The 72,089-nt window shown below is 48.2% G+C and overlaps 2 long non-coding RNA genes across 3 annotated transcripts; one reads left to right on the top strand and one right to left on the bottom strand.

Annotated features, from left to right (window-relative positions):
• The first annotated feature begins 19,278 nt into the window (after nucleotides 1–19,278).
• Nucleotides 19,279–41,015, top strand: LOC144166154 (uncharacterized). Its single transcript, XR_013321601.1, has 4 exons — nucleotides 19,279–19,562; nucleotides 20,375–20,426; nucleotides 24,531–24,681; nucleotides 37,048–41,015. It is a non-coding gene; the product is annotated as an uncharacterized LOC144166154 (long non-coding RNA).
• A 25,242-nt stretch (nucleotides 41,016–66,257) lies between these two features.
• LOC144166082 (uncharacterized) lies at nucleotides 66,258–71,445 on the bottom strand. 2 transcript variants are annotated; one of them, XR_013321558.1, is made up of 4 exons: nucleotides 71,369–71,445; nucleotides 70,140–70,263; nucleotides 67,050–67,125; nucleotides 66,258–66,469 (listed from the first exon to the last, which is right to left on the bottom strand). It is a non-coding gene; the product is annotated as an uncharacterized LOC144166082 (long non-coding RNA). The 2 variants fall into 2 exon arrangements; XR_013321557.1 differs by lacking the exon at nucleotides 67,050–67,125.
• Nucleotides 71,446–72,089: the final 644 nt, after the last annotated feature.

Below are 72,089 nucleotides of genomic sequence, written 5' to 3'. Positions count from 1 at the left end.
CTACATTTACAAACTGTCCTACTCTTGCGAAATATTACAGCTGCCTGAGCTGCGACATTTTGGCACTTTCATAAGCACTATTACATTGAATTTCGTTAACATTAACTTCATTGCATTATTCTTTATCAGGAACAGTGCCACTAAGGAAAACATTGACATTTGGTTAACAGCAATGGAAGGTGTGAATCGTTCTTGCAAGGGTGATACGTTGATAAGAAAGACACCAGTTCAAACGTACACGTTTTACACTCGGTCATAAATTCTGCATAATTTGCACTGCTGGTCATAACAATTTAGGGAACAATATTGAAAATATCTACCAATCAAGGGCAAAGTAATAGTTGGATTGTACAGCTACTGAAGTACTCGAGGAGTTTGATATATGTCTTCTGTACAGGGCTATTGACCACAGTCTCTTCACTGAAGCCACCAGGCCGAGTTTGATATCAGTAATCATGCGTGCTACCACTCACACTGTTGCCAATGTCGATTAGTTATTTTTAACAATTTGTGTTTCATGCACACCAAGATTTTGCTGCATAAGATACGTTATTTATAAATAGACAGCTTCAGTTGGATCCGAATGGTGCTGATGCCCCCCCCCCCCCTGTAATCGGGAAGGCACACCAAATTGTTACCACTTAATTTGGCTCTGTCCATTATTCGACCGTAATCGCCACCAGCTTTTAATTTTAGGTCTCGCCCCTGCTACTGAATAGGAAAATGTTAGTCGGGTCCGTGACGATCACACCGCAATAAAAGCAATTTCCGAGTACGCCGTTGAAAACAGACTCTACAAATTGGTGTAGCAGCCTGGCCGACTTCCCCGTTCGGTCTACAATGTGAACTGTCTGCAGCGTGCACTGTTTTCAGTGTGAACCGGATTGTCTACAGTGTGAACTGTACATTTAATTGTGAACTGTGCGTTTTGCTGCTGCTGAAAATATTTCAAAGGAAGAAGAGGTGGCCACTGGCAGCTGCTGTCTAGTATCACCATCATTGTAATGATCCATCCGCCATTGAAGATTCGCTCACGTCCCGCGGTGGTCGCCTCGGTTCTTTAACAAAATGGTGCCGTGACCAGGATCAAAGGATAACACAGTTGAAAACCTAAGCGCGGACCACCCCACAACGATGACGTGAGTGACCGCAACGATGGGACTACACTGCTGCTCCTGACCATCGACCGCAAGCGTCTGCGAAGAAAACCCAAGGAATTGAGGACACACCAAACGTGCCCTACACCACGTTCTCAACACCTTTTACCGATTCTTCGCGGACGCCTCGCGGACACTGAAAGTCAACGACAACGGCTTCGATATTCCACCGACCGTGATCCTTCCTGACGACCACGTAGACATAAACGACGTTGAGAATGGACCTGGAAGCCCTTTGCCAAAGACGGAGCCTCGTCCGAAAGAAGGTAACCACACTGATTGAATACATCAAAACTGAGATGAGCTCCGAGTCACCATCAATCTCTAAGCTCATTTTCATAAAGAAACGCCTACTCGAAACACATGTAATTCTAAAGAAGTTTGACAGCAGTATTAAAGAACTTGTTGATTTGGACCATTTAACCGAGGAATATGAAATCGCATTATTAAACGAAGATTCCATCCTGTTAACCAAATTTAGAATGAACAGATTGTTTCCGGAGTTACAAAAATATCCTAGCAATGACACTGTAGCAATAGCGTCCGAACAAGACAACAGCACCATAAAGAACAAAGAGTCAGCACTAAAGAGCAGTGGCCGTCCTAACAAAAACACCAATTTGGCGGCACCTTCAAAACACGATCGTCAGGAGCCCCATGTCACCGAACGAGCTGGTACCTTCAAAGACGAACATAATGCTTCAACTGACAAAGTGCAGGCAGCCGCTCCTGATGCTCGTCCAGACGAACTGACTAGAGCTTTTTCCACAGTTGACGCTGCAAACAATGAACCGGCTTCATTACCTTCAATGAGTATAACGAGTGATAAAAGCGACGGCACAACAGTGGAGATACCTAAAGAGACGTCGTCTTCTGCGGAAGATTTTGAAGAGAATACAAAGTGCTCAGCGTACAACGAGCGACTTCAGGGAACACCAAAGAGGAACGAAAGAACACTGCCTGAAGCATCGACACATTGCCCCAGTTTCAGGCTTACCCATCGAGCGTTCAAATATATGTCGCGCTCCCGGAAACACGACTTCAAAGGGGATTTTATTGACTACGGCAAAACGTGAAGATTTTATAACCCCTATGCCAAAACGACGACGGCGAAGCTGGACGACCCTACGACAAGCATGTAGAGGTAGAACAAATAACGCTCAACGGAAACGCATGATCAAGTACAGAGTGATAGGAAAAACAAAAAGGCAAGGGAAAGTCCCACGTAGAAGGACCTGTATACACCTCAAGATACTCGTCCGGTACCTGAATTTCTCTAGGACCCGACAGTCAGCCCGACGCCCATGCAGCATGATGTTTGTGCGAATACTGCAGGGTCGTCATCCAGGGCGAACGACGGTCCAAACTAGTCGATTAACCTGTTCAGATTCCGCGATGCACATGTTTCACAGACGCAGGAAACATCGGTGGAAACGAAAGCATGGACTAACCCGGTGCGGCTACCACGGACATGACATCGATTTTTGCTACGGACTGTATAATGCTTTTGAACTTGGACTGATGGGTACATTGAAGAGAGCTATGCGAGATGACCGCTAAACACGGTTAATTTTTCCCGTCATGTTCAAGATCTTCCTGTGAAAATCGCGTGGCCGGGAGGATGTTGAAAATATTTCAAAGGAAGAAGAGGTGGCCACTGGCAGCTGCTGTCTAGTATCACCATCATTGTAATGATCCATCCGCCATTAAAGATTCGCTCACGTCCCGCGGTCCTCGCCTGGGTTTTTTAACAGCTGCCGCTGACTGACTTTAATGTGTTCATTTTGCGATTAGGACCCCAAGACTGCAACTGTGTTCATTGTGCGAGTTGTGACCTTCCCCTTTTCTCCTCATCCTTGCTGCCCCAGGGCCCATGGCCTCTCATTTACTACAGTGTTACACTCACTCAGATACGTATATTCTTTTTGCTGGGACGAATGAGTAGTTGCCCGTGAGCTTGAAGTCACGGTAGTCGCAGCAGAGATAAAACTAAGTAAAAAAGTTACCTCCTTGGCGCAGTATTTTTTGCGGTAGTGATCTCGGAGTCGAAATAGCGGCAAGAAAGTGTCACTTTTAGACATTTACTGGTGGGTATAGATGAGCAGTTTGTGTCTGTTTCCTGCGACGCATATTTAGCTACCACATAGATAGATTTCTGTAGTGTCTGGCCTTTTAATTCGCCAGCATTGTGTCACAGCTCGCGCCTCAACTGTAAGCCACACACACGCAAAAACGTATACAAATGTATAAACAAGAAATAGCCGGAATAAAAATATAAATAGTACTACACAAGTTGCAAAACGCCGCCTCGCGTACTACAACGCTTCGTATCGAAAAACATACCTTTCGCCCCGTTTCTGGACCTCTTGGACAATCCAGGTTATGTTGGTGCACCCGCTCTACGTGTCCATGAAGGCGTTGACTGCTACTTTGTCAGACAGGTTCGTGTGGAACACAGACTCATGATTTGTTGACGCGAGGTCATCTCTGACGACCTCGAGCGGCTGCTCGTGCTTATTCATAAAGCAGAAATTATAAGCTTCGCGACCATCGCGTGAATGCGCGGGGGACGCGCGTGGCGCACACAATTATGAGAACGAACCCTGTGATGGGCAGTTCTGCTCGAGTGCGAGGCACAGACGAGTATGGCGAGTAACACGCTGGCTGATGTTCGCAGCAGACGAGCGACCGACGTACGCGTGTGCTTTCGACCGAATGAGAGCAAACGTTCTGCGCTTCGGTAGGGAGTCCACAGGACCACCGAAGAACAAAAAAAAAATTTTGCCTTCACTTTATTGGGAGTGCTTGCCTTCCATAACGTAAACAATAACTACATATGTACGTGCAAAACCATCCATCCGCGCGCGCACTTTGAGCAACGCGCCGAGCGCTAGCTTAACTAGGAACAGCATGGGAGACGAGCGACTGACGGCGCACAAGAGAGCGCGGAGAGCGAGCTTCATCTTCCCAGCGAGTACGCCAGGCTTGTGCTAGGAGCGAAACCATCGGCCGCCGCGAAGCAGCGTGATCACAAAAGATCAAAACAAACTTTTGTCTTCAATTTATGAGAGAGTGTACTTGCTGGGACTTGTATAATTGCCACATGTACCTGAAAGCGTCCATCCGCGCGCGCGCACTTCGAGCACCGAGCCGAGCGCTTATCTAGGAACACGATCGGACGTCAGCGTCAACTTGCAGACGAGCAAGAAGAGCGCGGAGAGATCAGGGGCTCAGGTACAAAAGGTTAACTGCTATTACATGTGCGTCAGCTTCCCCAGCGCCGCAAGCCAGCCCCGCCCACGGAGCGAAACCATCGGCCGCTCGCAAAGCAGCCGAAACGAGGGGAGAGGGAAAAAAATTCCCCCGCATTTCCCCGAGGGGGAGAATGTGAAAGTGCGAATGCACGGTTGTCGGCCCGCTTGCGGCGCTTGCGCTCGGCCCCCGCAGCCCACCGCCTCGCCGCCTTCTCTTCCATCTCTTCCATCGGGTTTGTAGTATCACGTGTACACCACGCAGTTATCAAGCCGCTATAACGCCGCTGAGTCGCCAACGCACGCCGCTGACGACGTAGTTTGAATGCGTTAAAGATATAAAGCGCGTTACTCACGCTGATATCAGCGTGGCGTCCGTGGCTTAGTCGGTAGCGCGTCGCGCTGCGGCCGCAAAGTCCTCGGATCGAAACCTGGCACCGGATGCTGTTTCTTTTTTAAATATAGAGGAGCACTGCGGACGCCAACGCCGCCGCCGCCGGCGGTGGATGGTTTGGGGTCGCTTATAAAGTGCATTCGCACTTAAAAGAAAAAATCCACATCGCATGAAGTCGCGCACATATAGGTAGAGACGTCGCGGTGCTGCGTCCAAGGAGGTTAAAAAATATTGTTTGGGAAAAAAAAAATATTGTTTGGGAATACGCCACCCGGGGAGCGTCCAAGAGGTCCTTCGCAACGAAGCACCTGACGCCCTCTCCCGCTAGCAAGTTGTCTCGGCGGACATCGGCAGCGACGTTCCAAGAGAGCTGCGTCGGCTCTTCAGCGACGGGAGCTCGGAGCCCTACCTTCAGCCCCGAGATGTCATTCCCTGACTGTGCTACCGGGAAGTGAGGTGCGGCAGACCATTGACGGTGACAAACACGTACTTTCTCTACTATTGTTTGAACTGTAACGTTTTGCCAATAGTTAGCCACGCTCCCCTTTTGTTATTCTTTCATCTCTGCATCCATTTCTGTTGTGGGTATTTGAAGTTGTTTTGAGCAATAAAACTTAGTCTCGGCGAAGGTTTTTCGGTCTCTTATTATTATTGTCCCGAACCTGACAATAATTGGCGTCCACGGCAGCACGAGGCTAGTTCATTGGTGTATACTCCTAAACAACTGACATGGAACTTGCAGAGCTAATTGTTTTGGGGAAGCGATTGGGATTAAGCGGCGACGAGCTGACAGAGTGGGCACTCCAGGAGCAAAGGCTCTGGCGTGAGGAAATAGCTATAGATCTCGAGGCGGCCAAAGAGCTAGCAGAAATAGAAAAGCAGTGCGATGAGCACGTGCGAGCGCGTCTGGAAATTGAAAAGGAAACCTTGCAACTGCGTCTGCGGGTCGCGGAGCTGGAGGCGGCGCGAAAGGCGGCTTGTCAATGTAAGGATGTCAGGAGAAACTTTGATCAAGTACAACGTCTCTCACCACCGACATTTAGCGCAGGGGAGATTCTGCTTCCTTTAAAAGGAGCACTAGAGGTCAACCTACCATGTGAACCTGCGGGCAGTGACGATGTTGAAGTGTCTCTGCATGGCATCCTACCTGAGGACCGCAGCTGGTACACAAACGTGTCCCATTGCAAGACAGTGGGGTCCTACAACACCATAGTTTCAGCCAGAGTACCCTGAAATGGTACAAAAGCAAGCACCTGCTAAATAAGCTGAGTACAAATTTCTATCAGCCGAAGGGGCGACGTTCAACAACAAAAAAAAAGATATTCAGGACGGCAAGAAGGGCAAAGCCAAAGACCAACAGTTCACAAAAGCAGGCCACCGGCAGGCAGAAAGGTTCCCGTGAACTTTTCTCTGGGAGCTACCGTGAGTTCACTCGCGTTTTGATATCTTGCAAAGGTAGAAATAATTACAGCCGTGCCTCCTGCGTGTATCGAAGCGGCAGGGGATGGCACCGCACCACTATCGGAAAAGGTGAAATCTTCCTGCCGGCGTGTCCTTTCGGCTGATATCTGGTCCGTGTATAGCACTTGTAAGTCGCGTGTAAACATTTTCGTTATGAAGTTAGTGCCTTGGTTCATTATAGACGGCAAACAGCTTTGTAAAGTCGCTGTAGGAACGCAAATGAGTGCCCCGCCAGCGTGACGTTGTGAACTTGTTTTTGTTATGTATTCTGCATGCGTGTGCTGTTTAAAACCTGGCCTTGAGTTTTGGTGCGTTGTTGTGAGAGTTCCGACGCCAATTTGGTTAAGGTTGGTGACTTGTCTGTAGTGGACCGTGCAAAGACATTTTAAGTGCGAATGCACTTTATAAGCGACCCTGAATTCCGTTGACCGCCGTCCGTCCACATAGCAACAGCTGCGGGTGCGCGCGCTCCTCGTCTTCCTTGGCAACGGGGGGAGATGGGCGCGCGCTGCCTGGCCGCTGACATGGCACATACCCACGTGGGGGATTGACCAGGAATCGGGCGTGACAAGGGCTAATGCACCCGCTTAAAGGAGTACTGACACGAAATTTCAAAGCTGAGATCCGCTCTAGCAATCAAGTACAACGACAACACAAATAGGTGTCTATGCATGGCACATACCCACGTGGGGGATTGGCCAGGAATCGGGCGTGAGAAGGGCTAATGTACCCGCTTAAAGGAGTACTGACACGAAATTTCAAAGCTGAGATCCGCTCTAGCAATCAAGTACAACGACAACACAAATAAGTGTCTGTGAATAAATGCCTCTTTCTTTCTTTGTAGTTGTGTGTGTGTGTGTGATCTCTCGTTCGCGAACATTACCGAACTACGCAAATTCAACTCCTGAATTCGCACTTTCACATTCTTCCCCTCGGGGAAATGCGGGGAAATTTTTTTCAACTGAAAAATGCTTAAGTGGGGGGTCGTGTCATGCGAAGTAATCGTATGACAGAAATGGCCAACACCACAAGAAACGCCCAAACAAGACGAGAACAAAGAATACGCGAGGCACACGGCGCGAAGGACATCCACACCGGCTTCGGCGCCGAGGTCTCGCGACCACGGCACGAGCTTGCGCCGGCGACCAGCGAATGGAAAGCAGCCAGCGACAGCGGCCGGAGGGCAGTCGCGATCGTGTGGGGGAGAACTTCGAGAAGAGAGTGAAGAGAGACCGGAACGCTGGCGGCCGGGTGCCCTGACCCGGGCCACGTCCAAGAGGTCCTTCACAACGAAAGACCTGACGCCCTTTCCCGCTAGCAAGTTGTCTCGGCGGACATCGGCATCGACGTTCCAAGAGAGCTGCTTCGGATCTTCAGCGACGGGAGCTCGGAGAACGTTGCCCTACCATCAGCCACAAAATGTCATGCCCTGACTGTGCTACCGCGAAGTGAGGTGCGGCGGACAATTTACGGCGACAAACACGTACCTTCTCTACTATTGTTTGAACTGTAACGTTTTGCCAATAGTTAGCCACGCTCACATTATATTATTCTTTCATCTCTGCATCCATTTCTGTTGTGTTTATTTGGAGTTGTTTGTAGCAATAAAACAGCCTCGCCGAAGGTTTTTCATTCTCTTATTATTATTGTCCCGAACCTGTTACCAGACATCATCACATATACAATGATACAACACTTCCACGCAAACACACTTGAAACACTCCTAAATCTGTACAATAAAATACGGCTTTCGGGGCACATTCCATGCTCTTGGGGGGAGGCCATAGTAGTGGCTTTCACGAAGGAGGAAAAGGAACCGTTGTCCCTATCAAGTTACCGTTCCATAGCCCTGACCAGCTGCGTGTGCAAGCTCCCAGGGAAGATGATAAACCACAGGCTCGTGTACTTCCTTCAGTGCAATGGTCTTCTCAAGAGCTGCCAGGCAGGTTTCAGCACGGCGCGATCCACGAGCAACCAACTCGTGTTACTTGCATCCTATGATGCCGCGAACTACGCATTGCGTTTGTTTATGATTTGTTTTTACCACCAGGCTTCGCCGGTTTGTGCTCTCTGTGTGCCGAGTTAAGCTCGTGTTCCTTTATTTTTATGCCGCACTAGTTATCTGTTTTTATAGGGAGGGCGTTTTTCTTTAGGACAGCGGCGTTGCCTTTGTCTAAGTTACAATATCAAGGATGCCTTCGGGCATAAACAGTTCTGTCTTACTGTGTTTTTTGACATCGAGAAGACCTATGACACCGCTTGGCGTCATGGCATTCTTAACGACCCCAAGTAATTCCGAGTCTCGGGTACATGTTAAGTGCCCTTGTTAGTTTTTTTGTCGGAGAGAACCTTTTGCGTGAGAGTTGGTAGTGCACTCGCAAAGGCTTGCGCGCAAGAAAACGGCGTGCTGAAGATAGTGTTGAGCTGCACTCTCTTCATAGTCAAGATGAACTCTCTTGTGAAGGCATTGCCACCTACAATTTCTTATTCCATGTATGCAGACGATGTGCAGATATCCTTTAAATCCTGTAACATGTCCATCTACGAACGTCAAGTCCAGTTTGGAGTTAAGAAACGTGCTGAATGGACGCACAAAAACGGTTTTAAACTGAATCCGGCGAAAACGCTTGTGTTGTGTTCTCCAGGAAGCTTGGGGTGCACCCGGTCCCTGACATTCGTATTAATGGCGTGTCGCTTCCTGTGAACAAGCAGCACAAGTTTTTAGGTTTTCTGTTTGACCAAAAGCTCACATTCATTCGTCAAGACAAGCAACTCTAGCATGAACGTCTCAAAACAATGAATATCCTTAAGCTCCTCTCATACCAATCTTATGGTGCTGACAAAGAACTTCTGCTACATCTCTGTTGGCCTAGAGGATATACCGTGGGGCCACCGTCGAGTGACGTCACTTCTGGGACGCCGGGTTATGTTGTCGTCTGCTAGAACACATTTCGTGTGCTTATGCAACCGCAAGTTTTGTTGTAGCCACCGTGTGCTCCTTCGTCGTGGATTTGATGCAAATTACAGAAAAAAGTTGTCTACGGGCCTAATATTCCGGGCAAGCATTCAGCGACTTCCTTATTCCCGGCGACATTGCCACGGCTAGGTAGTTGCTACCATCGCCACTGACAGCTCGTACGCAGCCACCTAACGCCAAGGACAATCAATTTGGTGCCGAGAAGAGTACGCTGTTAATTCATTAAGAGATAATGGCGACGTGACATCCACGAGGCTTCGTGTGCAAAGAAAATAGACCTTAGAGCTGCGACGGAAACGTGCCGCTCACTTGTGATCTCACCACACGCGTACTGCGCGCATTGCTGGTAAATGAATGACTACATGAGAACGGTGAGCAGATTGCTTCGCGGCACACGCTTAGAAGTGCTGCTACGATCTGCAGTTTGGCTTAAGCAGTAAAAATTTCCCCTGATATGTATGCCCTGATTTGATTAACGATCACTAGCACTCTGTACTACTGATATGTTTACTTTCCGCGACAACTTGCGCGCAATGTATGAATGGTATAACACCAAGTTTTCAAGGGCTTCGAGCGGGTTTAGACGTGCCTATGTTTATTTTTACTTAATGCCTCGCCGTTGAAATTTATAACTGCAACAGGGGCTCTTGTCTGTTTACAATATGCCTCCGCATTTCTCTAGCATCAATTTCGAGAACTCACGACTGCTCACAGCAGGCGCGGCAATGTAGGAGGTGAAGCACGTCGTGGGATAACGGGGTGTTTTAGAATATCGGAACCAAGCGTTGGGCGGCACGAGATATTAGGGGAACCCGGAGCAACACTCTTGCGCACGGCGAGTTTCAGTAGGGGGTCTTTCCGACAGCTACCTCGCCATCGGTTTTGGGTGCCCGGATTCCGATGTTGGCTTATTTGGATCTAGCTTCGTGGCAGTTATTTCATCGCCGCTATCGTTACAGACGCGAATGACAGTCCCTAACAGAACTTTTTATCACACTGTCATCCCGTTTCTTGTATATGACAGTTTGTATCCGTGGTGACTGCCATTTAGGTGATCGATGATCAAGATACCTGCCAGAGACTTGGCAGAGATTTGCGAGCAGGTATCGCCACCCTTCGGCCGCTCGCCGCACAGTGCCTGAACGGGCAGACGGTGCCGGGACACACGTCCGCGGCCAGAGGGCGTAGATAACGCAGCTATTTGCGCATCACTTTGAAAATCGCAGCTGATTGCACTACCTACCACAATTGTTTATAACACTAACATCCACTTTCGCGAATGTGGAACTCCTTTTCCGTGATCAGGGTGGTTTTAGTACGCGGCAACAAGGTGTTGCTGCCGCGACCTGCGTCGGTTCGAGCCGCCGCCGGGCAGGCACGGCGGACGTGTGTGCGGAGCGCTTCTGCGAACAGTAAACGCTTGATGATTTCCAGCTTCATCCATTTCGTGCGAACGACAAGCGAAACCTAGAAATTTAGTTCGGTTGTAGTCGTAGCCTACAATGGTGCTCGGGGAAAAGAGCCGCAGCATACGCTTAGACCGAGTTCGGTCGCTTACGTCCATATACACCACCACGTTCAAGTCGATTGTAGCCAGCCTACGACGGTTGACACAAATATTAAGTCCCCATGAGGTCAAACTAGCCTTCACGCACTGATCAATAACATTAAACACCAAAACTTAACACGAAAATACAATTAGAAGGCGAGTCCTAAACGAAGTTGGCTTGCAGCACGTGCTGCCAGCCACCTGCTCAGCAAGGTAAGAACCTCGATACTTCAAGTGACGTCAAAATGATCGTAGCGTCGGCCTGTCCAGTGGTGGCCCTCACGGCCAATACTGCTTTGATTGGATCTCGCTTGCACTATGGCAGGGCCGTGTATGGGTCACCGAATAAAATAGCACTGCGAATCCTTGACCCAGTGCTACACTTGAGACTTTGCCTTGCGTCGAGTGCATTTCGCACGGGTCCTGTATAGAGCCTCCATTAAAAATTCGACAAATGGTCGTTAGAATACCAACGACCATACCTTTTATACGCTTTTAAAGTTTCATCATTGACCCGCCATCGTTTGCGCAATGTGGCAGCAGCCACAGCAGCGTGTTGGGGGTCTAATCTCTTACGCAACTCCTTAGTTGCTTGGCCGGAACAACCATCAACGCCGCCGTCATGCCCGCTACTACATCATCCTGGACCAAAGCTGCTCTCGACCTTCCGGGGAATGCGAACATGCGAACAGCTGCGAACAGCTGAAAAGGACGGTAGTCGCGCATGCGAGCAGCTTACCAGCCTCATGCGCGACTACCGTGCTGTCGTCCTCGTTGGCGATGGAGATGATGCGTATATAAGCGTGTGCACTGATAGCTCGCATGCTTCCAGCATGATTGGCCTTAATCTGACTGTAAAATCATCGTGCCCCGCAGACATGTGTCTCCAACAAGCGACCGTATAAAGGTCCCAGGCACGGTGTTCTCATCGAGAGGGCAATGTGGCAACCGCAACAGCACCATGCTCTGGATCTTCTATCTTTAAAACAGGTATGTTATCTGAACAATGCGTAATGCGTCAGGTTTGACTATCGTTTTAGGTGCGGAGTACCATCATCATCATCACCATCATCATCACAGGCTGTCTACGCCCACTGCAGGGCAAAGGACTCTCCCATTAAAATCCAGTTACCCCGGTCCTGCGCTAACTGCGACCAATTTATCCTCGCAATCTTCTTGATCTCATCTGCCTATGTAACGTTCTGCCGCCCATTGCCATGCTTGCATTCTCTAGGGATCTGCTCTGTTCCCCTAATGACCAAAGGTTATCTTGCCTTCGCATTATATGCCCTGCCCACGTCCATTTATTCTCACTTTCTACTAATATGTCCTTAACACGCGCTTGTACCCTGACCCATTTCGCTCTCTTCTTCCCCAATAATTTTATACCTATAATCTTCCGTCCCATTGCGCGCTGAGGTGTCCTCAATTCAAGTTGAACCCTCTTAGTGAGCCTCCAGGTTTCTGCCACGTAGTTGAGTACCGGTAAGATGCAGCTATCATACACTTTCTTCTTCAGGGGCAATGGTAGGCTGCCATTTATTAACTGAGAATGCCTGCCGAATGTACTCCACCCCATGGTTATCCTTCCAATTATCTCTGCCTCATGGTTGGGATACGGGATCACAACTTGGCCTAAGTAGATACATTCACTTACCACTTCCACGGCCTCCCCCCTATCTCAATCCGCTGTGCTGTCCCGAGGTTATTGACCATTACTTTAGTTTTGTTCATAATGATTTTCAGGCGCACGGTTCTACTCTGTTTGACCAGTGCAGTAAGCGTACTTTGCAATTCCTTCCCAAGGTACTTAACAAGGCAACGTCATCACCAAATCTGAGGTTACTGAGGTATTCTTCATTAACCCTTACTCCCACCTGTCCTCAGTGATGCCAATTTAGCGGATTTTCCGCTAAATCTGGCGGAATTCGTTTTATTCTGACGGTGAAAAATTTAGTCTAGTGGCTAGTGGATTTTTTGACGGGCCGTTTTATTACATAGCAGATTTCTGGCGGATACCTCACGCAGTGCACCGATTCAAAACCGCCCTGCAAGAAACCATTTCCGTGTCCTCTAAAATGCAGAAATTTTTTAACTTCAGATAATAGGAGGGCGCCTGTTCACTTTGCTTTCAAGCTTGGTTAAAAAAATCGTAATTCCGGCAGAACAGATTGACGTTCTGACGTGCAGACTTGAGGACCACTTGAACCCCAACCCATATCTGGGCTACCTGTTTGAGACGTACGTTGACAATGTGAAATTTGCTCAGAAGACAGACGGGTTCTCTCTCGCAGATGAAGCTGTGATGCGAGAAAGCTGCATAAGTTTTATTACCACGCTAGTAGATCAAATCACACAGCGACTTCGAGACAACATCACAGTTATCCAGACAACATCACAGTTATCCAGAGGAGAAAGAAGCTAATAAACCTCGGTCCGGCTCAGCCATGGCCTCGCGTCTGCGTCCCGTTCCATAACATTTCTGGTGCCGAAAAGCTCCAGGGAGAAAACAGGCGCAGAAAAGAAAACAGTGGAAGGAGAGGAGGCCAATCACCCGCTAATGGGTATGCGCCTCCAGAGACGAGGAAGTGGAGGAGGAACGCGACCGGGCTCTTGGGCGGACGAGCGTTCGGGGTGCGCCTGCATCAGCTGCGAAGACACCCATCGACGGCGCCCGTGCTACCGCCCCGGGACACCGCCAGGTACCTCCTGGTCACCAGCCGGATCCGCTACTGCACTGGGCAACAGCGCCGGTATCCCTCTCCTGCCGTTTTCGCTGCGCCTGATCTCTTCGCCTTCCGTTCCGGTCAGCGTGGAGCCATCGAGCCACTCGCGACCGAGTCACAACGGACTGCATCAGTGAGACTGTTGTGGTTTTCTTCACGCATGTGCTTTCTCTCACGAATCGCCAAGAAACAGCGACAGGGAAGGGCTTAGTTGTGGTTTCCTCTCCCTTTGCATTTCATTCCTTTATTTTTCAATTTTGTTCTTGTTTTTCCATCGCCTTCTGCATACCCCCGTGTGTCCGCTCTCTGCAATATATTGCCTCTACCCGCTTCACCTTCGTGTTGTGGCCTCTGTCGTCATTGATCTTGCGTATACGTCTCGTGGTTCCCACCACCGAACCCTGAGATCATCACAGTGTTATGGATTTCTTTGCCTCCTCCTTGTTTTTGATTCTAGTATATATTCATTGTTCTTCTAAATAAACCTCAGTTGGCAGTTCAGCGCAGTGTTTGTCTTTACTCTGGGTCGTATCGTTTTTTGGCGCTTTTTTTTTCTAAGTGGCATCATGCACCAACTAGCCAGTCTCAGTTCACTTGTGAGGCGATCGTGTCTCTGCTTAACTTAGGACCGCACAATGTCCGTCAGCGTCCATGCGCATAGCGTCTACAATCGCAAAAATAACACAAGCACCGGCAGGATTCCAGCATAAATGCAGTAGACGAGGCAGAGTTAGTGTCAGTCATCTTACCCATTGGGCTACGACCGTAAGTTAGTACCGGAGAGTCAAAGGCTCACTCCTTCGCCTGGAAAAGTGCGGAGTACCTTACGACCTCCCAATGTCCGTCCGCGTCAATGCGTGCACACACCACCATCAAGGAAAAACCAAGTGAAATTCGATTTGAGCCGTGAGTGTCAGTTTTATTTAGAGAATAATCAAGGTTCAACTCACGGCTCAAATCGAATGACGGTCGGGGCCATATTCGGATGTCACTCGGGGTGCAACCTAAATGTCCTTTCGAGTCCCCGTACTCCGCATTCTCAGCATCATCCACGGGGTGGAGATGCTGCCATTTTGCTGCTGCTTCTTTGCCCACCAAATCGTGCTGTACCGTTTTGTAATGCACTGTCATCATTATCATCATCACCAGCCTATCTACGCCCACTGCAGGGCAAAGGCCTCTCCCTTTATTCTCCAGTTACCCCGGTCCTGTGCTAACTGCAACCACTTTATCCCCGCAAACTTTTTGATCTGATCTTCCCATATACCTTTTGGCGGCCCCTGCAACGCTTGCCTTCGCATTGCATGCCCTGCCCACGTCCATTTCTTTTACTTAATTTCTACTAAGATGTCCTTAACAAGCGTTTGTTCTCTGCCCCACTCCGCTGGCTTCTTGTCCCTTGATATTACACATATGATCTTTCGCTCCTTTGCCCGGTGACTCGTTCTTAATTTAAGTTGAACCCTATTAGTGAGCCCCCAAGTTTCTGCCCCGTAGGTCGAGTACCGGTAAGATGAAGCTGTCATACACTTTCTTCTTCATAGACAATGGTAGGCTGCCATGCATTATCTGAGAATGTATGCTGTTTGCACTCCAGCTCATTCTCAACCTTCTAATCATCTCTGCCTCATGGTCGGGATTCGGGGTCACAACTTGGCCTAAGCAGATATATTCGCGTACCACTTGCACTGCCTCGCCGCCTATCTCAAACCGCTGTGCTGCCCCGAGGTTATTCATCCTTACTTTGGTAATGATCAATGGTAATGCACACTATTATTGGAGTAATATTGAGGGGGGATGTTGAGCAAAACCCAAATCCCCCGAAGGAAGCCTCTCCAACCCTCTCGAAAACACCCGCTGCTCCCACAGCAGACCCTTGCGGCACAACTGAATCCGCAAGATTAGCTGCGATAGCCCATCCGTCACAATGATGTTTCCGCTACTTCTTGCTAGTCAAAAACAAATCGCTTACAATATACCCAGGTAGCACGGAAAGTCCGTTTCTTGACCGGCCAACCTATGGCTGTTCTCCGGAATGCTCGGCAAGAGGCAACGAATTGGCTGCCGTTGATAATAAAATGGACGGTACGAATCCGGCTGCCGTCACCTCGGAAAGTTTTCGGCAGCCAATGCTCATATGTTGGTCGCCTTTCACTAGTTTGCCGTAACCACGGTTTCTCCCCGGCGCGGGTTGCTTATAAATTCTCTGGTAAGTCACCCGCCGCAGAGGAACGGCGCTTGCTCCCGCAACATTGATCAGAAGACGTGCGGCAAGCTTGCGGCTGCCGAGTACTCTTTTTTTCTTTGAAAGCCGGTCATCAAAAGATGAGCAGCAGGTACCCGTCTTCCGAGCGGCCAACCTCTTTTCGCCTGCCGGAGTATAAAAGATGAACGGCTATGATGCCGTAGCCGAGTACTCGTTTTCCTATGGCAGTTAATATTCAAAAGTCGACCAGAAAACGTCTGGCTCCCGATCGCATTGATCCATTCGGAACCAAATATTCACGCTCCTGCTCTTCGAAAGGTGAACGGCTGATGTCTGTCACAGGTCTAGCACCGCCCCTGCCCAATCACCGGAATTCCGAAGGTCATGCGTGGGCTAGCGCTTAGCCACGCAACACAGTGTGCTGTATATACATGTACACTCATGGACGAATGAATGAAAACACGAAAATATTAAACGGAACGCTCTAGAGGAAAGAATATGGATAGTGAATGCAAAATAATGGCTCGCTAGTGGTATATTTGGAAAGACACATTTTCAATCTTTGTTACTGTTATATAGATGCGCGATTATTTCATTTGCATGGAAAAAAATCGCGCTATTTGTGTGTTCCGGTTCATATTTTCGTGTTCGCGTTTCATTTTGTCCATTATACGTTTTAGGCAATTCTTTAAACTTGAAACCAAAAATAAATGTCACTTTTTTGGACTAAAGAAGAAGTGCGCGTAAAACAACTCGTGCTTTGCCAGCCTGCATAGACACTGACCGCATTGGTACAGACGCTGACCTCATTGGTATTGCAATTTTGGATACAAGTTAAAAACGTAAGCTTTGTGACGAATCGCGACGCCGAGGAGGTTAAGGATCAATGCTCCGGGAGCACAACGCATATTACCTAGAGTAAAAAAGACCGCCCTTTTGGACGTCTCTTGGCATTCTTTTTTCCTTGGGACGTCAAAATCACTGTACGCAGAACGTTTGTCAGCAAGTTTCCTTGCTCGTACAAGCGACCTAATACTACTATGCGGAAATATGTATTCTATAGAATCTGTATTTTGGAGCATTCATCGCGATAGCAGTAATTACATGCAACTGGCCCATGTCGTGCCATCAAGCAACCCTTTTTATTCGCCGTCTGTGTTGATGGAAAGAAGCAAAAATCGTATGTGCTATTGAACGAGCTCCAGGCTTTAGCACCTAAGTAGCAGTCAAGAAATGCACTAACATGGGCCCGAACAGCGACGAAAGCTCGTGGCTTCCTGGACTGAGAAAAGGCCAGCAGCTATATGCAAACAAATGTGCCGCTCGGCGGACGCTAAACATGACAGCAGATCTATGTACCGATAAGACCTCCCACTAAAAAAATTGCCGAAATTCAGGTTAGAGATAACATTTTTTTTTCACGCGTCAAGAAAACGAGGATTACACCAGCCGAAGCCATGATAGCAGTCTAAATATGAAGGCAACGATTCATTAATTAGACCACGTGGACATCCCAAATTTTAGTTCCCTCATTGTTTCTGTGGAAGGCGAAGTGGTCCCAATCTTATCTTTACAACCCCTCAGACGTGACCAGAAAGAACGGTGCATAATTTGAGCGTATTTTGTTATAGCCCTGAAAAAAAAAACTGGTACGTAAATTTCTGTGATTGGGCGATTTATTATTATGTGGCTTAACGCGCTGACGCTATAGATACGCAAGCGACGAGGCGCGCTGTAGTGGAGGGCTCCGGATTAATTTCGGTCACCTGGGGATCTTCAACGTGCGCCGAAATCTCGAACACACGGGCGTCTTCGTTTTTGGCCTCCATCAGAAGTATAGTTGTATAACGGCGTCAGCAATGCAGTTTCAACGTTTCAGAAGAGCTAGCTCTTTATCTTTGATTTCTAATACTTTTGATTGACAGCATATAACTTCGTTTACACAAAACTAGCTTTAACCAAAGGTAATTGTTTAGAGGAACTCGTTCGTTTGGGGGTCTATTACCTAATATACGCAATTACGGAATGAGTAAGCTGTCACGCACACACAAAAAGCCACAGCTAGCCGCCGCTGCAGCTACAACTGCCAACCGACCACTACAGAAATGACCCCGCCTGGGCTTCCCGAATGCTGCATGGACCAGTTCCAGTTACTTTAGCATGACCTACGGAAACGTGAGGAAGCCTCAACATCGCTTTCGCCAACGACTACCTGCATGCTTAAGAGACGAGTATCAGCTCTCTGTCACTCTTGTAGTGTTCGTTAGGACATTGAACCTGCACTGTGTGCTGAAACTCAGCGTTAGCATAGGCTCAACAGCACTCAACTGCGTCTGCGACAAGGGCTGCGAAGGCCTTGCCTTTCTCCGTGACCGCGCTTTGAGAAAATTCTGTGAACGTTTGCACTGTGTGCGCGTTTGTGCGTCTTTCAGATTTGCGTTTCTAGAGTACTGATAGTGTATGTGTGCGTTTTTCTGTGCTGGTGTATTCATTCCTTGTCATTTTCATTCATCAAGCCATCTTGTTTCCAGGCTGACTTCTGCGTATTATCAAGGTATTCCTCCCTCCCAGTTTTCCTCGCAGAAGTTACGAAGAAAACACCCGACAAAAAAAGAAATGCTAGTGAATAGTCCTGTGCGAGTACAGTAAAGACTCACATAAACGCTGTACCTTTTACGAGAAGTTATAGATTTACCAACCAAGTGGTTGAAAAAGCGTAAGGCGAGCGACACCTGCGACAGAGATTTCCCTCGGTAATGATTACGCACCCTGAAGTCTCAGATCACACCTTCAAATGATTGATGCAACATCACGATCTGCAAACGCGCGAGCCGAATGATTCAGGACACCCGTGCAAGCCTGCGCTGAAGCAGGCCGAACGCCAAATTTTGTCCGAGCTGAAAAGCATTGTAAGGCACACGTGAATTTTTATTTGTCTGGTTATGACCGCGACAAGTCCACGAGACCGCGTACGGCGCAGGGAATCAGAGCCAGAGATAGCGGCAGCTAAGACAAGTCCGAGGTAAAATAAATAGCTAAGACAGGTGAAATGGAACATGCCGTCACCCCGATCCACCGTGCCCCGATCCAAAGACTTTTACTCGCCATCATCATCCCCGTTCAAGGTTTTTTCAGGGCGCTGCTATGCGCCAAAAATACAGCCTGATTGGCTTAAATCTTCTGGCCAAAACTGGCAGCCAATCGGAAAAGACCGGGAGCAAGAAGGCAGCGATCGGGAAAGTAGCAATCAGGAGCCTATTAAAACTGAAATACTTGTGAACACAGAAAGCAATAATAATTTTGAATGAATGATTCCTTAAAGATTGACAAATTTGGCAGTGTTGTGTGATCACTTTGCATGAAAATACAAAGAGGGAACTCTGCTCTTGTGTTCAGCGCTGCAGTCGCTTCCGATCAGGATTCTATTTAAACTGAAATACTTGTGAACACCAAAAGCAATGACAATTTTGAATAAATGATTCCTTAAAGATTGACAAATTTGGCAATGTTGTATGATCACTTTGAATGAAAATATAAAGTCGTAACGTGGTCGTAACTCTGCTCATGTATTTGGCCGTTTCGGCAGGTTTCGGCGCTGCGGTCGTTTCTGATGTAATTTTTTCCATCAACAAGTGCTGGCGGCGAGGTCGACTGTGGTTGCGCGTTGTCCGTGTTGTTATTCTTGTTTTTTGTGCGATATACCGTCGTAAAATGTGTTCGCCCTTTGTGGATAAAGCCTGCTTGCCACATTGGAAACACGTGCGGTTAAGGATAAGCTGAAATACAGCGGCAAACGATCGAAGAACGGCGGCGTTTTCCTGTGCCCGGACAAAGAAGTTCGGTAAGTTCTTTTCTGCTGGACCTTTTCTAGCGCGACTAAGGTTCGGTGCCAGAAACGTGTTATTGGCTTGATTTCTCGTTTCCGCGTCAGTCTCACGCTGTGGTTCGTGTAAGCTAAATGCAATTTGCTGGCGCTGCTCGATATGTCTAGCGTTGCTGACGGACAGGTGGTGGGCGCAGCGGAGGGCTTAGGAAGCTTGAAATAATTGCCGGTGCTCTTGATAACATCGTGAGGAATCGATTTGTTTTGTTTCGTATGCGGTTTTAATCGCATTAGGTCTATTTCTGTATGCGGCCGTGCGGTTTCACCGCGCTTTTGTTTTATTTCGACAGCTGTGCCACTTTGAACAAAGCAAAATACAATGTGCGACTGCTTAACTTATCGGACGTAAAACTTCCCATGAGAAAAATGAAAACCGGAAATAGTTTGAAAATCTTAACTTGGCAATAAAAGTGTTTTGATATTTTTTTTATCGTCTTGTTACTGGCTGAAAACCTTTCCTGACCTTATTTCGCGTTCTCTTTCTTTAAAAACTATTTGTTTTCTTCAAACAGTTTGTAGATCAGGAGCACCTAGGCGGAGTATATTTCACATTGCTGTAAACGCTATCTACGCTTACATAGCATTGGTTTTAAGCACCTTTCATCAATTCTGTGGTTAGGTATTTTGACATAACTGTCTTGATAATAAAACAATCATTGAGTGAGTGTTCTTACTTCTCGGAATGTGTAGTGTACTGTGAGCTTTTAACTTTGGCAGGTAACGACGTTTGTGCTTATGTAACTTTTCTTTGCAACCTTTTCATTTAAAAGTGGCTGGAGCTTCAGGACGGGGGCTGTCTGGCAAGATGAAAAGCAATAGCAGGTACGTACTGAATTTATGTGACCGATATAGGAACTCAGAAATAGAAACTGGACCTATAAGTATGCGTTTGAGTGATGTGGGGCCTTTACAGCAGGAATTATGCCCACCTAACTTGTGGGAGTTGTTTATTCTTGCATTACCACAGGAATAATAGTAGTAGGTAGCCCTTTCAGCGGTAGGATTCTCTGCGTGTTTAGGACAGTTGAGTTATGTTGAATGTAGCTTTTTATAAGTGCAGAAAGTGAATTCCTGTTTTATATTTCTTTTGCACACAATGTAGTGCCTGTGCAAACCAGGTTTTCTGGGTGAAGAGTCCTTCAACATCTGCTTGAGGCTGGGCAGCTGTTATGTCATAATGCTAGTAATGTGAGTAAGCACAAGGTCTTGCAGGCGCAGTCCCAGTGCCGCAAGAAGTAATTGGAATGCTGGAGCTGGGGCCAAACTCGGGTCTGTGTAGCTGCACCAGCGGTAACTGACAGCAGCATATCATATTATACACATGCATATCGGCCACAATATCCCCTCTATACCTATGAACTCTTCTGTATTACCGTGTCACTGAGCATTATGCATTGGATGTTAAATGCCGCGCCAGTGGAGTGATGGTGCTGTCAGCAGACACTTCTGGCAGCATAGCCTGCATGCTTCCAGTGACTGTGAGCTAGTCAAGCTGAATCTCTTGCAGATACAGGAAGGCAATGTTCTTTTCCGTGAATACAGACTCCTGACATCCTTTGGCGCTATCTATGCACTGAATTTACATGGCTTCCTTGTCAGTGGTCAGTTAATCAGCCGGCTGTTTTGCGATGGGCTAAGCAAAATAAAAAAAACAGTGGGGGGGTTATGCTGGGTGTGCGTGCAAGGTCCCGAAGTTATTTGTGAAGTGGAGTTGTAAGTTGATCTGTCAATTGAATTTCTTTCCCTTTTGCATTCAAGCTCACCCACCACCTTCTCTGAAATAAGATCATGTCTATGCTACTGAGCTGCACTGTTGGTGGCAACTGAAGTGAGGCATCTTTATGCTTCATTTCTTGCTTTTCTGGTGGAGGCGAAAAGCAAAAACGCCCGTGTGTACGAGATTTCGGCGCACGATAAAGATCCCCAGGTGGTCAAAATTAATCCGGAGCCCTCCACTACGGCGCGCCTCATCGCCTGCGTTGCGTCGGCGCGTTAAACCTCACAATCATCATTTATGCTTCATTTCTTTATGTCGACTGCATACTGTGACTGCTCAAAATGCTGTAAGCACAGTGCTTACATTATGCGCACAGGCTCAGTTTTTGTGTGAGTTCAAATTCATTTCAACCAAATAACCTTCCGCGGTGGCTCAGTGGCAAGGCGTTGCGCTGCTGAGCACGAGGTCGCGGGTTCGATTCCCGGCCGCGGCGGCCGCTTTTCTGATGGAGGCGAAAAGCAAAAATGCCCGTGTGTATGAGATTTCAGCGCACGTTAAAGATCCTGAGGTGGTCAAAATAATCCGCAGCCTTCCACTACGGTGCGCCTCATTGCCTGCGTTGTGTCGGCGCGTTAAACCCTACAATCAATCAATCATTTCAACCAGATAGATTTTTGTCGAAGCAAAACGAACCGTTGGGCTTTCTTTGCCATATTTTGTTTATTCTTGCTCAATAATTAAAAATATATATTTTTTTCATCTATATAAAATGGCTTTAGTGCCTCTAAATGTGTGCAGACAAAAGTTTACATGCTGGGTTCTGTTTTTAAATGAGGCATAGCCACATGCTACTCAAGATCATGATTCGCTTTCTCGAATCATAAGACAATTTAGATTCTTTCAGGCCAGTAAAGTGACCGCACATGTTGATGGGGTGGTAATTCTGGCGAGGCATCAACCGCCTGGTCATCATATTGAACATATATTTGGCTAGATAGTGTGCGAAGGATGTGAAAAAAAGAAATTGTACCAAAACAATGTAAATTAAGTGCAGTCAAAAGTTTGGTTCTTTGCGCTATAGGGTAATGTTAGTACCTAAGCAGCATTTACTGTATTCGCAAGCTTGAGACACTGACATCATAATGCACCCGCAGCTAGGCTCAGTGGCTAAGGTGTGGTGCTGAGCCCATATATGCAGGTTTGATCTTGGCCGCAGTGGCTGCTTTTCTGATGGAGGCGAAAAGCGAAAACACCCTTGTCTGGAGATTCAGCATAAGTTAGTTTCCCAGGTGCTCAAAATTAATGTTGAGCCCTCCACTACTGCACGCCTCATAGCCCATGTGCAGCTTGACCGTGTTAAACCCTGCAATCAGTCAATCCGACGGCATAACGTAATCGCGTGATTTTTATAAGAGCCTTTTGGTGGGATGAAGGGGCAATTGTTGATAGCCCTGGCAAATAAAATGCATCAATGGTACGGATGGGTAGATGATGATGATGATTGATTGATTGTGGGGTTTAACGGCGTCGACGCAACGCCGGCGATAAGGCGTGCCGTAGTGGAGGGCTCCGGATTAATTTTGGCCACCTGGTGATGTTGAACGTGCGCCGAAATCTCGTACACGCGCGCGTTTTTGCTTTTCGCCTCCATCAGAATAGCGGCCGCAGCAGCCGGGAATGGAACCCGCAACCTCGTTCTCAGCAGCGCAATGCCTTAGCCACTGCGGCAGGTACGGATGGTTAGGTTTACCTAAAGTAGCCCATGCTGGCTTGGGCTCCTGCATGGTCTACTATAGGTAGATATTGGGGCAGCAAGGCAATGCTCCCTAATGATTTGGCCGCAACCCCCCTGTGTACCAAGCAGGGGTACCTAAAACAGTCCTTCATCATTTTTAATACCTCAAAAGCTTCTCTCATTGATGATCGGGCACAAATAAGATTTCATTTCGTTGTTGCTTATAGTCTTGCTCTTCTGATCAAGATCGGTCTAAAAAAAGCAGAGAACATAGCGTATGCTAATTTTGAATTTTGCCCTTCCAATAATAATGCCAAAGACAACCCCATACCGTGTTTACTGAATTGTAATGTGACCACGATTGTAGCGTGAGGGGTGACTTCATCGCATCCAGAAAGAAAAATTAAAACCTTTAAAGTAACTCAAGGGGTAACTTTCTGTCGTGCCAGAAAAACAAAAGAAGAGCCACCAAAGTACTCGCGTGAGGCCAGTGGAATTATGGAAAAGCACATTTATTTTTCAAACACTTTGGCTAGGCGCCCACCTTTGACACTTATAACTTCGCAGGAAGCCAATCTGTCGAGCGATATCACTTGTTTTCAGCTGTACAAGCTCAACACTGACCGCCAAAAGGCGGTTACACTGTTTGGTGACGAAATCAGCAACATCCTTTTGTAATTTGACGTGGCAGCTGTAGCAAGGCCCTCGGAAACTTTTTGGGCAGGGTTCGCATGTAAAAAGGCGCTCCCGCAGTAGCTGCCATCCACAGACGGTCGATGTTGACTCTTCGGGGAGCTGCCGAATTCTCGATTTCTTGAGCCATTAAAATAGCATGGGTCATACTGAGTGCAACACGTTGCCGTAACAAGGGGAGCTGAAGCGGTGTTGAAACACGAGGGCAATGAAAGTTACCTATGCCTCAATACGAAAGTACGGCGCGAAAACAAAGGAAAAAAGTTACACGCACTATCAACCACCACAGAAAAAAAGCAAGGAAACGGAAAAAGTCGATCCTATAGCTTGTAGTGGACCCGAACAACTCTGACACATCTTGCTGACATAGATTGCGAGATGGTCAAAACTAGCCATTGATGACAATTGGGTGCATCATTGCAATTTTAGGCAACTTCAGTTGCAGTATTAGATTGTAACGCGAGGGTTGACTTCAGGTTGCAAAAAGAAAACGTGTTATAATCGACAAAATACAGTAACATTCGTATTTGTATTTAACTATTTAAATTCAATTTAAGAAATGTATGATCTTTGTTCACCTCCTCTATTGTTTTGATTGTTCAGCATACTTGATCATGACAGCATCATGTGACTTTTTCAGACTGCCTAGAGGTGAATGAACTCATGTTGCTCATGGCAATTTGCTGAAGCACTGATTGAAATTTTGAAAAACTAGGGAAATTTTGACGCATCAGTTTGGTAGGCGCCCTGACTATAGACCACAATTTTCCAATCTTCTCAGGGTGGCGTCATTTGCCCGAGATTGGTGTGGAGCTGTGCAGGCATTTCCCGGGGGACAGCGGGAGCAGCCATGGCCACAGCCACATGCCACCAGCCGCATTGGACTGCGTATCGTGTGGCTGATTCGGACACCTAATCTGATTTGAAAATTGGTAAGTTCATATTCAACAGTTTGCAACCCACAGTTTACAGTGCAGTAGAAAGTGGGTTAAAGGCGAGTGAAAGCTAGTTGCATGCGAGGATTGCGTATGCTGTACACAGGCTGTAAATGGACCATGCTGTGCGTGGTTCTCACCGAAATCGCGGTTTGTGGAGCTATATTTCTCTGTGCCACACTTTTTCCAGTCAATTGCTGCACCCGACTCCTATACCCTACGAATTAGCTGTGCGTCTCACCGTCCCCGCAGAGCTTATCTGTAGCACTAGAAAAGGGTTGATTTTTGTTTGTTTCTCATCTATAAAATGAACACTGCTAACCTGTAGGGAACAGAAATTAGCGATAGATAATGGGATTGGAATCAATAAGTGGGCTCTAAAGACAGCGTACGACAGCGCGTATTGTTGCAAAGGTGCTTCATTTAAATATGTTCAATTGGGCGTGATAATCTATTTGCGGAAGCACTCGGGGACCCCCAAAATCTTAGTTATAGTTTTTAATGCATAACGATCTTGTGTTTGTTATTTCTTTATGTACTCAACAACTGTGCAGTAACGCTCAAACAAGCAGCCTTTGCACATTTTCACCCAAGGCATGCCGACCTGCATGCTGGAGAAAAAAAAAGTATGAAAAATGTGGGTACAGCTGTTATATTCAAGAGGACTGCCATGACAAAATATACCACTCAGAGGCCATGAATCTGATAAGACAACATGCGACACGGTGCATTTGCAGCCTGTGCACAGCATGGGCAAACCCGCCGTGCAGTTAGTTCTCGCTCACCATGAGTGCGCTCTCTAGTGCACTGTTAAACTGTAGGGTGCTGACTCGTTGAATAAAATTGTACTTGCCAAAACCTTGGTGCTGACACAAACCGTCTGGAATGCAATTGAGTAAGCACTGTTTGATGGTAATGGCACTATCTAACCTCATCGGTGCTTTCTTTTTAGAAAGTTCATATCATTATTGAAAACCGTGAAAGATGCAGCTTCTCGCACACGTTCGCGATGTGTGCTCTGAAATCGAGTCTGCGCTTAAAAACTTCCTTACTTGGAGGCAGCTGGATGAAACATAAATTATAATCATAAGAAAGAACTAAATATTGCCAATGTAAATTCAACAAAAATTCGTCTTTATTGTCTTTTAAGCAGCATTTATTTATGCTTCCTCAGAAACTTCACTGCAGCAACCAAGCACAAGTTCAGAAGTTCTCGTACTGTATAGACAAGGCTTGCTCAGTTTTTTTAGTATCCTGTGCAAGTTTCTAACCTCTGTTGTTGGCTAGAAGCTTACTGTGTTAATAACCGTGGAAAAGAACAAGCTGACAATGTTCCTGTCAGTGCTGCGGCACTAGCTCAAGAGGCAGCGGCTTTTTTGCCATTCACTATGCCGATGTGGAAAAAGCCATGTGTGCATTTCTCCTGGCAGGTCCCTGTAGACAGGGGTGCCTGAAGTAATGAATCAGTGCTGAGGTAGATAACGTTAAAGGAGTACTGACACGAAATTTTTATGTTACGTTTTTTTCGCTGCTATGCGTGCCTACCAGCCCACTAATCATAGAATGACAGATTAGACGGTCGAGCGCAGCGTAAACATTCATTTACGGCGTCGTTTATTCGTGCCAGTTTCGGTTTCGACTGAAAAACGCCGAGCGGCCGCCATGACAGCATGTATAACATGACGTCACCATTCTTGCCGTATCGCTGCCTCTCTGGAAGCGCGCGCGAGCTAGCGCACGCGCGCGCCCAGACCGGCCGAGGTTTTCGCCGTCCCCACAGGCCCGGGCAGCATGACGTCAGTCCCAAAACCATGACGTGTACACACGCCCGAGCAGCGCGCGCCAACCACAGCCAGCGCGTCGGCATCGTCACGGGAGCCCCGACGTCGGCAGTTTGGGGCACGTAGCAGATGATGTCACGTCGGCCCGCTCTGGGCTTTCTCGTGCGGGCGAAGATTAAAATGGATTTTAAATATGTTTCGCTGAACGGTTGCTGTTGAAACTTGCTGGGAGATATCTCCTGATAAAAAGGAAGCGTTTTACATAGTTATCTCAGCTTTGAAATTTCGTGTCAGTACTCCTTTAAGCAATTATCACAATACAGACCTCAATCAAGAGCTTCTAAGATGTCGAGGTAGGTATCGGTTTGTGAAGGTCCAGTTAAGATAGTAGGAAATTGTAGTGCATTTTCTTGCACGAAAGGAAAAAAGTATTTTTGGATGTGATGACATTTCTCAGAAGATTTTGCTCTAGGAGCTTGTAGGCATTTTGCTTGCACACGGTGGTGCGTGCATGCTTCCCAGCTTTGGGCTAGTGCATGGGCCGCCGCTATCCTGTGAGCACCGCATCAAAGACGTGAATATTGCCGACTTTTTTTACCCCATTGCGAACACAGTACACTGCTAACCTTTAAATGGAGGTTGCAAACCTTCCTTAGAAAGCTAATATAAAAAAAGATTGGATGGGATTGGAAAAACTTTTATTGGGCCGGCGGTTAAAGCCTTACACTAAGACATCAGACTTGGCCGGAGTCGCCCTCGCCGTCGCCGCCAGGCCCGAGCCTCGCTTCCCGTCATCGGGTCGCTCGGGCTCCTGCCTGGTCAACGCTACGAGGACCCGCTGGACGGCCTGGATTTGGAGGTCTTGGTCATCGGATCGCTTCGCCTCCTCAAAGGCGGGTGGCAGTCTTCCTGTCGTGGATTCTTCCGGGAAGTTGAGACAGTCCCAGACAATGTGCTCGAGGGTCGCGGTGGCTTTACGACACACCCTGCACGTATCGTCTGGGTGCGTCTCCGGGAACATCTTGTGCATTAGGGACGGGCTCATGATCGTTTTTGTCTGGAGCTGCCTGTACACGACTGCTTGTTCTCTGCTCAGCCCTTTGCAGGGCGGTGGGAGCGTTCGTCTCGCGAGTCGATAAGCCTGGGTTATTTCCTTGTATCCCGTCATTCTGTCTCTCGTGCTGTGCCACGGGCGTTCCCCGCTTGGCCCGGCGCGGCCTGTTAGTTCGCGCGCCCGGGCGTGTGCGGTTTCGTTGTGGTTCGCACTGACGTCCGACACCTCTCCTGCGTGTGCCGGGAACCACTTGATTTTCTTCTTTTCCACGATTGTTTGCGCCCCTCTCAGGATTTTCTCCGCAGCTCGGGAGACCCTTCCTCGTGCGAAGTTCCTGACCGCTTGCCTTGAGTCGCTGAGAACAGTGGTGCATCCTAGGTCTTTAAGGGCCAGTGCTACGGCCACTTCCTCAGCTTCTTCTGGTTTGTCGCTTCTCGTACTGGCCGCCGCCCTGACGTTGCCTTCGGCGTCGACCACGGTTACGGTGAAACCGCTTCCGTTCTCGTACTCGGCTGCGTCTACGTAGCGGGCACCCGCGTCTCCGGCGTGTAGTTCCGCCAGTGCCTTGGCCCTCGCTTTTCGTCTGCCCTCGTTGTAGTCGGGGTGCACGTTACGCGGGATCGCATCCACCCGGATCATGCCCCTGACCTCGTCCGGGATCGGCATCTTGACTCCCTGTTGCTCGTGGTATCGAAGCCCCAGCCGTTCGAGGATTCTCCTTCCAGTCTTAGTTGTTGCCAGTCTCTCCAGCTGCGCCGTTCTCTGAGCTTCAATCACTTCATCTAGGGTGTTGTGGATGCCTAGGCTGAGCAGTCTCCCGGTGCTTGTAGACTCGGGTACCCCGATGGCCGCCTTGTATGCCTTTCGGATGGTCCCTTCCAACTTATTCTTCTCGCCATTCTTCCACCTGTGGAAGGCGGCCACGTGCATGATGTGGCTCATTACGAAAGAGTGCACGAGTCTTGTGAGGTTCTCCTCGCGTAGCCCCCTCTTTTTGTTTGACACTCTCTTGATAAGTCTGATGGCATTGGCCGCCTTGCCGACGACCCGTGCCACCGTACTTCCGTTGTTTCCGCGTTCGTTGAGGAGCATGCCCAGGACGCGGATGTCTGATACCCTGGGGATCACTGAGCCGTCTTTGGTGTAGACCGCGATTTCTTCTCGTTCCCTTCTCTCGGCGCGCGTGCCTTCCTTGGGTCTGTACAACAACAGCTCGGACTTGGTCGGTGAGCATTTCAGGCCTGTGCCCTCCAGGCTGTCCTCGACTACTCTCACCGCTTGCTGCAGGGCCTCTTCCACTCGAGCATCACTGCCGCCCTCGACCCACAGGGTGATATCGTCAGCATATATAGTGTGACCGACGTTCTCCACCTCTGCGAGTCTGTTGGCGACTTCAATCATAACTAGATTGAATAGGAGCGGCGAGATCACCGACCCTTGCGGGGTGCCTCGGCTCCCGACCTCTTTGACATTCGTTGCAATGTCACCCGCGGTGATCTCTGCCGTCCGACCCGTCAGGAAGCTTCTGATGTACGCATGGGTTCTCTCTCCCATGTTCAGCTTCGATACTTGACTTAGAATCGCCGAGTGGTTGACGTTGTCGAAAGCTCCCTGCAGATCGAGACCCATTATGGCCCTCGAGTCCCGGGAGTCCCTGTCAACGATTAGGTGCTTCAGCTGGATCATAGCATCCTGCGTGCACAGGTGTCTTCGGAAACCAATCATGGTGTCGGGATAGAGGTCGTTGTCCTCCAGATAGTCCTGCCATCGCGCCATCAATACATGCTCCAATACTTTGCCCACGCATTACGTGAGCGAAATGGGCCGGAGGTTGTCTGTGCTCGGCGGCTTGCCTGGCTTGGGGATCAGGATCATCTTCGAGTGCTTCCACTCCTTCGGCACGACTCCCGTTCTCCAGCACTTGTTGAAGAATTTAGTCAGTGCCTCGATAGATGCGTCGTCAAGGTTCTTGAGCGCCCTGTTCGGTACGCGGTCCGGGCCCGGCGCCGACCTGCTGTTGAGTTCTTGCAGGGCAGTGCGCACTTCTTCTACGTTAATGTCTCTATCTAGCTTCTCGTTGGGTATTCCAAGATAGCCTCCGTGAAAGACCTTCTGCGTGGTGGGAATGTACTTCTCCAGAAGCTTCTTTTCCACCGCCACCGTTCCCTTCTCCTTGATTTCCGCGTGTATGATCTTCGCCAGCCTGTCCCTCTGGTGAGACTTGGTCTTTGTCGCGTCCAGAAGATGCCGGAACAGATTCCAGGTCTTTCCGTTGTGCAGTTGTCCGTCTGCCGCGTTGCATATCTCGTCCCATTTTTGGCTGCCGAGCGTGCGGCAGTGCTCCTCTATCTTGCGGTTAAGTTCAGCGACCTTCTTTCGCAACCTCCTATTTAGCCTTTGCTTCGTCCACCTCTCCTGTATGGACTTCTTAGCTTCGATAAGATGGGCCAGTCTGCTGTCCATGCCGTCTACCTGGTCGTCCGTTTCGATCTCTCTCGTGGCTGCCTTGACGTCACCGGTGATTCTTTCCATCCAGGCCCCGATGTCTTCTATCTGTTGATCTCCCTCCGCACTTTCATTTCTCTGCTTCCTGAACGCTTCCCAATCGATCCACGTGTGCTTTCGCGTCTGTTCCGCTTGAGCCCCCTTCATTCGAATCGTAGTTTCCACGATCATGTGGTCACTGCCCAAGTCCGTCCCCGTGTTTCTCCACACGACGTCTTCCGCTGCAACGTTCTTGACGAAAGTGAGGTCGGGAGTAGTATCCCTGGATACCGAGTTTCCCGTTCTTGTCGGGTTGGCGGGGTCCGTGATGAGGACGTATCCGTTGTCGATCGCGTCTTGCGCCAGGTTCCTGCCCTTGGCGTTGCTCTTGGCGTACCCCCAGGACTGGTCAGCGGCGTTGAAGTCGCCACAGACCAGCAGCTTGGAGCCATTTGCCTGCGAGCTCGCCCTGTGCAGGAGTGCCCTGAAGCGTTGTTTGCGCTTGCTCGGGTTGCTATACACGTTGAGGACGTAGACGCTCTCTTTCCTCTTCTTGCCAATTACCACCTCGGCGATTACGTGGTCGACTGCGACATTTTTTAGTTGAATTTCCAGCATAGTGTGCTCCTTTTTGGTCATGATGCACAGTCCCCTGCTGTCTTTCTCGTCGGACCAGATCGCTCTGTAGCCGTGGAGCGGTCGATGCGTCGCCAGTGTTTCCTGCAGTAATATCACGTCCGGTTTCTTCTTGCTGTTCTCGACGTGCTGCAGTAGTACCGCCCACTTCCTTTCCAGGCCGCGGCAGTTCCACTGCCAGATGATCACTGTTGGTTCTGGGTCCATGCTTGTTCCGTTCTAGCGATGCCTCCCTGCGGTGCGCTGCGCGGGTCCTGATATTGGATAACTGCTTGCATGTGGCTCTGTAGGTGTTGGACGGCCCCCTCTATTTTTACGAACCGCTCGTGGTCCAGCCTGCTCTTCTCTGCGATGGCCGCCTTTATCGTCTCGAACATCCGCTCCATTTTCGCTTCCAGCTTGTTCAATCTGTCGTCCATGCGCGCCTCGATGCCGCTCATTCTTTCTTCCATGCCGGCCTCGATGCTACTAATCTCCTGGGTGGCGCGCTTTTCCACCGTTCTCTTCTTTATGGCCGGCTCTCTGGGTTCCGGGACGTCGCTCGTTATATCCATCGGCTGCGCTTTCGGCGGGGGTTCTGCCGTCGCCGCGACCGGGGGGCTCGGGGTAGCAACCAGGTTATTGGTTTCCGTCATGCTCTGTATGGTCTTTTTCATCTCTTCCAGCATTCTACGCAGTTCCCTGTTCTCTTCTCGAAGGGTCTCCATGGCTTCGTTCTCTTTGCTCTGCTTTTGTTGCTGCTTCTTGGGCTCTTTTTCGCCGGTCCTCCTTGTACCCTTGGCCTTGTCCGGCCAGCTAACGCGCTCCCTCGACGGAGACCTTCCCTTTCGCGTGACGCTGGGACTCCGACTTTGCCTCCGTAGAATGCCGCCGCTGGAGGGTGATCTGCCTCTAGATTCCGAGGACCCCCTGGATGGGGACCTCGCCTTTCTTGCGGGGTTCAGTTCCGGGAAATCTAGCTCCAGCGGCAGCCGCTCCTCTTCTGCGGACGCGAGGCGCCGCTCCCATTGTCTTTTCCTGACCACGTAGGGCGTTTTGAAGCGCGCCTTGCAGGACCTGTCGCCCGACACGTGTTCTCCGCCGCATAGCTTGCATTTCGGCTTGCACGGGTGTTCTTCCCCCGGGGCAAGCTTGTCACAGCCCGGACATCGTTTTTCGCTCGGGTTTGGGCACACGTCTTTTCGGTGGCCTACTCGACCGCATTGGTAGCACACGTCCACCTTCTTGCAGTACAAAGAGCATCGTAGCAGCGCCGATCCGTACCTCACGTAGTTTGGCACCTTCGTTCCCTTGAAGACGACGATGACCGTCGTCGTCTCTCCTATTCTCTTGGTTCCTAGCGCCAGCGGGTTGCGTCGGTTGACCACCCTTTCATCGATGTCCTCGGGAGTTTCGGTTGTCGGGATTCCTCTGATGACTCCCTTGGTCGTGTCATGTGGGGCGGTTCTGTAGGCCCACACCTCGTACTTCTGCCCTCTCACTGCGATCTCTTTGACTTGGCTGTAGCGGCTGGCTCTTTCTTCCTGTGCTGTGCAGATCACGATAATATTCTGCTGCGCGTTTACGCACAGGGTGTCTTCGTATTCGGCTTCCTTGGCGGTTCCCGCCGCTGCGTGAACGGCCGCGGTCACTTCGACCAGGCTTAACTTGGCCACGTTGATTCCGCCTCTCGGCCTCATGACGATTTTGATATTATCCCTGGGTAACGCTGGCATTCTCGCCGCTTTGATTGCTGATGACCTTGTTCTTCTTGCAATATTTGCCGCTTTCCTAGCCGCGGTAGCGTTCTTGTCTGTTACCGAAGCGGTCTCTCGTTGCTGGCTACGGGCGAGTCGGTCACCGGCAACTTTCCATCCTGCCTCGTTCATTGCCTCCGGCGAAATGTCTTCGCCCTCCACTTGCACGCTCATCTTGCCGAAATTGCTAGTAGATGGAATGGGCGGCTCCATTTCTGCGTCTAAACTTGTCATCTTCGAAGGTTGAGCCAACCCCGACCGGCGCGGCGCAGGGCCGAACCTCGGCGGCCACGCCTAGGCCTAGCGCCGTTCGATGGCTTCAAAGTTCCACAAATCGACGAAAAAGCACTTGCCTTAGTCGATATTGGTGTCAGTCGATGCCTTGCGTCATCCCGAACACGCTGGGAATAACAGATTAGCTCTTCACACGAATTGGCAATGTTAATTTGCCACTAACTGCGGAGCCGATGTTGAGCACGTCAGCTCACGCGCAGCCTCACGTCATATAAAAAAAGAAACATTCGAGGAAGCCGTTTCTGCAGTACAAATAAACCGCTGTTTTGAAAGCAGTAAAGATGATGCTGAGTGAAACACTGCGGCAAATAGTTTGTTCTTCGCAAAACAGTATTTCTGGTAGAGAAGTTCAGAATGCGGCCTGGCTGTAATTTTAGAGCAGTCTTAGTTATTAAGAAAGAAGCCGTGGCTTTGTACAGTGCTGTGAACCTCTTATAAATAAGTCGTCAGTGAGCTTGGAAAGTGCTGTACGGCTAAACAGTGAGTAGTTAAATGCATTCACGCATTTATTATTTTTTTTGCAGAAAATAGTTTTTCTATCTTTAGTTGTAAGACAACCGCTGGTGGCTTTAGTGAGCAACTACTGATGCCCCCTCCTCCCCCCCCCTGCACACACATACGCACCTTTTTTGGCACCTTTCTTTGTCAGCTACGACTGCACGCTGCAACTTCTGTGGCTGCAAAGCTTGTGCGAGCGTACTGAGTTTGTCCCGTGCCATTTCCGTGGCCTCAACAATATTGGGGCAGCAGAGTTTTACAATCTAGGCAACTGACCATTCATAGCCGTAGTGCAAAAAAATTGGGCCTGTTTGTTTCTTATTGCGTGTGCTTTTTTTTTTTTGAGGTTTAACATGCGAGGACACCTATGCGCAGAATTTGCGACGTGTGCTTGCAATATCCTCGCTTTATTACACAAGACTAGAGAGGAGATACGGTACTATGCCGTAATTGAGACAACTAAAATAAAGCCAACGGTATGTAGGCTGTAAAAAGTGCAATAATATAAGTACGAGGTCCAGGTTTTGTATTTTCATGATTGAAGCATTCCTTTCCCGTCATTCGCACAAACATTTTTACTCAGTGGCTGCTATGAGGCTTTTGATCTTAGTGATTAATCGAATAAATGCTAATGTACTGCAGCACGGCTGAGATGCACTGCTTTAATTTGATAAAGTTACAGGTGGGGAAATGTAGCATGATGCTTAATAATGACAGAACTGTATCAATAAGTGTTCTCAAAATACCCATTTCATGGGCTTTGTTTTTCCAACTGAGATATTGAAATGGCCTATTTTAACACACACTTCAGTTGGTTATGTAATGAGTAAAACTCGCCTGCTAGTTTCCCAGAGTGGACTGGGACACTTATACCCTAGTTACACTGGCACAGTTACCCCGTTAACCATGGTTAACGCAAACTGAGCTTGGCCACCTCAGTTCGGTTACGCTAACCGCAGTTGCCGCTGCCGCAGTGTTCAAAAATCGCACAAGTCAGTTTGCACACAAGTGGCGGCGCATCAGCTTAGGCGAAAAAAATCACCTGGCGTTCGCAGAAGACGAAGGCCTCAAATAGCGGGAGCCCCCGAAGCTGCCCCCAAGAGGAGCTTGTGCTCTTTGCGTCGCTCTCGCAGTCAGCACGACCGTGCGTGAACAGCAGCTCGTTTCCCGGTCCACCCGATCAACTATGAGAAAAGCCTAAATTTGTAAATTCCACTGATCGTTTTCCAAAAAAAAGAGACAAAGCAGGCAATCATGAAGCGCTTTCAGCACTCGGAAACGATCCGTGCGCATGTTGGCCGTTCCTGCAAGCATGCCAGGGCGTCTGTCTGCACGGCACTGAAAGCGGCTCGAACCAGCCCGGACCACGGCAGCAACAGCTTGTCGGCCCTCTTCGAAATCAATCTGATCGCGGTAAAGAAGTTCCACATGCGACAAAGTGGATATTATAAAGGTTAAAAATTGGGCTATGTATTGTAATTCGCAGTTGTAGAGATAGCACCGGTCAAATATCGACCGCGATCCTAAGTTCCCAACACCAAACCGACCCGAGAACAAGCCGGTCGCGAGCTGCTGGGGAAGCCCCTTTTTCGGCGTGCGCAAGTGCGTCGCGTTTGGGTCTGAAGCAACTGTTTAACAATATTTTTTGTCTACACTGCGTCGCCTTTGGTTTTTATCGTGAGGTTAAAAGTTTGTTACTTTATTTTTGTTACGCTGACAACCAAGTGACCGCTGTCGACACACTTGGAATTTCGCATGTAACAGCCAAAACCGCAGTTTGCGATAACCGCAGTTCAAATTTAGTAACCACCGTTAAACGTAACTACAGTTACTTCCGCCATGTAACTAGGGTATTAATCTCAATTAAGGCATGGTGTGGGGACAACCAAAATATTTGAATATTAAAACAGTTGTGTTGACTTTTTGCCAGAACTTCTAGGGCTCCATGTCAAAATTAACAATATTTTCTAATGATAACATGAAGGACAAACAGCTGCAATGCAGTTGCATGAGGAGAGCAGCATAAAATGAAAGAAAGTTGTTTTGCAAATGGTAGGATGTTGCACCATTCTTTGGATGGCTCTTAAACTGCATGGCAGCTTTTAAAGTTGAAAGAATTTTCAGCAAATCATGTAAATCATGCCTGGCATTTCCTTGGAACTCCCTGAGGGTTCAGGTGAGCTTCGGTTGCCTACTTCTACTCAGAGTCAGCACCTAAAGCAAGAACGAACACCATGGCTATATCATTTAGCACTTAAAACACTGATAAGCTCCGCAAGGTTGTTTGATCAGCGATTCCAAAGATTTGGTTTCATCACAATGGTGTGGAATCTAGTTTGCTGACTGCCCATTTTTTTGCTGCTGCCTTCCAGTGTGTCACAGGGCCTTTGCCACATTATAGTGTGGGGAATAGTGAAAACTTCAATCTGCCCCTTAAAGGAGTACTGGCACAAAATTTCAAAGCACAGGTGACTACATAAAAAGCTTTCTTTTTAAATAGAGATACCCCTCAGGAAGGTTTACCTTTAAGTGTTCGGAAGAACATATTTTAAGTCAATTTTAATATGTGCTAGCTCGAAAAAGTTAAGGATGGATTTCTTTTCGACACCGATATCAGTGTGATGCCATGTGTGCCTCTCCCCAAACTGCCTATGTCAGGGCTCCCATGACGTATCCAAGGTGGCCTACTCTGCCTGATCCTTCTGACAAAACGCGGATCCTTCAGTGATGGCGCCAGTGTTTTCTATTGAACACAATTGTCGAGAGACATGAGCTACAGCTCAGTCTTTAAAAAAATGTCTGCTGTCGTCCTGGGTGAAAAGGAAGAAAATGCCGAAAACAGGCAACACAAAAGACAAAGAAATAAGTAGAAACAACAGCACTTGTGTTTTTCCTCATTTCTTTGTCTGATGTATCTCGCCCATTTTGCAGTCCGTCTTTTTCAACTTAGAATCAACTTGGCCTAGCCTCAACCCTAGCAAGTCTTCATGGGCCCTTCATTGAAATTACGAAGGGTTTAATGGGTTTGTATGCTTGCGTGATGCATACAAAGGAGAGATCTTACTTATTTTCATTCACTTCGAATTGAACAAGCAGTGACAGGTTAAAAATTTGCAACTTTTGCTGAATAGCAGGGGTCAGCAAGCTTTTCAGGCAGAGAGCCGGGTTTAATGCAATGGACACGGAGGGGGCCGGAGGGCACATTGGTTGGGAGGGGAGGGGTGCTTTGCAGGCAAATAAATTTTGGGGAGGAAATTGAAAGCAGTGTACAAAACTAGAATAGCTATCCTTATCATGTTTATTTCCAGCACGAATGTCACGAGCTTTCATGCCAGTTGAGGTCAAAACTGCCATGTCGGCCTTCAGGTAGAAAGTGACAGGAGAAGGGGTCTACCATTGTGCCGGGGGCCACATAATACTGCCCCATGGGCTGCGGGTTGCCAACCCCTGATTTATAGCATTTTTGTATATCGTCTGCACATGAAGCACTGGACAACCTAAGGTTGTCAGTTCTAGATGCCTTCATTTGTGACAGGGATGGGTGGCATCTATGGAAACTTTCTGAGTGTTGTGAACAACTCAAGGCAGGTTTTCGTGGGAAGGTTGACAAGCATGCTCTCATTACGTTGCAACACTTGTGAGAGGGAACCCCTGTGTCAGAGGACCTGTTTACAGTCAGTTTCCTGGTGCTAACAAATTCCAAAATTTTTATGGCTGCTGCAAAGATCTTAAGAAAGAATTGTTTTTACAATTTAGTAACCGTTTGTGACCCCGCTCAAGCATTCAAAATGCTTGCCCGGTTTTCTATTCGTTTTGGCTGCTTGTCCATTTTTCATTTTGAAAGTACCGTATATTATGTGTGGTCTTGTTTTTTTTGCAGTGCCTGGCATGAGCTCCTTGCTACTGATCCTGCCACAAACGCTGTGGATGAGAGTGGGAGAAATCTGTGCGCCACAGCTGCTAATCTCACAAGGTTTGTGGGATTTCTGCATCTTGAAATCGAGGAAATTGACATGCAGTTTATTAGGCTTTAGACAATACCTGCTGTTAATAGTTACTGGTGGGTTCTTTAGCATAGCCATGAAGCACAGTGTGATTGCTTTGTGTTTTAGGTTATTTCATTCCTTCTTTCAAGCTTAGAAAGATGTGTTTGGCGAGTTGGTGCATCTTAACGATACTTGAACTTGGTGCGAAATATTGACAATCACAGAAAGTAGCTAGTGAAAACAGGCAATGACTAGCAACTAACTTTTAGGCAGCGTAAGAACACATAATTGCAGGCCAAAGTTACGTGGCTCCACTTGCATGCAAAAAAAATTGTGATAAGGAAAGATCACAGCCTAATAAATACGCTCTTTCATATGACGACCCGTTGAAATGTCACTGACACAATCGCATCTGTTCTTTCCTATGTGGTAAGCTTCCTGTATCTCCCTTCCTCATGTATCACTGCCCCTGGACAATTTTCACTTGCTTTTTAGGAGCGTCATGCATGCGCTTGCAGAGCTATGGATGGGGTTATGCCCACTTGTGCAGTTCTCAACTGAGAGGTAATGTTCATGTTCACGCAATCGCACATTCACACACCTTCCAGTGTGCCCAATGCAGACCTTTCCACATGAAAGAGGTATCTCATAAGCAATGTCCCTACACAGCAACTTGCGTAGGCATTGGTGGGCTTTTTCTCGCACCCTTGCCTATCAAAGGGACCCGTAGCACTTTTCCTTGAATACTCGGAATGTATTTTGGGGTAGTCTGTTGTCCCAGCAATCACCTCCCACAAGAATCATGAAAATCTGTTTGCTATGATGGAAGGTACGTGCGATGCAAGATCGCACATAATCATTCCCTCAACTCATTGCGCAGGGTGCTCTTTAAACCTTTAATTAAGGCAACGCCCCAATTGCCTATATAAGACATTTTGCAGGAAAGTGGAATCTTTCTATCACTCATGATTAAAATTCAATCGCTAGTCTGTCAAATCTCATTTTGTCTGCTTCCTTTTTTTGTGTGTGGGTTTGTCCCTCATGAATTTCTCAAGCACATTTCTTTCAGGTACTTTTTGGGCACTACATCTGTTCTTGGTGTCGTGCAGAGATAGATGCAAAAAAAAATTGCCAAGATCCGTGTAGAAATAAAAAAGTTGTTTAATTTTAAATTTAAAAATACAAGCAAATAGAGCACTGCCCTCTTCTCGAAAACCGGAAATCCGCTGCTCACTTTCTCACTGACCCCGATGTCATACGGCGGGACAAATGAGGACGGCAAAAAATACATCCTGGAAGTTTTAAGCCCATGGTGGCCTGACTTGGGAAGCTCCTTTTCGCGCTTCTTGACGCTGTCGTTCGGTGGTACCGTGCGGGAAAGTAGGAGAGGAAAAGCAGCCACACGAGACCAGCAAAGTGACGTGCCTGCTGCTGCGTCGATGGGTGTTGCTATGCCTCTTTGTCTGAACTCGGTACCATCTTTACCTCTCTTTAATTTAGTGTGAAGCCATGTTCAGCGCTGCCTTGCTATTGAGGTTTCATGTGAAGGTTTCATGTGAAAAGAAAGGTTAAAGAAACAGCTGCATATTCTGGTAAAAAAAACCTTATAGAATGCTCACAGCAAAAAAAAAAAAAATCCGCGGGATTAGAACCACTGACTTGCAAAACAGTACTTCAGATTCATACCTCTCGACCATATACACAAGCTGTGAGGCTTGCAAAAATTGAGCACAGAGCTATATAGTCAACAAGTATTGCCATGTGTGTCTGTTTCTTGTCATGTTTGATAAATTCTGGCAGTGAGAATGCTTGTGTCTCACGCACCAATCTTGCAGACAACCCCCATCTTGCTAATACTAGAAGCAATGTAGCTAGAGCTTTCATATTTACCTCATGACAAGCATCACGCAATCGCAATCTCTCCGACGCAAGCAAAGGTAGCGAAGTACAGAATGTGCCACACAGAATTATCTGTCTCCAAGGGATAATAGCTTGCCAACAAAAACAGTTTGGTTCAATTTTTCTCAAGGCAGCCAATCACCGCTAGAGAAAAAAAAATGTTGCTGTTTTTCAGTGAACGAAACCATTTCCCAGTGCTAAAACATGTCCCCAGACATAGAGACGGACTGATAACCTGGAAGCTGCCGCCCACTTTTGCTATGCTCCCTGACCACGCCTCCTCTACCATCGATGCCAATATCTGCCGTGAATAGACATCAGCATACGGCGCGAATGAACGAGTTCACGTGTATTTCGGCGACGCTTGCTGACGCCAGGCGATGTCAACAGTGGTGCATCGTAACACGCCATGGAAAGGCACACGTGCTCGAAGCGGAGCCATAGTGCGGCTCTCTGTTACTGTCTCTATAGATTTTTGTATTCTTTGAGCCCACGGTTAAGCTTTTATGCTTACTTTAAAGAAAACAAGCAGTAAGGCAACATCTATAGGCTCGTTTGGTCAAAATAATGGCATATACACACTTTCAAGCTGAGCCAACTGTAGGGCCGCCGCTCTTTGTCGTCATATCCGGAGGCCTCAAGTGTGACGTTGCCAGTACTGCATGTGCTTGTATTTTTATACTAAAAAATAGAATAACTTTGTCATATGTGCGCCGCTTTGATCATTCTTTTTGCGTATGTAGAATTTTTTTCATAGAATGTGGACTTCAAAAACATTATGAACAAAATTGAGGCGTGGCTTTGCTATTGCAAACAGCAGTGACCAGTGGAGCTGAGGGGAAGCCTCAGAAAATGGCACACCTTCCTAGTCTACCTCGACAACGCCATAGTATTTGCCCGGAACTGCGCCGAGCAACTTAAACATGAGCGCGGCCCGACGAAGCGCGTTCCGAGAGGGAAACGAATGTCCCGGGGTTTTTCATCCCGGCGGACTCGCCATCGAAGTAGTCTGCTGCGGGAAACAAGGTGCAGACCCGCGAAAACGATCTGGAGGCGAGAAAAGGCGTGGCTTTGCTGTCGCAAACAGCCTCGCGAAAGTTATGCACGGAACGCTGATGTCATTGCTAACGTCATACCATGTGCGCTCGGCAGGTTAAACCTTTTGCACAAGGACCCTTGTACGTGCACCGGTCCTCGTCTCCACTCTGCTCCCTCCTCCCCCTCGCAAACTTGGCTGCCGGACTGTGTGCTGTAGCGCCCTGCTAACATCCCTCCGAGGAGCGCAAGCTTGACAGCTCTGCTGTTAAAAAGAAAAGGCCAGAGCTCTGTGCCGTGCAATAACCAAAAGGCAGCAGAACTGATTGTGTTATCTACGACAACAAATTGTTTGCTTTCTCATGTGCTCGCGCTAAAGGTATACTTTTGCGTCATATGTTCAGCCTCGATGCATTCAACTTACAAGTGTATTTCAAATTTCCTTTCTCCTGTTAGGCCCAGTACTTTAGCCACATGGGTAGCTACGACTTCAAGGCGGCTGCCCGCACGGTGTTGGGCATGGTGATTGGGCAGCCAGTGGCATTGTCCTGCAGCTGGGCAGGGTCCAAGGGGGCGAAAGAGGCCTTCTGTGAGCTAGACAAGATTGTCTCTTGTTCTTAGTAAGCTGCCCTGATTTTATTTTATGCACGAGGAATTCATTATATTATTTTCAGGGGCTACTTTATTTCAGTGTATTTGTTCGACCATTAGAGCTTATTTTTAATGTTCTTGTTTACAGGAATGAATACGGATGCTGTTTGATAATGCGTAATAAATATTGGCTCTCTGGAATAGTTGTACGTTGTGAAAACTAGAGGCATTGCATTAAGCAAGCTTGTAATACGTTTTTTTTTTCACCTGCTGCGGTGGCTTAGTGGCTAAGGCATTGTGCTGCTGTGCTGAAGGTCACGGGTTCGATCCCAGCAGCGGCGGCCGTTTTTCTGACGGAGGCGAAAAGACACCCGTGTGTTGAGATTTCAGCACACGTAAAAGATGTCAAGATACACGTTACTGCTCGCTTTAACGCACTCAAGGCTCGTGTAGCGGCATTAGAATCTACATCATGTGGAAGGGACACTGAACCCACGAGCGACAGTAGGCGTCCTGAATTCGTGTCATCTGATCAAACTCTAACAATGCTCATTTCAAAAGTACCAGACTTGGAAAATCGATCGAGACGCAATAATATTATTCTACACGGACTACGAAGACAGTAACGAGAACAGTGAATGCCTCATCGTTAGTTTTCCAGTTATTCTCAGAGAAATTAAAGATAGCATGCCCACGTGCCGAACCGTTGCACAGGCTAGGTAAAGCACACGCAGGCTGCTTGCGCCTCTGATTATAAGGCGTTTGGATTTCCGGGATAAAAAAACGGTAGTTAAAAAAATTCCTCACCTTAGAGAATCCACTTTAGAGAACCCAAGCCCCACAAGATACAAAGCTACTCATGTACGAAACAATAATACTTCCGATATTTGAATAAGCCTGTGTCGTATGGAATCCGTACAATGTGACATCAACCGTATTGAAGCCATACAGAAGAAAGCCGTCCGATTTAGCGGCCGCCGATTTGACCGAAACTTTTCACCAACTTCAGCCCTTTCATGCTTGAAAGTAACCGAACTTTATGTGCGCCGACGCATAGAATCACTCAGTTTTTTCGGAAATATCATTCACTGTTCGTATTGCTTGTCATATGCCGGCTAAGCTAAGCCGACAAAAACAACAAGCAATCATCACTTGCACGTTTCTTCTTACCACCAGCGCACTGACACATTTAAACAGTTTTTTTTCTGTGCGTACATGATAGAACTTTGAAAGTCTTTGCCAGGCCACGTACACACAAAACACAAGTTAGCCTAAATGCGAGTTTTGTGGCTGGAATACATCTTTTAAACTCCTCACGGCAGGCGGCCTGCTCCCACGTGTGGTAGTATGATGGTGTAAAAACTGCCAGTTCACAACCGGGGCCACAAGTCGTCGTAAATAGACGCATTTACCACGATTGTACCTCTTCACAAAACGCAGTCTCTAGCTGTGAATACTCCGTTTGCCCTAATAAGAGTAATAAAAACTCCCTCGCCTCCTCTATCTCCTTCACCTCCTCCTCTTCGGCGCTCCCTCCTCTACGCCTCTTTACAAAATGTCTGCCAGTTTGTGTCGTGCGTCATGTGAGCTCCAGCCTCCCCGAAATTTATTGCCGATGTTAACTTGCAGCCGCGCAAATGGATTTGAAGTGCTGCCGGACAACCGAAGCTCGTTGGGAACATTGTGGAACCAGTCTGCACTGACGTGCGACACACTTCAACGTCGCCTCCGGGTCACCGACCTTCGAACCGACGGAATACGCCAGCGAGCCGCCGCGAGGCCTAAATGCAGTGATCGCTGATAGTGGCTCGTTAAAAAAGACGGGGTTGTGCCTCTGCGAGGTGGTTGAACGTAGGATTTTCACGTGTTTTATTGTACCCAACATTTTGGGAAACTTGTGCCCCTTCGAGTGTCACATAAACTCACGTTGTTTCTAGCGTCACTGCACGGGCGATTCTCCGCCATTGGAAATAAGCGTTGTGCGTGAGAGAGGGCGTTATCCCCGGAACGTCATTGGGGAGGCCGAACGGTGTGAAATCTACGCGTATTTGCGCGGGTCTCGAGTACACTCACTCATTCACCTCCGCGACCAGAATGAAAACTGTCTGAACTGTGAAGGGCTGTTAGGTCTTTTTGTTAGACTGTGTCTGTTGCTTATTGGCAGGCGAAGGTGAAGATGGCTGGTGAAACGTCGCAGGGCGGCCGCTTTTCTCGAGAAGTACGTGAGGTGCCAGCCGCGCCTGCTACGAGGAGGGCGACTGCCGCGTGCAGCCGGCGATTAACTGCTTTCATTGGAATGGGAGAAGGTCGAGGCCCCGTGGGGGGCTCTCCGTACGCAAGGCGCGTGTAACTGTAATCAGCAAACGCCATTCGAGGGAGCATTCTGTGGAGTTGATGGACGACTGCCTATTTTCTCTATTTTTTTTTGAAGGGGGGCAGGCGCAGGTGTCCCACCGAACGAATTTTTTTCTTATCTTTGGGTGAGGGGAGAAAGGGGCAGTGCGGGTGGTAAAACCTGAAGCTCGATCCCAGAACACTATACGCAAGTAAAAGAGGGAAAGGAAGCATTTTGAGAAGTTGGTCGCCACACGTGTCGCCCACCCTTTTGAGCAGCAGAGCACTTCCTTTTGACGAACTAGTGAGCGCAGATGTCTCGAACGGAAGTGCAATTTTCCGTAGCTTTAAATAAACATTCAGACATTACGGAAAGTTGGACACAAGAGGGACAAGTTCAGCGTCTTTACAGTGCCGTTTCTTTTTTTTAGGTCAGATGCCCAATATGCTTCTGTATTTGTTCCCGCAGATTTAAAGTTTTGCTGGCCATCTAATGCATGTGCTCCTGTGGCTTCCTGGGGAACGTGCCAATAGGTGCGCAACGTCAGCGTTTGGGAGGAAGGTGCAAGCAAACAGCGCACCGACGACACGCTGACCTCATTTTTTGCAAATACCTGACATTTTTTTCGCTGAGGATTGTTGTAGTAGATAAAGTTCTCACCAAGATACCTTGTGCTCATTTTGCAGGTGTTTTGTTGATTCAGTGTTTTTATTCTGTTATTAACGTGTCCACACGTATAGCGTATTTATGCAATTTTTATGCAATAAATTGACTGTGCTGAAAACACACTTCTCACGTTTCGCCATTCAACTCTTTCAAGCGGAAAAAGATTAAAATTTACGTAATCCTAAATTAAAAATGAAAATGCGGCCTGTGCTCTCATTAAAAACTCCCAAATTCAGTAATAAATTCCTCTGCAGCGCTTATATCAAGCGCAGAAAAAACAAAAAAAAAATACCTCGAATGCAGGTTAACACTGCTCCCAACACGCCCCCTGAAAACTTCTAGTTGGAGGAAACAACATACTCCCAATGGTACTCTTGAAAAAGCCCATTTTAGTGGCAGTAAAATGTAACTCCCATATGCTCCTGAAAAAGATCCATGTGCAGCGGGTGTGGAGAGGGCCTATCCGTAATCCAGAGGTTCATATATAGCAAGGCACTAGAAACAGCACGACACAAACAATGTGCACCATTATACAGGTGTGACGCTCGTTAAATGGGTTAGTCACAAAGTCATATTAAGGTAGGTCCACGCAGAGCTTGGAGGAACTGACACACACTGGTGCGGGTGAAAAACATTAACAATTAGTTTCATGGGGTGCCTCAGTGGTGCCGGCTTCCTCACAAGGTGGGTCGGAATCGTTCGGGTTGCAGGGGGGTCAATTGTCGATGGGACGCCGACGGGCCAAGTGGGTCTCGGGGCCAGGAGATTGAGGCAATGCGGGGCCGGTGGCTCAAAAGGTCTGCTTGGTTAACACGAGGACAGGAACGGGAGGCAGTACCATACCGGTAATTGGGCTATCTCGAGCTGTAGCCCGCGGTCAGGAAGGGAAGGCTGGGCAGGACCGGTAGCTCGGCGGGCTCGAGGTGTAGACGTGGGCAGGGAACGCTGGCAGCGAGCGGGCTCCTGGGAGAGACGCGCTTTCGGATTGCTCCTACGGCTGCGTCCGAATGGCAGGACGGTCGCCCCAAGTCTAACCTCGGTCCTCTCCGTTCACTCCTGTTTATCTTCTCCCCCTCCTACGTCTGAGCAGCGGCGGGGAAAAGGGGGAGAAGGGCCAGCTTCAAGCGGCGGTGGACGACGCGGCTGTCTGCCCACCCGACAAGGACACGTCGATCGGAGAGAAGCCTGGCTCGCCGCGAGCCAATAAGAAACCATGTGTCCTTAGCGAAGCGGCCGCGCGTTCCCACGGGAAAACTTCCTGCGGCCAAAGTTCATCCATCTGGTTTGGAGTAGTCCACACACACACACGACCGTCACACAGGCATCGCATTCGAATACACCCATTATACTTTTTAGGGGACGACCACACACTCACCCACACGCGTACCCTTACTTTTCTTAGCAATGTCAAGTTTTCACACCTCATTACTTATGATGCATGTTGTAACCCAGACCGTTTACACCAGCCATCTTCATTGCCTTTCCCGTCATTTCACGTATATTTTTAGTTAAATGTTTTATACTTACTATCACTTCGTCCTCATAAAAACATTTTCCTTTGCGCTTTTTGCCATTAGTCTGCCTTGTGCCATAAAAACCCAACCATCACCATTAAAATGAATGACTGTCTGCTGACGCACACAATGCCCCCCAGAACTTTCGCAGATCAGTAAATACCATATCTCATGTAGGGTCAACCGTTATTGCCAATATAAGGAAAGCTTTGTAATTAAATAAGCGATTTATATTACCATACAACACGTAGCAAGGTTGATGGGGCCACGACTGTTTATTGTTTTCTCCGGTATTATAATAACGGGGTTGGACTGAGTATAAAGTGTTGCTCTGGGTGGTTTTCCTATCCTAAAGCCCGTTTTACCACAAAGCATGCTTATTGCTGCTCCAAACTAATTTTTATTTCTTCAAAGCAATGTTTTGCCTTCTACAACATCTCTTTTTCTTTGCTCTCAAAATAGACGTATTGCTGCTCTCAAGCAGTCCAAAATGACTCCAGCCAATCACATCACTTCCAGTAGTTTATGGTTGCTTTGAGGCATCTGGACAGCTTGAAAAGTACTGCAGAGCTTGCGGCATGTGGGTAAACCTCCGGGCCACTGCGTAGTTCGGCTCATCCCTGCCCGCCAAGCCAGTTGGCGTGGCCTGTGAAGGCAACGCAACGTGCCGGTAGGCTATCTATTCAAAAACGGGAATCTGAGCAATTTTCCCTCCATTCCTCACTGTCGCCGTCAGCGGCAGTAGCCTGAAGTCCAACATCGTAGCTCCTACTGCAGCGGTGCAGCTACACGCTGGTCACTTGGCACTGTGAACCAGATTCTGGAACAGCTCTACCAACTTCAGCAGCTCTGACTTATTGATTGTGGGTTTTAACGCGCCGACGCAACGCAGGCGATGGGGCGCGCCGTAGTGGAGGGCTGCGGCTTAATTTTTACCAACTGGGGATCTTTAACGTGCGCAAAAATCTCGTACACGTGGCCGTTTTTGCTTTTCGCCTGCATCAGAAAAGCGGCCGCCGCGGCCGGTGAACGAACTCTTCAGCAGCTCTATCGCAGCAAGGCACTTCTCGGAACTACTCCCCGTGGGCGGCATGGTGCTGAATGGCATACAGCACTGACTTCTTGAGTGATGTAATGTGCAGTAATTAATAAAGTTCTCATCAAACCCAAAGTCTCAACTGCAGAAACTGAGGACACACTGCTGATGAATTCTCCGATGCACTGCTCAGTAACCAGCGTGGGCTCTGTAACTGCTATGTCTCTTCACGCAATTTGCGCACCCTCAGGAAGCGCAGGCGACCTAACCTTCGTGGTAGCTATCTTGCAGCTGTCACTCGAAGCAGTTACATGAAATAGCGTTTAAAGTCAAGAAAACACACACTCTTTGTTTTCATGACTTCTCCAGCCAGAGTTTTGTCTCCTCATTGGAACTTGTACCAGTGAAGTTAATCACGAGCCCCACTCTTTGAGACCTATTCTGTGCTCCTAGGTACCAAATGTAATTTACGGTCAGTAATCATTTCTAATACGTCTACTTACACTGAGGGCCTTTCGGAACTTTGGGAAAAAGGCGTCTGACAAGAAGACGGCGCCCTTCAAGGACAACAGGCGGCTTTATTGAGCGTCTCGCAGACCACCCTCAGTGCGCCTCCATGACCGAACATGAAGAGGAAGACGACGAAGTGCACGAGCCGGGCCCATACCCCAAGCATGCAATGCAGGCCCAGCGCCACCATTCAATGTCACTTCTTTTTCCTCTAGCAACAAAGTTCCAACAACCTGCCCCCCACGAAATTGGCAGGGCGGGGTTTATGAGTTTTCCTCAGAACGCACTTCTAAGGGGTACAGCATCCGAATGGAACGCTGTAACTGCGATCCATCAGCGAGTTTGACGGAGCAGGCTGTAATCTTTCCGTCGCGTCCAACGTGCAGATCTGTGATGCGCGCCAGTCTCCAGGTTTGGCGAGGCCTGAGAGGATCATCGACTAATACGATGTCTCCGACTCTGACAGCTGCTGTTGACTTGATGGGGCGAGACGATAGCTCCAGCAGGTACTCGGTTGCCCATCTTCGCCAGAACGTTTCCAGGAGATCTTGCCTTTTTGCCCACAGGTTATGAAGATGCGGATGTTGGAAACGACAGAGTTCTGATGATGTCGGGCAAGGAACAGAGGTCAGCCGGTTCCCTGTTAGAAAATGGGCTGGAGTCAGTGGCTCGGGTTCCTGGCTATCGTTGAAAACGTACGTGAGTGGCCTGGAGTTTATAACGGCCTCCACTTCGGTGAGGAGGGTAACAAGTTCATCTCTTGTCACACATTGTTGTCCCAGAGTCTTTTTCAGTGCTAGCTTCACCGAACGGATGAGGCACTCGTAAAATCCTCCCCACCATGGCGCCCGCTGCAAGATGAATTTCCATTCAATCTTGTGGTTGGCAAAGGTGTTTTTCACTTGTGGATCACGGATTGTCTCCCAAAGTTGTGTGACTTCCTTTTTGCTGCGTTTGAAGGTGAGGGCGTTATCGGTGTACACTACAGAGGGAAAACCTCTGCGCGAAACAAAGCGACGAAACGCATTCAAGAAGGATGGCGCTGTCTGGTCGTCTATGAGTTCGAGATGTATAGCCCTGATTACAGCGCAAGTAAACAGCACCAGATACACCTTTGTGAACTTCCGTGCCGTGCGTACAAACAACGGTCCCGCGAAGTCGATTCCGACAACAGTGAACGGGTCGGTTTCTGTGACTCTGTCCTTTGGCAAAGGGGGAACCACTTCCTTCATGGGTTTTGCATGGTGCCGTCGACAAACAGTACATTCAGAAATAACTTTCTTCACAAGCTGTCGTCCCTGAAGAATCCAGTACCGCTGTCGAAGGTCTACGAGCGTGTCTCTCACACCGGCGTGTAGAAGCTTACGATGATGTTTCTGCACAAGAAGCTTAGAGTAGAAGTGTTGCTTCGGTAAAATAATGGGATGGCGCTCCGAATACAACCGCTGACTGTGGTGTATTCTTCCAGACACGCGCAGCAGAGCCTCGTCATCGATAAATATGGTAGTGTTTTGAAGGGGAGAAGCTCGAGGTGGCAATTCTCCTTTTTGTACCGCTACGATGTCGTCGTGGAAAGCTTCTGCTTGAACGGTTCGAAGCCAGAACTTCTCCGCGTTATCGATTTCATTTGGAGTAAGGGGTCCTTTCAGCACGCTTTTGTGACGTAGCTTGTCGAGAAAGCGGAGAGTCCATGCCGTCGTTCGGATTAAACGAACGATGGAGCTGGAACGTGCTATGTCGATGACCGGCGGGTGTGTCTGAGATGTAGGCACGAGCACTTGTAGTGCATCGTTCAATACTGCTTCCCCTTTTGCTTCGGCTGTGAAGTCTGTGTCGCACATTGGTTGTGGCGGCCACTCTTCGGTACCTTTTAACCACGGGGGTCCATGCCACCATAAGTCCGATGAAATTAGCTGTTGTGACGTGATGCCTCTCGTCACCATATCGGCCGGGTTCTCCTTTCCTGGGATATGTTTCCACCAGAATGTTTTGGTCTTGGCGTGGATTTCGGTGACTCTGTTTCGCACGAATTGTTTCCATCGGTTTACATCTCCCCTTATCCAGTGAAGCGCAATCATGGAGTCAGTCCATAAATGTACGTCACTGAAGGCATCAGGAAGGTGAGCCGTTATAAATGCATATAGTCGTGTTGCCACGAGACAAGCCAGCAGCTCCAATCTCGCCAGGCTTATCTCCTTGATAGGAGCGATCCGAGACTTGCTGAGCAGGAGTGTGGAGAAAGATTCTCCATGCTGGTCGAAAGTACACAAATACGCTGCGGCTCCATAAGCTAGGGGGCTGGCATCTGCGAATATATGAAGAGCTCCTCTTGTGCTTCCTGGTAAAAGGTTGTGTCGGTAAAACCGTGGAACCACGATTGTGCTCAATGCGGGAAGCTCGTTGCACCAGTTCTGCCACTCTGACAATATTTCTCGTGGTACCGCTGCGTCCCAATCCGTTTTCAATTTCCAAATTCTTTGGAAACAAAGTTTGGCTCTGATAGTGAAAGGTGCCAGAAATCCCAGCGGGTCATATAACCTGCTTGTAGCTTGTAGCACGAACCGCTTGGTGTCGTTCCGACGCTGAACGAAATCGGTCACGCTTTCAGGAGAAAAGGCCAGTTCGTCAGTGTCTGCATGCCAAACCAAGCCGAGAACCTTGATTAGGCCGAGAGCTTGTCCGAGGGGAAGCTCTTCGCAGGTTTGCTTTAGTCGAAGGTTTTCAAGGACGGCTTTGTCATTTGATGCCCACTTGTGCAATTTCATTGAAGCGGTTGCGAAAAGTGTTGTAGCTTCGGTGGAAAGTTTCAGTGCCTCGGAAATGGTTTCGGCTCCTGTTAAAATGTCATCCACGTAAATGCAGCCTTGTAACCGAGCAACAGTGTCTGGAAACTGCGATGACATTTTGTGGAGGTGGTAGTTAATTGTGGCGGCAAGTAAGAACGGACTTGAAGTTGTACCAAAGGGCACCCGTTTCATTCGCCACTCCATTACTCTCGGAAGGGGTTCGTTTGGAACAGGCGCTCTCTCGAACCAGAGGTAACGCAGAGCGTCTCTGTCACATTTCTGAATGGCGATTTGCAAAAAAGCCTTTTCTATGTCTGCCACCAATGCTATACGGTGCGTGCGAAACTTGAGTAGCAGACCTAATAGGTCTGCATTCAGGTTGGGACCGCTGTAGAGGCTTTCGTTTAGAGATGAATGACCACGTGCGTGCGCCGATGCGTCAAACACAACGCGAGTTTTTGTCGTCCGCTCCTCCCTGATAACAGCGTGGTGAGGCATGTAATAAACTGGGCCTTCAGTGCTGCCCATAGCCACCCTCTCAGCCATGTCATCGTTGGCGTATTTCGAGATCGCTGTGTGATACGCACTCAAGAGGTCGGGACTTTGTCGAAGTCTTCGCACAAGTTGAGTCAGCCGTCGTTCAGCGTTCGCCTTGTTATTGTCCAGCTCGACCGATGGCTTCCAGGGAAGTCGTACTTCGTACCGACCATCGATTTTCCGTATAGAGTTGTTGAACTGAGCCAGTGTTGCCTCGTCTTGCGGTTGCTCACACACCTCCGAGCGAATTCCGATAGTGTGTCGAGGTCCCAGAACCGTTCTAGGAAACGTTCGGCGGTGGCCGCATGAGATTTCAGCACTACGGTTTGTGAACAAAGTGCTGCGGTTGTTGACTCAGAAGTAGGTCCGTGTAGAGTCCACCCAAAAACTGTCTCGATGGCTTTCAGGCCATTTCTCAAGGTCTTTGTTCGGCCTGTGATGAAGTCCCAATAATGCTCAGTGCCGACCAGGATATCTATTTCATCTGAAACCGCCTTACCGGTGTGTAAATCTATTGCTGCTAGAGTGCAACCACATTCGCGTAGCTCTTTCAAGGCATTTTCGGTAGGTACCGGAATAGGCCGGTCACAGATTTGTTCAGTAACAAGGGCGTCGATCTTAAAAGGAGGGCCTTCGTTGATTCCACGTAGAGCAATCTCAACTCTACGGAACGTCTTCGGTTTGTCGTGTCCGCCGAAGAAACCCACGGAAAGCTTTTCCCGGTCCGCTGTGGGGCAGGCTAATCTTCTGGCTAATCCAGCCGTAACAAAGGTTCGTTGGCTGCCTCCGTCGAATAGGATTCGTGCCATAATTTCTTTCCTCTGTGAAGACGCGTATACCACGGCAGTTTGTAAGTAAATGGTTTTCCTTGTGGCGACGGTTGGGGATGCGGCTGCTTTTAGTTGAACGGGAGTAGCCTGCGGTCCTTGATGCCTTGAACTAGAAGTTACCTCGGGCTCGCACATCGTCGAAGCATGCCGGCGGTGGCATTTGGTGCAGTTAACCTTTTTCCTGCAGGTTCTGGCCATATGATTCCGGGCTGTGCAGCGGAAACATCGACCATCTTGCTGAAGCATTGTCTTTTTGTCCCGAAATGTAATGGGAGCGTCGCAACTGTCGGTACAGTGATCCTTCGATTTGCAGAAGAAACAAGGAAAGGTTTCGCGACTTCCGGATGTCACTGAAGCGAATTCTCGAGTAGTGGAAGGTCGAAAACTCTTCTGCAAATTCTGAGGTCCTTCGCGACGACCCGGACGTTTTGGTTCGTTCGCCCGCAAGCAACCGTCCGTGCGTTCTCTCGACTCTACCTCTGCTTTGAGGAAATCAAGCAGAGGAGCCAAACTCACAGGATTGGAAGCAGTTGCATCACCAGAAGTAGCTGCGTTGTCCTGATGGGCCGAGCGACGATTGAACTCCAAAATGAGGTCTTTTGGAAGTCTCCGAAAAATCAAGGGGCGGAGCACAGTAGAGAAAGAGTCCTCTGCGATGTGTAAGGCCTTTAGTCCACGGATATGTGCCTGAGAGTGTGTCATAGAGACGACGCAGACCAAGGACGTCTTCCGATGAGCGGACGGGCTGCAGATCAATAAGGTTCTCGATGTGATCTTGCACGATCAGGTCCGACTTCGCAAATCTGTCGACAAGTATGTCTCTTGCGTCTTTGTAACATCGAGACGTTGCGGTAAGGCCTGCGATGGCAGCCGATGCGGTTCCTACAAGCGATGACCTGAGGTACGCGAACTTGTCACTGTCGGTTAGCGTCGGGTTGTTGTGGACAGTGGACTCAAATTGCTCCCAGAATTGGTTCCAGTTGCGCGGACGGCCATCAAATTTCGGTAAGTCGATGCGTGGAAGCTTGATACCGTGGCTGGCCCCACGCGGCGGAACTGGTTCTGTCGAGGCGGCCGAAGACACAGCGGCTGCGGCTCTCAACTCATTGATGCGTTGGCTTAGCTTAGACAAACACGTGGCGGTTTTGTCGTTGTACTCTGCGGTGCGAAGATATTCTTGCTCCATATCTTGTCCCGTCAAATGAGGCTCGATGTCGCGGTCGGTCTGCTTCAGCTCGGTAGACATTGCAGTAACGCGGTCATGGAAGGTAACGTAGTCCTTCAGACTCACCCCGTCTCGGTCCAAGGCAGCCTCGGTTTCAGAAATCAGCTTCGTTAGTAGAGAGCGTTGCGACTTTCGCTTGCTTTTCAGCTGATCCATGATGGTGCCGGCCGAGGTGTTGGGAAGGTCTCGCTGGCACGGTTGCGGTGTCCTTGAAACGGTCGTCCGCCCTTCGGTGATGGGAATGCCGTCGCTGGTTCGTGGTCCCCACGGATTTCGGCACCACGCTTGACAAGAAGACGGCGCCCTTCAAGGACAACAGGCGGCTTTATTGAGCGTCTCGCAGACCACCCTCAGTGCGCCTCTATGACCGAACATGAAGAGGAAGACGACGAAGTGCACGAGCCGGGCCCATACCCCAAGCATGCAATGCAGGCCCAGCGCCACCATTCAATGTCACTTCTTTTTCCTCTAGCAACAAAGTTCCAACAGCGTCTATGCCGAAGATACCATAAAAATTGTTTCGCACATGAGGAATGATGGTGATGGCATTGTCTAAAAAAAAAAGAAAAAGCAGCTGTGTTGCAATGGTCTGAACAGCTACGTCCGCTTAATACCTTGAAGTTGTCTCCGAGAGTGAGTATGACCGTCTCTGTGACTGCACAATGGCCTCAGACTCGGCTATAGACGGTATTCATTCAAAAGTTTAGCGGGCGATTTTCTTCGCTTGGCCACACTGAAAGCCGCCATGTCTGTGGCCACTGTGCTAGCGCATGCGCTGTGCGCCCACATCTTGAGGAAAAAAAAAAACACCGGTGTCCCGTTTGTCGTCTGCCGCGTTTCAACCCAATTATCGGTAGTGGCGACAAGAGATATTTATTAATCGCATTCACATTACGTGGTGGCGCTCTACCTGCCATCGATAACTTCGCATCACCGGAGGATGAAACCGCGGCACCGAACGGCCGGAACGGCGCGCAAAAGTCCGACGCTGCAGTTGGCTGCCGCCGTGGATGCCGACGCAAGTGCACCCGCACCGTATCCACGACTTTGGTAAGTTCCCTCTAATACATGGTTGATTACAAAAACCGAAGAATTTCTTTGGAGAGCTGTTTCACGCGTACGCCGATTTAGCGATGGTAGCGAATGCGAGGCCGCTTCCCGAGCCGTGCTGTAACCCGAGCGCTGACGGATCGCAAGCGCCCTTTGAACAAATCCCTGGAGTTTGGCTTCCGTACGGCAACATTTTCTGCATATGCCTTCGGGCGATCGCTTTTCCGCGAGCATACGCGTGACTTATCGCGACGCAGTCGCACGCATACGTGGGCTCTAACGTTTTAACCGCTCTACCTACTCGTGCACGCCCCCGTGTGCCAACGTGTTTTCAAATAAATTGGAATGAAAACTTAGGCAGGCAGCAATGCGCCACCATCAGCTTCGCAGTCACCAGTCGCGGTCGCACGCTGGATGCCTTGTCGGTTGTTCGTACGAGAGATAAAAAACAGGTGCGCTAATGTTTTTTATTTAAATCGCGGCAATCACTGACACTGACAATCACTGACATCACTGAGATTTTCTTCAGACTCCAATTCCAGAGAAAATCTGCTGTTGCAGTGACCAACCCGTTCCGCTGGTGCCGTGTAGATTCAATGCGCAAGTCTTGACGCAGAAAAATTACTAGGACCCCGATTTCGGAAGTGCAGTGGACGCGCATTTCACGGCGCGCTGAAGGTGCGTTTCTCACGCTCGCTCGGGCGGCGGTTCGCGTTACCGGACCCGCCGGATGTGTGACGCGTGAGCTATCGTGTTCCACGCCTGCGCCGCCGCGCCATCGGGGACCGGGGGGGTTTATTTCTCTTCGCTTAATAAGGCACTTGAGTTCCAGCAACCGGTCGGTGTGGTCGCTTTCATCGTCGCTCGTCAGCCGACGAGACATGGTGTCAGAAGTGGGATAAAGTTAGCGACACATCGATCAATTATTAATAGCAATCAGTCTAAGGTGCGTAGCCTGCAAAACACGCTATGGCGGATGGAGATCCTTCTATCCAGTTCAGCGGCACCGGGCTTCAACCGCCACCGAAATTCGATTTTGGGCACCCAAGCTCTTGGAAAGAATGGGTCTACCAGTTCGACGACTATTGCTATGCATCTGGGCTCTACCAAGCGCCGGGAGAAGTACAGGTCAGAACGGTTCTTTACGACATGGGCTCCCAAGACGCCTGCCGCGTTCTCGACACTCTAGCATTGTCCAGCGAAGACTGGAGCTCGCTAGAAGAAGTTCACCGATCACTTCATCCACCCGGTCAACGAGGTCTACGAAAGTGTCCGCTTCCACCGTCGAACCCAGGGTGAAGGCGAGACCGTAGACGAGTTCTACAGTGCGCTGCGTACACTTGTCAAAAAGTGCAACTACGCCTCAGCGGAAGTGGAAGAACGACTCGTTCGAGACAGGTTCGTCGTGGGTCTCCGGGACTCTAACCTTGTGTACAAACTGTGCCGAACACAAAAGCTTACCCCTGAAGAAGCAAAACTACAGGCTCGCATCAACGAAGATGAATAAAGGCACTTGAGTTCCAGCAACCGGTCGGTGTGGTCGCTTTCATCGTCACTCGTCAGCCGATGAGACAGGAAGTACCTTAATTTGAGGAATGAAAAAAAATTGGGCGTTTTAATTAGTGAACAAAGCGGAGTAACGCTAGTTCCATCTTTGGCTCGTTCCTTTTAACTGCGCTATTTTTACTGTGCACCTTAAAACACCCGGTTAATCCTCTCTCCCCCTCTGTGCTTTTACTACATAGCTGCATTCATTACATGGAATGGCGAGTTGATTTTTAAGCAATGCCTTGGGCACACATGGTATCTAGCAGGTTATTTTATGCACCATTCTTTTTTTAAGCAACCAACCTTCCCAACCGGCAAGCAGACTATTCATATGCTTGCAGGCTCTGTTTTCACCATCCTTGCGTCTGCACATATGTATATTTGTTAAATGTTGCCTGCATACCTTCTAGTCCAGACTTCATATTTGAAAAGCGGGAACTGGCCACAGTTGCCGCTTTTCTAATGGAGGTGAAAAGCAGAAATGCCCATATTCGAGATTTTGGCACACGTTAAAACATCCCCAAGTGGTCAAAATTAACCTTAGTCCCTCACTACGGTGTGCCTCATCGCCTGTGTATTGTCAGTGTGTTAAACCTCATAGTCAATCACAGTGTTCCTACAAACCTTCTACAAAGCAAGCACAGGCCGTTTTCAACTTTATGTGGTCACTGGTGAACTGGCTGTTGTAAAACTGTGCATCGCAGCATGTTTAAGTTCACATGTTACTACTCACTCTTGCAGGTCTGAAGCATGAGATCAACCACTGGCTCTCAACAGCCACTCCCCCAGTCCGGTGAAGTCAACAAAAAGCCATCCAGCCACCACTAGGCACACAAGGCTGCAGAAAAAACTTGGCATAGCGTATGCATGTTTCTGGCCTATTTTTGCTTCTCTTAAGAAGGTAAAGTTTATGCAGCCTGTGTTGCTTTTCAGTTTCAGTTGTACAACTTTTTTTTTATGTTGATTATGCATTTTCGTGTTGAAACGTATAAAAATGTGCAGTGCCAAAGGGACACTGCACCTCCAAGGCAAACTTCATTTTAGATTTTTTTATCCTTCACCTCCGTAAATGCTGGCATCATTACAGGAGTACTTGTTGAACGTTTTGATGTGTGGGTGTTTGCGTCTGTCCCGAATGCAAGATGGTGTGCCACAGTCCCTTAAAGGGGCTGGACCTACCCCACTTCTGATAGTGATGAAAAGCATGTCATAGTCTTCACATAAGCCATATGATGGCCAATTCTTTAAATACGTGTGAACATCTACTGCCTGACTACTCTTTACGTCCCAACTTTCAGCCTCTCATCAGTGCTAGTAAACATCCTACGCGAGGCTGACCCCTTTGCTAAGCTGCACAGAAAAAAGGTCAACCCAACAGCTCAGCCATTATCAGCAGCTGACAATCCTTGTGAATCCTCAGGTGCTGTCAAGTGCACAAATAACTCCGCCATGTGCTCACCTTTGTGAGAGAGAAACGAGCCAAGAATGCCCCAGCAACACATCAGTGATGGCCTCCCAGATGGCCGATAGGATTCTCCAGGTACAGCGCGAAGGGGTTTTGAACCCCCTCCTCCAAACATTTTACTATGCTGCACATAAGCAAGTGCTAGCATTCAATTTGGCAAGGCTCCTTCCATTCTCCCATACCTCCATACACCCCCAACCCCTAAAAGTATTTCTGGCTGTACCAACAGTTGATGGACTGTGAAGAATGAGCACCCTGGAAAGAACTAAAGGAGGTGTTTCAGGTGTGCATTTGGAGGTTGTCAGGTGACACACTGTTGAGTCGAGTTGATACGTGCAGCATACCACGGTAGCAATGCACCAAGCATGTGTGATCCTGCATTCAAGGCCAGTGCACTGCAGGCGTATTAGTAACTGCACTTGCATTGGGTCAAATTAAACTACGCAGCTGTTGAGAAAAACAATGGGGTGTACTCACGGGAGCAAAACTCTAGATTGATGCAAGCAGCAGCTGAAAGGCATTACATGCTGCCACATGAATAAGTGCCTTTTGCCAAGAAGACACTGGCTGTACGGCCTAGTTTAACAGTACGATGTTCATTTCGTGCTTGTTGCTTTGGCTACATGTGGCTTCGGCCTTGTTGAAGCGTTTTAGCGATTAGTGGTCAGTAATGCATTGAACGTTTTTTTCTTGACCTCTGATTGGGAGTTTAAGCACGCGACAGGCTTCATTAAAATCAAGTCCTAGCACTTCGGGATTTACACTCTATGCGCAGATTGTGACTATTCGTGAAGGACGAGGACAATAGAAAGGAGCAGTAAAAAATTCTTTAGGGCCTCATCTGGGGAGAGTGACCATTTGGGCTCCTTTCCTTGGTTGCAGCAAAGCCAAGGGAATGCGAGCTGTGGACCGGCGACCAAGGACAACTCCACCCGGAGCTGGGATTGTGTGCGCTGGACGTTGCGTCGTCGGCTGTCGAGCACTGAGGGCCAAAACCATCGAGGACAGGTGGCCATATCCATGCCAACAGAATCAACCTAAACAACAAGGTGAGCTGGGCAGCTACGGTCTCCCACGGCCAACACACTCAGAGACACATGTTCCCCCAGAGTCAATACACTCAGGGAAGACATTCCGATTCATGCTCAGAAATTAACAAAATCCATCACATGCTTGAGTCCATTATCGTTGAAAAAAAAAGTTCTAAAAGCCGCCCTAACTGAACTTAAAGGAGTCGACACCACTGTCAACCCCGCCTCTTCCAAAACGTCAGACCAGCATCTCAGGCCATCGTTGACTCCAGCCACAGCAGGTTACCGACCTTGGGGTCCTCAGAAATTGGGTCTGCAGATGCAATGGACAATTCTCCATCTGGCTCTACTCAGTTAAAACACTGGGACAAGAAAATTGGCCTTGGCAAACCCCCCTTGCTTCGGGGTCGGATGATTAGTACGTTACGGAAGGTGTGCTTCAAAATTTTGGAGAACAGATCATGGAAACCCTCGTGCGACATTCAAAGCCATGTTAGTGCAATTTGAGGATAAGATTGGTGCTGAAATCACCGGTCTCAACATTTGCATCACCGGTTCTTTGAGGACGCTGCGTGAAGGGGAATGGGCCCCATAAAATCGACTGCATGTGCGTCTGGCCTCCATCAGCAGACAGTTCCAAAGTGCTCACCAATCGTCTAAAGGCCCATTCCCACTGGTGACTTGGCACATTGCGTGACGTCGCAAGTGATGAGCCAGGCATCGCTTTTTCTCGCTTTGCGAGGGAGGACAAGATCGCTCTAGGACTGAATCCCCTCGTTGCGCCTCGGCAATGCAAAACCGGATAGCCAATCATGGCTAAGGAGTCAGCTGACGTAGCTGCAAAGGAAAGATTTGTTTACATCCAGCAATGCAAACAATGGTGAGCCGCTGCTGCCGCACAGGGCTGACTGTGCCTGTCGGGTCAGTGGTCAGGCCGGCAAGGAATTTTTCATGCGCTTCATTTCTTTGGTCAGTGACTTCAGGGTATGTGTGTACTAATCAACAAACAGTGTAGAACTCATCAGTGTGGAAAGTCTTTTCAAATGGCAAACATGGTGTAGAACTTGGAGCGTTCGGAGGCGTCAAAACTTCTGCGTCTGTGAAAAGAAGTGAAATTTGCCGGCCGGGATGCAAGTATTGTTGCATCCAATTAATTACTAAATGCAAAACGTGGCTGACCGGCACGTTTCTCCTAAACGTATGGAGCCCTGCTCGCAACACCTCCAAATTGACCAAGCAAATTTTCTATTTCAACACATTACTCATTGTCGGTGATTTTAATGCACATCACACTAAGTGGGGATTGCAAGCATGACACCATATTAAAGCGAAAACCTTTGGCTTGATGCCCAACAAGAAGGCCTCGCCCTTACCACTGACCATACGCATCCCACTTGCACCGGAAGTAGTGTGAGCAGTGATGAGCAGCAGTGTGAGCAGCCTTGCCTCACTTTTACAGAACACACGTAAAGGAAGACCACTTTACGCCACACATAAGAGAATCTCGGCAGCGACCACCCGGCAACATCAAAAGAAGGTCTGGTAGGCCCGCTTATCCTCATTTACTGAGATGCATTTCAAGGGCTCTGAGTGGTGCAGCGGGATTCCTCACACGGTGATTGGTCCACATATCTGAGAAATAACTAACATCAAGGCAAAGGCGGATCAACTGGGCCGAGATGCTGAGCAGGCAACTAATTATACATTTGAAGCAGGGAACCAATGCCAGGTTGACTTGCAGCTTCCCCACATGTGGGAGGCCAAGAGTGGTTTGCAACAGCAGCTCCGCAAGAACAAAGTCAGTTGCAACGTGTTTTGTTGCCTGGATTGGCTTGACCAACACATTGAAGAATACTCAGGTATTGCGACAAAATTGGCATGCAGCTTGCGATTGCACCGTGAGAAGCAACTACCCAAGACATGAAACGTCGTCTGATGCTTAATCGATCTCGGTAAGAGCCAGGCCATACATTGATGCAACCTAATGGGGAATTCCATGGAGAGAACAGGAGCAGTGGCATCGTGCAGTGAGGAGTAGGTGACAGAACACTTGGGGGCACGCGGGAGCAGGGCCACTGCACCTGCCATGAGTGCGGCACGCACCCGGAGAGCAGGTGGGAGAGGAAAAAACGACGAGGGGAAAACACGGTCCCGACCGGCTGTATGGGCATACATGATAGCATTTATCAGGTTAAATAAGGGCGATCCGGCTACATTACTTGCAGTAGCAGCAATATGAGGCCTGTCTGCAAGATTGGCGAGTGAGGAACAGGCGGTATCACTACGAGGGCGTCTCAAATACGACAAAAACCAGTAACAGAGGCTATTTTGCTCATATGCACCATCTCTCGGGGTGAAGTAGAGGTTAAACTGCCGGCTACTTGTTCTTGTAGTCGTTCGTGCGAATCTCCCCGGTGCCGTTCGTTTTTTTTCTCTCTCTCTCTCGTCAGCCTTCAGCGTTTTTGAGAACTGAGAACGAATATTTCAGTAGAAGAAACACCCCCGCCCCACGCAGAATCGTTAAATGATGTACAACCAAAGTGGGAAGCTCCTTCACTGGGTCTGTTTACTGAACAGCACCGTTGATTCTGGGCATGGAGTTCAGTGAGAGTAAAGCCCCTCCTATGGGCAGGGCCGCGGCGGAGGGGCTTTAATTTAGAGCAGCCCAGCGTCAGCGCGGCGGCGCGCGCCATGTCGTCGCTCCATGTGCCGTTAATTACCCAATTCTAACGCGCACCCTTTTTCCGGAAAAATAGGCCAAAAAATCACATGCACGTTAGCATCGGATTTGAAACCGAAACCGAAACAGCGGAAATTTCGTCCCACCCATCGCCATCACCATGTCAAGATGGCGCTAAAGCTTTTAGCAACGATTTTTCGGACGCAGGAAGCATATGCGCCTACCCTTTTCTATCGGCGTTCACACAAATCGTCAAATTGCTCCACTTGCGCGCTTGATAACAGCAATGGCAGCAGCGGCTCTCACGCGTTCAAAACGAGCGGTCGGCTGAAGCGTGCGGCTCTGGAGAAGCTCGCGGGATGGGCGTGCGAGGCGTGGGCCACGATCCCATCGACCATGGTTGAATGTTCGTTCAGAAGTGTGGCATCGCGAAGGCTCTTGGCGGCACCGAGGACGAGATGTTCTGGTCAGCGGAAAGCGACAAGGAGTGAGATGAGCGAAATTACTTTGGGGAATAAATCGCCCATTTCTCCCGCATTCGTTTGTCTGGGTTATAAAGTTCTGTGCGCGTTACAAACGGAGGTGCAAGTTTTTTGGTTTTTTTGTCAGAAAAATCGGGTGCGCGTTAGAATCGGGGGCGCGTTAGAATTGGATAAGTACGGTAGCTCAGAGATTTCCAGCCGCGCGAACTTTGTCGTCAAAGTTCGCTCCACGTATTCCAGCCTTTAGGCATCCCAGCAATCTCTGCGGAAAAGCATGTGTGAGCAAAGCCGGGCAAAGCACGTGTGGCGGTGTGAAGCATTCGCATGCTCGTAGGGCTCGCTGCCCATTCTACAAAGTTGCAAATGCACGATGGATACTGCCGCGCTCCCCGATACAAGGGAGCAAAACACACACACACACACACACAAAGGGGAGGATATGACGTTAAAGGTCATGTGACTTCCTTCGTATCGTACTGTGCTCACTCCGACTTTTCAAGTGGGAGCAGATCGAACTGCTCCCAACTGCTCTCAGAGGACCGAAAGTGGTCTCGCACTACCACTGGATGACAGTGCTCCTACTTCTGTTCGACCACTGAAACACGCCTGCTCAGGAGAGAGCACTTTCAGAGTGCTTTTGAGTGCTTCTGCTCTCCCAATGGAATTCGCCATAAGTGTCATTCCCTATCAGTTTGGTAGCACGGACAAAGAACTACTGAAGGTTATTCAGGATCTTCATATTGCAAGCTGTGCTGCCAAGGTACTGCCCCCCTACTCGAGCCGGAATAATGCCCTCCTCAAAATTACTTCGGGCAAGGTACACGGCTGCCATTACGGCCCTTTGCACAAAACAAAATGTGCGTTTAGGCAAAACGACATCAGGAACAAATGCTTGTAATCTAGGTTATGACTTTTTGGAAGCCCTCACTCATTAGCTCAATATGTGTTGGGATACAGGCCACATTCCGAAACAGTGAAAAAGAGCCAAAATTATTTTAATCCCTAAACCTGAAAAAAAACTTACGATTGAAATTCTCCAGCCATTATCTCTCATTCCATGCATGGGAAAGGTTCTTGAACATGGAGGAAAACTCTTTTTCTGCATACCATGATCAGTTTCAGACGTACACTTTCTACAAAGGTTAAGGCAGCATGAGCTTTAGCTAACAGCCAAACAAGGATTCGCATTTTAAGCACATTGGACATTAACCTTCCTTGCAGCACGACTTTACAAGTAGCTATTCCAACAACGCGGAGATTGCATCCTCATTCCCCCTCTTCTCGTGAAACGCACCCCAATTACAACGACGAGCGACGATAGGCCAGGGCGCAAGGTCTGCGCAAACGCTAAGCTAAATGTGAGGACGTGGTTTACAGGGACGCAGCCAACTATTTTCGTCTCGACGTAATATTAGTTGCTGTAGTCAATAACCAGGGAAACTCCATTGCCTCTGGCCCGCTTCATACCCTAGTGGTGTATGAAGCAGCAGCCATTGCACTGGCAATGGTGGCCTTCACAAAAATCAGAACAGTAAAAAAATTCAGGGAAGCTTGCGCTCACGTGCAAGACTTGATCATTGACGGACACAAAGTTGAGTTTTATTGTCGTGGTGCCGTGGTTGACGTCGGCGGGATGACATTTCATTACCTTACGTTGAGCAACGCCAGAGTGAGCTTGTCGTTTTGGTCGACGTTTTCTTGTGCCGCCCTGTAAGCATGACTTATCGTCTCTAGCAGATGCTTTGCACGCCGAGCCTGTCGAAGCACACCGGCCTCTTCCTTTCCTCGGCCATGCCAACTATCTGTGGCCTATCCACTATCTACGACAAACTATGCACACGTATCAAGGCACGCGAGCATGAATGGTGTGCATTTTCGTAGTATTTTAAAAGCTGCGGACACCATACAGAAATGATTTGCTCAACAGCATCGCTGTTAATTAAAACCTCCAAGTCTGCAATCCTAAATTTCTCCCGAGGGCAGATCTCCGAAGAGGTGTCCGTACCTCTAACTTTTGGCTTCGACCCCGAAAAACGAACCGGCAAGTTACATCTAATCTGGACCGCTGCCCTCTTTGGCATGGCCAGGAGTGAATCAGCACACAACGCCGCTTGCGGCTTCACCGACCTAGCGCACGTCAATCTGGACGGTGGCTTCATCTCACTGTCAGGCAGGAACAGAGTAGTGTCCTACACGGATATCCCCAACCACTGTCGGCTGACCTGAGCCTGTATCCCTCCCAGGAATCTTTGGTTTGGAGACACCTCCAGACAAATTCGTGTCGGAGCTTAATTGTCTACAGCTACTGTTACACAGGACAGGTAACAGTAGCTGTCCCCACACCCCCCCTGCAGAGTGCCACAGGTGCCAGGAAGGAGCAGGCCTAGCACACATGCTATGTCAGCGTCCTCACACAGCCACACCAAGTTGCAGTGTTAATAGCAGTGGGAGACCGTACTGCACAGCTCCTACTTGGGGAGAGTAGAACAAGGGTAGGAACAGTAAGCACCCTGGAACTATCATCACATCTTTCTCTGGCCCTCCAATACCTTTCACCGTATGAATTGTTCCAATTTTTACTGCCTCATTTGCTCAATTCTTAGTTCCTACCCCATTTTATTAAAAGGTGTATTGAATGTTAAATACTCCAAATCTTTGCGCATCAACCGTAAGTGCATCTATCGCAAGTGCAAGGGGCATGAATAAAAGGGGATGCTTAGAATAAAAAAAAATTACAATGTAGCAGTGAGTGTGAATTTTAGCATGTTTTAGCTATGATGGGCATGTAAATTGCTTTTCAGTGATGCTGTGTGCCAGATACTAAGTTCCCTTCTATGTACACAATGACAAGTTTTTCCTAGCAGAGTCCTGGGTATCGCGTTTACAATAGTGAAAATTCACTATCTGCTACTTATTTTTTTTTTGTAGGTCTTTAAGCAAAGCCTGCAAAGCTGTTAGTAGGCAACAGGTTAGTGGGCAACAACAGAAAAAGTTTATTCAGCACTCAGTATGTCATTTGTGATGTCACTGCTTAAAATGATATTTGCATTTTCCTCGTGTTAAAAAAATCACATCAACTGGACAGTATCATACACAGAAAAGTGTTGAAACAGTTCAAAAAAATAGGGATTTAAAGGCATTATACAGACAGGTAATAGTTTTCTGGTAAATACACAAAGTAATGCCACACTCTTAAACTAAAAAGATAATTGAGATTGATGTGATTTCTCTAACATAGCACGTTAATAACAACTGAACAAGACGATGAGCTGCAGGCTTACAAAATTGCTTCACCGATGCAGTTGTTGGAGTCAGAAAAGAAATCTGTAAATACAGGATGTGTTGAGGACAAATGACCATCAATACCAGACGTGCCCAGTAAGTGCAGTCTTCTGCTGAATGGCAAACACGCAAAAAAAATGACTTGATACACTTAATTTACAACTAAAAACAAACTGCAAAAAATGTGAGTATAATCAGATTGCAAGGTAAAACTGACAGGACTAAATTCCTTGGCAAGTTGCAGTATTCCAAAATGGTTTTACCAATGTTGCAAATATAACCCGCCGCGGTGTCTCAGTGGCTAAGGCGTTGCGCTGCAAAGCACGAGGTGCAGTCACTTTCATTTCCGAGTGTTGGGGTGGTCGGACCAGCGACAAGCGCCTTACCGAGTCTTGCGGCATCTTAAATAACCTTGTACCAGGTGACACAGTGTTGGCTGACAGAGGATTCACAATAGGTGATGCTGTTGGCATCCACTCAGCCAAGCTAGAAATGCCGGCTTTCACTAGGGGAAATCGCAGTTATCGGCTTGGGACGTCCAAAAAACTCGAAAATTGGCTAATGTCCGCATTCATGTAGAACGGGTGATTGGGCTACTTAGAGGACGATACCGAATCCTGTCAAGCACTATTCCAATTGATCTTGTGACTGTGAAGCACAACGAGAGGCTCACCCAGCTAGACAAAATTGTAGCTGTCTGCGCAGCTCTAGCAAATCTGAGCCAGTCAGTTGTGCCATTCGAATAGGCATTTTCCAGCAAGCCGTGTGCATAAGTTTGGTTGAGACAACAATGTGTAGCAGTTTCCCTTATTGTGTGGGAAATAGGTGGGTGAGGCACGCCGTAGTGGAAGGCTCCGGATTAATTTTGGCCACCTGGGGCAAGAAGGGGGGGGGATCTTTAACGTGCGCCGAAATCTCGCAGACACGGGCGTTTTTGCTTTTCGCCTCTGTCAGAAAAGTGGCTGCGAATCGAACCTGCAATGTCCTTGGGCCCAGCAGCACAACACCTTAGCCACACAGAAGAAAATGGAATGGGAATGACCGCAATGAAATGCCAATACTGGGCAACAGTGAAAAGAGCAGCAGGCATCCAATGCCACTGGTTAGAAGGCGAACATGACCATTAAGACAGCCAGGATGCAACGCATTTTTAGTGTGGTGTGTAACGGGTGTGCAAAAAATGTTGTGTGGTGCGCATCTAAAATCGCCGCAAACCATGTGTATTTATTGGAAGTGTGATTTAGGGACTACCCAGCGATGGGCATAACAGCAGAATGCACAGGCTACTGTACCAGGTAGTGCAATTCGCATGCGGCTAAAAGGAGGAAATTATTCCACGTTTTGATTGGCTCCTGAAACCACTGTCAGTTGGGGACAAAAGTTAGGGACATCTAGGGAATTTGTTGTTGCAGCGAGCAGGCTTGATGTTCAATAAAATTGACAGTTGGGCTAGTTGGTTTTGATTCATCGTAAGTAGCGCTAGAGACGGGACACAGAAGAGGAGACGCACGACGACGGCCAGAAGAGGAGACACACAGGACACACATGATAGCGCCGTCGTGTGTGTCTCCTCTTCTGTGTCCCGTCTCTAGCGCTACTTACGATGAAGGCTTGATGTGGCTTCGCGCGTCGCCTCCTAGGGAATTCCCTCTAAGAAGCTGAGTGCAGCGCATCGCCTCCTCTAAAAAGAGGAGGCGATGGCCAGCGTCTAGCAGCAGACGACGCAAGAAACGGCTGGAACTGACGCTTCCTTTTGTAATTACTTCAATTTTTACGGGTGTCTTGCTGAACGATTTTTTTTTAATGCGGAGCGTGTCTGCCTGACCGTGTCTATGGTATCGCCCCGAGTTTGTCCTGCGCTGGTTCCTTTATTCTTATAAACTTAAACCGCTTAAACATTTCTATCTCCTCTGTGTGGCCCTAATATTACTGCTGCCACGCACCAACCAATCATCAGACTTGGAAGACGTCTTCTTCATTATTTCTCCGACACTTAATTACCTCTGCGTTTAAGTTTCTGCTTCTTTCAAGAACGATGAGAAAATCAAAGAGAAATTCCGTTCATGGCTGCGAGATTTCCTACCAGCGCGCGTGTACCCGGGAGAAGAGTTATCGCAATAGCAGTTTTACTTGTGCAGTGTGCCACTTTTAAACTAAAAAGAAACGTAGGATGAGATATTGCCCCTTCAAGTCAGTTTCCAGATGTGGTCATTCCAAAATGCGCATTTATTGGCAATAGATGGTAGCGTAGCTTATTTAGTGGCTCGAAGTCTAAACAAATTAGTTATTGCAGGATGCTTGATTGCTATGACACTAGCCCTTTGTAGTAACCGATGTAAAGCAAGCATTAGATTGCTTCCAACTTACAGGCTTCAAGAGCAGATGTGAAGGCCATTATTAAAATATGCAAAATCTTTAGAACCTGATGTTGTAAGTGAACCTGCAGTATAGCATCTCAATCTGTAATAATGTCTTTTTGTGAAGACCTTTAACATGTTCCTCGGACAAATGACATAACTTTTTAGCTTGAGAGGTACAACTTGAAATGGTTGTGAATGTTAACCTGGCAGTTCGGTTAAACTGCAGCATAAATACCAGATAAGTGACCAGGGGACGATGATGTGCAAGTGCTTGTGCATTGTCCTCCATGTTATTTCCACGTTCCTGCACAATGTAAAAGGAATATACCAAATGAAGGAGACAGTTTTTAGTTTTATTTATTCCCAGTTTCACGGCCATAGAAGATGACAGATATCAGAGGTGCTCAGCTCAAACGTTGTAGGTGTATCCAGATGCTTGTTGAGACCTCTGTCACTGAAAAGTAAAAATGAAATAGCATTTTGAAAACTGGTCAAGCACTACATATGTTTCCTTAGGAGCCTCCCATTCACAATTCAAATGAACAAACAGCTTAAACACAGTACACTATTATTGTGTTTCTTGCATGTATGTTTTTTAGTTGCGTGTGGACACTGACATTTCTGCTGTATCTTTTTTCCTTTATTTTTTCTTGTACGCACGTGGCAGAATTCTCTTAGGTTATTATTCTTCGTTTAATCTGCTCAGGTACCACAACCCTCATTAATGCCAGTGGGGCCATAAGGGTATCTTGAATAAATAAACATAGAACACCAAATACATGGTGCTACATCTACAAATTAAAGTTCCTGTAGCAGTTAAAAAATTTATAAAATAAATAATAAAATGGCACATTTCCACACATTTCCTAATACAAATAAAAACACGGCCAACTCCAGCTTTCCTCAAAATGTTGTATAACAGTCTCTTTGAACCAGGCAATAATACTGTAATCTTGAAAACAATTTTATTTGCACGTAAATTGCAGGCAGCTTAACTTAGGTGTCACAGAAGCTGTCGTGCAACGATGACTTACTTGCTCGTCTCTATTTTTCTGATCTTGCCCTTCTACAAACAAGTCACATCCTACAGTCGCCATGAGGTTGGTCGACCTGTTAACATGTTACAAAAAAGAAAGCTATTGTATTGTGCTTATTTCTAACACTAATTTAAAGTTCTTACTCTCACTCCTGTGATACCTAAGGCTGATTCAGCTGGAGAGCACCCCTATGTGGGCAGCAAATTCTATAGTGGTCCGAAGTGGCAAAGATGGAGATTGCTTCACCTTTGCAAGATAATGCATTAATCACGACTAAGTTCAGTTAGGTGTCCTCGACATTTCAGAGAAGTGCCGAGCAAAAATAGTTTTGAAGAACAACTCAGAAATACTGATGGCCAGAAATGGGCAGCCAGAATGTTACGGTCTCTCTTAACTCCAAACTAAAAACAAGTCAGCTTAAAACAAGTAAAAAATACCTTAAAGGAGTAGCACCACTATTAAACGTTCATAGCATGATTAGGCTCTACTTAAAGCAGTACTTGAAATATCAAAGCTCAGATAACTATGCAAAAAGTTTCCTTTGTAGCTGCAGATTTTAGTAGCAACCATTCAGTATAGGGTAACATATTTTAAATCAATTTTAATATTTGCATGCACAAGAAAGCTCCGAATGAATACCCTTTCGACACTGGCATAAACAAGACACGTGGAGTGCCTCGCCATGCAGTTCGCCCCAAACTGCCGACATTAGGGCTCCAGTGACTTAGCCAACACACTGGCTGCTGATGGTGCACGCTGCACTGCCTTGTGAATCATGTCACAGTTTTGGGGCTGATATCGTGCGGCCCAGACGCGTGCGACCGTGGGCAGCTTGGGCCACTCTAGGGCGCGCATCCGGTCTGACCATGATGCAATGAGAATAGCGACATCAAGAGTGTCATTCTCTCATGGCGGCCGCCTTGGTGTTCGTTTTGTCCAAGCCGAAACTGACACAAATAAACAAGGCTCAAAATAATTACATACCCTGAGGTCAACTATCAAATGTTCATTCTATGATTCCTGGGCTGGTAGGCACCCATAGCAATGGGAAAAATGTAACACGAAAATTTCATACCAGTACTTTTTTAGAATATTTACATAGACACATGAGCTGCGTGCTATTGGCCCTTTCTGCCAGTTGTTGCCCCCATCTGTCCACCATTGCTCAGCTGAGCATGAAAGACTGGTACAATAAAGTGTCAAGATTTGACAAGTTTGCAAGCTCAGTGATTCACGCTGAACTTTTTGTGATCTTTCTTTACAAGGATTTAACCTATAACCACTCCTCCCCCTGGCTTGGCTCATGTACAGTCATGGACAATTCAAATGCGAACCGGGCAGCGCATGGCCGGAGATACTGGTGCCATCACCTGGCAGCGGCCGTGGGAGACGCACGGACATGCGCAGTTGAGATGACGGGAGCGAGGCTGCGTGTCCCAGTGCGATATGTTGCCCCCTCCTCGCTCGCATGCCTGCCTTGTCACCATGCCGCCAGAGCGCTGCAAGCACTGCATGTACTACCGCCGCTGCAGCTGAGGGTGTTGGTCACGTTGAGAGCAATGCGGCGCATAATTGCTTGCGTGGGAAACGCGTGCACGCTCTCGCAAGGCATACTGTTGAGCTCATCATGCTTTCTTGAAGAAAACCAGCGCGCATAAATGGAGACAAAAATAAATGCATGCCGCCTAACTTCTGATGGCACCGCATTGTTTTGCGTTCGTGGTGCAGTGGCTTGGGAATTGAACAATGAGCTGGCCGCCAACAAGAATGCGCCTTTGTGCAACGAAGTCCAGGCTGAGTCACTTGGCAGATTCAGTGCTTGTAGCAAATAGATATACCACAAGAATTCATATCGAATCATATACATTAACTGCAAGCATTGTGTGGGCTGGGAAAATCACTGGCAGAATTCTAATATTCACAAAAATTAAGAAGATATGCAGGTCCAACCATTCTATAGGCCAGTTGCTCTTGCACATCAATTTTGGCGGCCCGATTTTTTTCGTTTTTTTTGGCAGGCACCTCACTTCTTGTAGAAATCCACGGAGCGGGCATTGCTGAGCATGGTGTAGGCGTTACCCAGGTGTCCATCGTTATTTGATCAAGTTACTGCCTTCCATATGCAAAGCTATGTCGGCAATGTGACGCCGGCACACACAGGGAGCAGGCGCTCGTGTGAGCCGAGCACACAGTCACACAGTCACCGCAAATACTATCTCGTGCCGCATCGCTAACAATTGTTTTCAGCGCTCTGGCGGCATGGTGACAAGGCAAGCATGCGAGCGAGGAGGGGGCAACATATCGCAGTGGGACATGCAGCCTCGCTCCCGTCATCTCAACTGCACATGTCCGTGCGTTTTCCACGGCCACTGCCAGGTGACAGCACCGGTATCTTCATCAATGCGCTCCGCGGTTCGCATTTGAATTGTCCATGACTGTGCAATGCTTAAGCTTCACGCACATACTGTACTTGGTACAGTTTCATTTACTAAAACGAAGCTTCCAGCCTCTCCCTGATGTGTCTGTAGTCCACCCAAAATGCACAGCAGGAAAACCAACTTTTTCTGATGACGATCGTGGGTGAAGTGAAAAAACATTAAAACACTTCCCGTGATCTGAACTGAACCTAGGTCCCTCGTGTTATGAAGCTGAAGCCTATCCCATTGCGCCATTCCAGCACAGTCGAAGCAATTTGGATTTGCATGGACATGGAAAATTACACAGAAAATGCACACCTCCATCTAACAACAACGGTTGTACGCTACAGTAGGTCATTGATTGCTTGCATCAGTAAAGCTCTAGAGAGCACAACTGCAGTGCAGCAGACCATCCCGATAAGGAACAGGTGCTCAGTACTGGGCTGGTTAATTTGGTGTTGGACTTGATTTTGCAAAGCTTCACGTCCCCCGTTTTTGTCGTTTCAGCAGATGGGCAGTTGATTTTTTATTATTAAGTCTTCCCGTCAGTAACTAGGCCACAGCTACATATTTGGTTGTCATACTACCAGGGTGGTCTGCGAGCACACGCAGTCTGCCTGCTGCTAATTTCGAGCGTACCACAAAAACAGCCACTTGTGGAGGCATTCACCTGCTTTCCATGGGTACCCAGAAAGGATGTAGACCAAGGCTTGCCCTCCAGGCCCTGCACCAACATCGTAGGGGCCAGGTCCAAGCACTTCTTTTTTTCCACTGGAAGCCCTCCTATGTAGATGCTGCAGGAACAGGATTAAATGCTGTGTCAGCACAGCTGAAAGTTGGGTAGGCTAATAATACATCTCTGAAAAACAAAATGCGTAAAAGATGGCTACGTGGAATAAGATCACACAGGACAACCCACTACAAGAAAAAGAACACACAGCACATCGTCCTGCGTGTTGTTTTCTGGAAAAGCAAAAGTCAGCAATCTCTGCTGCATTGTTAATAACAAGGATAATCCGAGGAAAGGGAGAAATGAGTGCGGTGTTAAGCATGCGCAGCTTTTAGTTCGTTGTGCGATTGGCATGATTTACAGTATTCCGTTGTCATGCAAGTCCGTGTATATGGGCCAGACAGGACGCTGTCTAAGTGTCCATCTCAGGGAGCATTTGTTTACGATCACGAATTCAACGGGTGCAAATCTTCCTGCGCATTATAAAAAGTGTGGGTGTCGTTCTTTGTTTGACGAGACTGTGATGTTGCACAGGCATAATTATCAGATTTTTAGGGAACGGGTTCAGGCCTTCTTTATCGATGAACATAGTAACAAGTGTGTCAGCAAATCGTCTATAACTCTACACGGGCAGGAGCACGTGCTTATCAGCACCATATTTCTTTAATCTATTAATTCTTTAGTATATAAACTTCATGTTTTTCAACAAAATGGCAGTTGCCAGTAAGTGCTTGTGTGTGTCCCTCCTGCCTGTACACGTTATTTGTGCGCTTTCAAATTTTCAATGGCTTTATGCCCTGCCACATACCATTTGTCCCATACGCCGCTTCTTCCATTCACCTTCAATGTACACTTCACTGACAGTTGATCCTGGTGCCTTCTCATAAAGGGCCCAAAATGTTGCATAACCTTCACAGCCCTTCGAGTGATTTGATTCTGCCGCCGTCATTTGGTCTATCCTTTCTCTCTCCCTCTTCCGTTTTTTTTTTGGCTCACGGTTTCACGCTTTTTTTTCCCCTTTGACCGCGATATCCTTACGTTCTCTGTACAGAAGTGACGTTTCCAATTCCTCTCCCGCAACGCAACTTAACTGCCCGAAGACCTAGAACGTTGATGCGTGCACACGGCGTACTCGCGAGATTAACGCTATCAAACACATGCATACTTACGATCGAGGCACTGCACTTCAAACATCCAGGACAGCAATTCGGGGAGTACACGCCACCACCGGTTCGATCAAACTTGAGAAATGTTATGGGCTCCTACACAAAAGGAACAATGAAACGCTTGAAACTGCGGCCGCAGTGTGAAAGGACATAGCATCGTAATTTGAATTTAGCGTGTGCTCCATACTTGGGCGAGAAACAGGGAGTGGGAAAAGAATCTACACGTACGTTGGATACACGAAGCAGGTGTTGGTTTGCGCGCCAACGTCTGGTTTGTCGTTTTCCATTGTGTCTGTTCCTCGCCCAAGTATGCAGCGCACGCTAAATTTGATTCAAGATTATACAAAAATCGCTAACATCACAATACGATCGGGAATGAGAATGACAGCTAGGAGGCCGAGCTAGGCGGCCACGTAAGCAAGAATTCACGCAGCTTTAGGGTACACAGTACAGTGGTATAAACACAAAAAGTACAACAAACATAAAATAACGATGTTACTGACCTTGCTGGGAAAATGAGCGGATAGATGCCCTCTTTTCCGCTCTTCCGTGTCTGTGACAGGAAACGCCGGAGACCGGCATGGCTGATCTACGCTGAGGCGATGGCTCAGGCTGCAAGTCTCTCTTGAAATGTCGCAGTAGGTATGTCGGATACGGAGATATACTAGCATTCACGGTATATTCACGCATTTGCAGCTTTATTTGGTACTAGTAGCAATGAACA

The sequence above is a fragment of the Haemaphysalis longicornis genome, unplaced genomic scaffold, assembly GCF_048455015.1.
Source record: "Haemaphysalis longicornis isolate Haplotype H1 unplaced genomic scaffold, Haemaphysalis longicornis Haplotype H1 scaffold_16, whole genome shotgun sequence".
Lineage (NCBI taxonomy): Eukaryota > Metazoa > Arthropoda > Arachnida > Ixodida > Ixodidae > Haemaphysalis > Haemaphysalis longicornis.
The sequence above is the reverse complement of the archived record's forward strand: the minus strand, read 5'-3'. Positions and strand labels throughout refer to the sequence as shown.